Consider the following 71,838-nt stretch of genomic DNA (forward strand, 5'->3'; position numbering starts at 1 on the left):
GCCGCAGTGTTTTCTGATAAATTATGGCCACCCCATCTCCAGCAGTGCAGCCTAGAGATTCCCCGCACTTCTGTAAATCACACTGGTGAAAGCTAAGGTGGTTTTCAAGAGCAAAAAAAAAAAAAAAAAAAAAAATCATCTGGGAAACCTTTATGGAGTGCCTATTAGGTACCAAGCCAGCACTGAGCACTAGGAAGGTAGTCCAGGATGCACAAGGTCCATAGGTCTGTGAGTCAGGCAGACACCCTGTGAGTCAGGACCTTAGAGGGAGTGATGGGATAGCCTGGGGAAACAGTCTAGAATGTGAAACCAGCTTCATTACCTCTTAGCTGTGAGACCTTGGGCTGGTATCTCAGCCTCTCAGCTTTAAATCTCTCATCCGAAAAGCAGCCATGAGAACTGTTTTGTACTGTTTGACAATACAGTCTAGCGCCCTACTTCTGCCCATCTGTGGTAATAAACCTAGGGTTTCAGGAGGCCAGAGATGGACATGCTCAATTCTGAGGGTGGGAGTGGAGCTTTGCAGAGCAAATGAGATTGAGGTGAGCCGGGGAAAAGACAAGAACACTGGAAAGACAGATCTGATCTGACAAGCACTCTTGGAGGGAGAGGGGAAGGTATAGACTGAGGACAGGCCTGAGGTGTTCAGATACGCAAAGATCTGAGGTAAAGAGAGGTAGTGGAGTACTGAAGTACAGGGCACTGTAAAGTGGATCTGGCCTGGGGCTGAACAGGGTTCAGAAAAGGATTGACATGGGAACTGTGGGTGGAAAGGGACTGAGGACATGCTGAACTGCACAGGACTACCTATAGAGACCCCGGGCCTGCTCTGGGCTGCTTCTGCCACCCAGATACAGGCTCACAGGCAGAAGTAGACTATGTATCCTCAGTACTGCACCACACACACACACACACACACACACACACACACACACACACGAGAGAGAGAGAGAGAGAGAGAGAGAGAGAGAGAGACAGAAAGACAGAGAGACAGAGACAGAGACAGAGACAGAGAGAGCAGTGATAGGCAGAGACCATTCTACAGCATGCAGACACAAATATGCAGAGCCTGAGATACAGAATCAGGGCAGGGGACCTGGGGGACACAGAGATAGATGCCCAGGTGCCCAGAATGACACAGGAGAGGCATGTGACAAGTGCAAAGGCTGACATACAGACACACTCAGTGAGCAGCGCAGATGTGCACACCGGGTTACAGAGAAGAGGTATGCACATAAAGAGAATCAAGGGACACATCCAGATAGTCGTATTAACATACAAACAGGACAACTCCTTACCCCAGTTTACCTAAGACTTTCTCATGTTACCACTGAAATCCAGTGGCCTCAGAATTTTCCCCAGTCCCAGGCAAATTGAGATAGCTGGGCACTCTACCTCTGTACCAAAACACATAAAAAGGTCACATGTGGACCAGGTATAAGGCTGTATTGCAGCACTTAAGGGGCTTAGGAGTGAATGCCAAGGGTGGAACTCAGGTCCTCATGCTCACATGACAAGCACTGTACCAACTAAGCCATCTCCCAACCCCATTACCATTTTAATATTTATTTACTCTCTGTGTGTGTGTGTGTTCACTCATGTCATAGTGCTCATGTGGAGGTCAGAAGACAACTCCTCTACCAGGTAGGTTCCAGAGCTTGAACTCAGATCATTAGGCTTGGCAGCAAGCACCTTTACCTGATGAGCCATCACACCAGCCCTTCTCTTATTTTGTGAGTCACGCTGCATAGTCCGCATTGGCCTTAAACCATGATCCCCCTGTATCAGTCTCCCCAAGTATTGTGATTATAGACATGCATACAGCCCCTTTTCTAAAACTCTGAAGTCCCAAATGTAATGGAACGAAATGAAAATTAAATCAGACAAGAATTGGCATGGAGCCACTTATTCTGTGCCCAATCTCATGAGACTATTCACATGGTGCTTTCTTATAATATTAAAGTTTTGAATACTCGGTATCATACTGGCTAGGAGAACCTGCAAAATTTAAGTCTCTGAGGCGCACCTGGTCCTGAGAGACCTGAATGGGGAAACCATAGGCATATATGTACACATATGCCTTCATGGGTCAATAATGTACGGTTACATGTGTGCACCACCGTTACCAGTATATAGAGCAGGATCATCTCTCCAGCATGGGCAATGTTGCTGGGTATAGTTACATAAACACTCTTTCGTGTGACCAGCCCAGACCTATGCATCTGTGGGTATCAGCACACCCCAAACTCACAGACTCAGAGAGAGTTTATGCCTAGCCAAAGATTCACATAACTAGTTAATGCGGAGCTGAGTCTCAAACCTGGGGTCCCAGAACTTCAGGGTTCATGTCCTTCTCTTACAATTCCTTAGCCCCTACACTCTAAGCCACTGTGGGAAATGTGGGTAGAAATCTGTGGAAGGTAACATTTGAGTCCTGAAAGTCTCAGCTAAGGATCACTGACCAATGACTACAGCACTGGAGGAAGACCTGAGCTCTGGAGAGGGTCCTCCCTCTCCATCTTTCTGGGGTCACTTGTTGGTTTTCAGGAAGGAACACTTTTCCCTTCAGCCTTCTTTAGACACACCTGCACCCTCTTTGTCTTTCCCAGCTTCCTCAGAACTGGGCACATCTTGGATTTCACAAGAGGAATTCAAATGAGCTCAGTGCTTTCAGAACAAAATTCCTGCTAGGAAGCATTTTCTAGACCCCAGGAGACAGGGCATCTAAGCACCTGCTTGTGTGTCCCACCTCTGCCCCGGATAGTTCTAGGATCTTGTTATGGGGATTGCTGTGGGTGGATCCGTGTCTTTGGGCTTTGACTCACTCTTTAATGTTACCTCATCACTGCACTTGTGTGCTCTGGTTCAAGCATCTGAACTTTTCCCAACCCAGCCAGGTGGGCCTCTGACCATGTCTTGTGCTAGTCAGGACTCATATGCACAGGTCTCTCTCAGACAGCCTGTGCCAACGGAGGAGGTAGGTTGCTTGGACTACCATTCTCCCTTTGGTACTTGCCACAAAGCTTTTCTGATGGGAAGGGGAAGCTGGTGTAAATGCCTTCAGTAGAGCAAGCTTTCAAATGTGGCTGGGTATCACAATCACTGAAAAGCATTTCAGAATCTGGTGTCTAAGTCAAACCCTAGAATCACTTCAGGATAGTTTCCGGGGGAGGCACTTAGGTATTGTTAACCCTGTGCAATTCTATGGTGTAGCCATGAGATCACTTGAACATGATCCAGGTATCCTTGGTGTCTTAGTCAGGGTTTCTATTCCTGCACAAACATCATGACCCAGAAGCAAATTGGGGAGGAAAGGGTTTATTCAGCTTACACTTCCATACTGCTGTTCATCACCAAAGGAAGTCAGGACTGGAACTCAAGCAGGTCAGGAAGCAGGAGCTGATGCAGAGGCCATGGAGGTATGTTCCTTACTGGCTTGCTTCCCCTGGCTTGCTCAGCCTGCTCTCTTATAGAACCGAGACTACCAGCCCAGAGATGGTCCCACCCACAAGGGGCCTTTCCCCTTGATCACTAATTGAGAAAATGCCTTACAGTTGGATCTCATGGAGGCATTTCCTCAACTGAAGCGCCTTTCTCTGTGATAACTCCAGCTTGTGTCAAGTTGACACAAAACTAGCCAGTACACTTGGGACTACATGAGAATTCTCACACAGCAGCTCAGTCTAGGACCTGTGATTCTGTGTTTCTAAGATGTTCTCAGGTGATGTTGATGCCATCTGGCTATCGCCCACAGCATGCAAGCCATCAGGAATCCATCCAGTTCAGACTGAAGGGTATCTGCTCTTTCTTGCATGGTAGACAATTCAAACTTCACCAACATGGCAGGCCTGCTGCTAGCCCATCAACCAAGGAGACCTGGATTCTTCTCATCCATTCTGCAGCTCCAGTGAATCAGGCTTTGCTAAGCATGTCCTCAGAGTTCCTGCCTCACAGTGGGGCAGTTGTACTGGGGGAGAAGGCAGTCTCCACCTCTACTGCTCAGTGGGGGCAGCAGCTGCAGGGAGGGACCAGGAGAGCTTGGTGGGGTGGAGAGGGGGTCTAGAGAGGATTTTTTGTTGTTGTTGTTGTTTATAGTTTTTTTGGGTTTTGTTTGTTTGTTTGTTTGTTTGTTTGACTGGCATCCAGACTTGGCTTGCTAAGAGCTGAGTATTGATTGTGAGGGCTGTAAGAAGAAATACCATGACTGAGTGGCTTACATTTAAGTTCTGGATGCTGAAGACTGATATAAGGTGGAGTCAGGACTGGCTCCTTCTGAGCTGGACCTATTGCTAGGCTGTTGCTGGGCTCTCTACATGGCTTGTGGATGGCAATTTTCTCCATTTCTGTTTGTAACGTTTTTTTCCCTTTCTGTCTCTGTGTTCAAATTTCTCCTTTTCCTTCCTTCTCTCTCCTTCTCTCTTTCCCTCTCTCAGTATATGCATGAGTGTACAGGTGCATTCGTGTGTGTGTGTGTGTGTGTGTGTGTGTGTGTTAGGTTACCTTTTTATTTAATATTTTATTTTATTGAGACAGTGAACTTGGAAAGCACCAATTCAGCTAGGCTGGTCAGAAAATAAGACCTAAGAACACACCTCCCATCTGTCTTCAACTCCCAAGCCCTGGGATTACATGTGGCATCATATACCATTCTCATTGTTGGTTTTTTTTGTTTGTTTGTTTGTTTTGTTTTGGTTTGGTTTGGTTTGGTTTTTGGTTTTTCGAGACAGGGTTTCTCTGTATAGCCCTGGCTGTCCTGGAACTCACTCTGTAGACCAGGCTGGCCTCGAACTCAGAAATTCACCTGCCTCTGCCTCCCAAGTGCTGGGATTAAAGGCATGCGCCACCATGCCCAGCCTCGTTGTTGTTTTAATGTGGGTGCTGGAGGTCTGAACTCAGGTCTCACACGTACACAGCAAGCGCCTTTTCAACTGAGCCATCTCCCTAGACCCCAATTTCCCCATGACATAAGGATGCCAATAGTGTCTTCCACTAGGACTCATGGTGAGGACCTCATCTGATTTTGGTCACCTCGGTAAAGAGCCTGTCTTCTAAGTTAAGCTCACATTCTGTAGAACTAGGGCCTTAGTACAGACAACAATATATACATCCAAGGGCAGAATTTAATCTATCAGAAGTTATTAGCTAGGAGACCAGCCCCAAGTCCCCAGATCATTTGAGTTTCCAAGAGAAGTTGGAAGTCTGAGTTGAAAGAGGATTTATTTTGCAATGCTGAGCACTGAACCCAAGACCTTGCGCATGAAAGACAGGCACTCTACATGTGAGCTGTCTGCCAGTCCCTGAAATCTAACATCTTGACACCATCAGTGTATGCTGTTTTAGAGAAACCCTGTGTAGACATCATGCAATATCCCTGCAATGTCATGTCTGTACCTGGGTGGCTGGCCCTCCCTGAGGCGGTCATGCCCCTCCAGCAGGGGCGGTGACTTCCCCAGGCTCCTCCTTGTTGGCCTACAGGTTGTCTCCTAGCTCTCCTCCTCCCACAATGCACCTACTGGCTTGTGCTCTCTCTGTTGCTTGCTGCTCTGCCTTCCTCTCTATTCCTGTCATGATAGGTACTGGACCCAGACTCACCTATGAGCCCTGCACCAAGACTACCATACATCCAAACCCTGGTTCTGTCTATTACTCCTCTGTGACCTTGAGTGAGTCTATTTCCCTCAGTCCTCAGTTTCTTGATGTATAAAATAAGTGTATCAAATTCCTGAGGATTGCAGGCTTGGACCAGAGTGCATCTAGAGGGAAAACATTTGATGAATCAATGAAACAACTCAAAGAAGAATCCATGGCTCCCATCTCCACTGGAGGACAGGCCAAGAATGTGAGTGGCATGGATCATAGTGGCTGATGACAGCCACCTGTCTACACATTTATCAGTTAAGTCACCTCCTAAGCAGCATGACAGGTAGGTAGGTACTACTGTTGTTCTTCTAGAAGAAGAAGTGGAGGTTCCCATGGTTGATAATGTCTTCAAACTACAAGGCCCAGTGGAAAGAGAAATACCAAACTCTCTTTTGGCCCCAAGTAGAGTTGGTCTCATTAGCATTCAGCTGGCCAGAAATCTCCCATGATTCTGAGATCATGGGTGACAGAGAAGAGATAAAGGCCATCCCTGCTCCACGGTGTGACCTGAGAACAGGCACCTGGGCTTCAGGACCACCCAACCCGGTGCAGTAACATAGCATGAATCCGGGGCCAGCTCCCTGTCACCCTCCAGCTCCCCTTCTATCTTTGTCTCTTAGCTGAGGGGTCTTGGGCTCAGCATGTCACAGTTGGAGCCTTGCTTTCTTTGTCTGCAGTCTCCTTGGATAAAAGAGCGAGTTCATGGGAAGCGTTTGCTGTGGTGCCTGGCATGAAGTAACAGCTCGATTAGTGATGCCTGTGGGTACTAGTCTACCAGTAGATTCCATGGTCCCCGGATGCTGCTTCCTGATGCTGCCTGCCCCAAGACTCCCAGCCCAGCACTCTCTCTGTTCCTCCAACCTAAGCAGAGTGTGCTGCAGCTTGCGTGCCATTCTTCCTCGGAATCTGGCTCTTTGTCCTCTTTGCTGACTCTCAGATCATCCAGGCAGGGCACAGTGACCCCAGCCCCCAACTACGGAGAGCTGCCTTGAAGAGTCCTCCTGGGGCTGCTCCAGAGCCCCCAGCTTTCGGGGACTGAACTCTGACCCCCATTCTTTCAGCATGAATTGGGTCTGCCTGAAGGCGAGGGTCAGGACAGCGGTTGGGAGTTCAGTGAGGGCAGGGGATAGGAAAGTGAGGGGGGTTGCAGGGGGCCTGGCGTGCCTCCAAGTAAGAATAGCAAAGCTCAACAGAAATGTCCCTGCAGAGATGCAGGTCAGTGGCCCCGGGAGAGGCTGGCAAGGGAGTCAGCAAAGGGGCCAGCCAAGGAACAAAGAGGTCTTGGAGAGAGGTTGCAGGCCTGAGTTCCAGAGTGCCCACCCACTCCCAAGAGCCACACAGGAGGTGTACACACATCCCCAGGTACTCTAGTGCTGGGGATCCCTTGTGTGGAGCATAAGGGGACCTGGGATCCTAGGTCCTCAGGAATGGCCCCTTACCTCTGCTGCCCAGAAAGACTTCCTTTGGCTGCTTGCCTTCAGAGCCCAGTCTCAGTGTAGTCACATTCCCTGGAAAGTTCGTGCTTGTCGTCAGATTCAAGACTATCTCAAACTTCCACAGTGCCCCCCTCCAGTCCCTTTGCAGCCTGACTGCATTGTCCCAAGTCTCATCTTGACACTGCTGTCTGTCCTACCAGAGAGTTCTTGTAATATGTTACTTCTCCCTGACCTTTCACAGGTAGGTTCACCTCTGTCCCTCAGTTTCACCTCTGAGTCCCATGCCTGGCACATGGTACTTTTTCCAAAAATGGGTGGTAAATAGGTAAATCTACCCACAAATCTTATATTCTAAAAGTTGGTGGGGTTTTTTTGTTTGTTTGGTTGACTGGTTGGTTGGGTTTTGTTGTTGTTGTTTGTTTGTTTGTTTGTTTGTTTTACCTCCATGAAGATTTTTCTCCAAGATCAGATTTTCTAGCCAAAACAATAATAGGATCCTTAATGCAAGCCCACAATACTCACAGGGCTCCCTGGAAAGTTCTAGAATTCCACAGACAGAATTAATTGATATTTGGACAGCTATATGTTCAGACAAGAAGTGACCTTTGTCGCCCTGACTATGCCAATCAAATCTTCCAGTTAGGGTCTGATCAGTTAGGGACCAAGGTCTGACCCTATCTTTACCATTGCCAAGTTCCCAGATCATGTCACTAGAATTGATTTGGAATTCCCAGTCCCTGTCACCAGGTCTCCCAGAGCCTTTCAGAGTCTACTTTAAAGCCTCAGATCCAAACATGGTGGTCCATACTGCTCCATCCCTTTATCCCACATCAGACAATAGCTGGTCTTTGCTGCTTTGTGGGTTCTTCTTTTCCCTACCCTTTACTCCACTGGGTTCATCCCTTAACACTAGATAAGAGAGAAACAAGGATAGAGGGGAGAGAGGAATTAGGAAAATCCCTGAATCTAATTTCTCTCCTTTTGTTTCTTCTTTGACCATGGCTATTAACAAACTGCAACCAACCTCCCTAACCAACCAACCAACAACCACCCCCAGTCCCACCTTTCAGGACCCTCACATTTATGTACCCTCTGAAAAGTTTCCATGATTCCAAACATCACACAATGCAGAAATTATCTGCAGCTGACAAAACCACCCTTCTGCTAGAGCGTGAGGCAAATCATAGTCAGCTGCTGTGGACAGGAAGCAACCCCACATTCCTACACCTGGGATTAAAACGAGAGCACATTCTTGTAATATTTCTGCATTTAAAAAAGAATTCCAGAATTCTCCCTGCACCAGACCCTTCCTTTTTCTCTGGCCCCTCACCCTGGATGCGTTCCAGAATGAGCCCTCCTATTGCAGTACTGAAACGCAGACTCTGAGCAGTTGCATGTGTCTGTTGACTAGAGCCTCCAGCCCATAATATGTGAAGTGAGAACTCAGTATCCTCTAAACAAAACTGTCTACCACTGTCTGGATTGGTGGCTGCATCTTGAGCACCATCATAAAGTTCCCCACTCACTCTTGATCCTTCCACAGCCAGCCAGTCTCTTATCAGTTAATTTTGCTTCATTAGTAGTTCTCTGATAAGTCCTCAGGCAAGGCAGAACATGAGAACTAGGCTTTCTTCTGCTCTCCGTAGCTACAATGTTGCACACTTATGCACACACATGCACAATAAAATAAAGCTCACTTTGACCCTACCATGCATGATTCCCCAACACCTGCTCCCCCCCCACACACATAAATATTAAACTGAAATCTGCTTAAATCACCTCTCTCTTTATATCTTTCTTCACTCTGCCTCCACTGTTCTTGAGTGGTGCTGACTGAACTGGTTCTCCAAAACCTCAGCCCTGCAGGATAGCAGGACTTGATGGATGAGAGAATGCATACACCATCCACTCTGCTGCAGTATCCTTACATACATTAGTATCCTGCAGGTGGTTCATCGTTACCACCACAGACCCATGCGTCCCTAGTTCTGACTGCCTAACAACAGAGAGGCCTTCAACCTCAAGACACATTCGGATCTATGAGCTACTCGACTTTCTCCCCAACCCCCAAGCCCCCACCCCACTCCCACGTCCCTCCATCTTCTGCCCAGGCCTCCTGGCCCTTCAAGTCAATACTTCCTTTCCTGGAAAAACAATTTAAGATTTAACTAATTCATTTACTTGGTGTGTGTGTTGGTATATTGCGTTGCACATGTTGTCAAAGGACTTCTAATAATCATCTCTCTCCTACGATGTGGTCCCTGGAGATGGAGCTCAGGCTGTCAGGCTTGGCTGCAAGTATCTTTACCAGCTGAGCCACCTCGTCAGCTACCTCAAACTTTCCTTCCTACCATTCTCAGCTGCCCATCTTTTCCTGTCTTTGGGCTTCAGGCTGCCATCTGCCATGCTGTCCCTAAGTATTAGAGTACCAAAGAGGCTAGAGACAAGCATATTCTTCAATAAGCTGGAGCTAGCCTCAATTCTGCTCATTGCCTCCCCTGCAGCCTGCCTAGTACCCAGCATGACTTCTTTGTATGGAGTTACTTTTAGTCCTCACAAAGGGGCCCTTCTAAGGCTTTGCCATCCTCCAACCTGTTCCCCATTCTTTACAGATCACCCATCATGTCCTTTGGGGAGAGGAGAGGACATTTGTGGCCCTTTGTCCTTGGTGAAAGTTTTTGTTTGTTTGTTTGTTTGTTTGTTTTGCCTGCTTCTTAGGCCATCTGCCTCACCCCTTTCCAGTTATGTAGTTCAGCCACACTGGAAAACACGTAGTTCTACATAATCAGACAACATACACTCCCATCCCCCTCAGGCCTGTTCTTCAGGTTCAACCCAGGCTAGACCACCAACCTGCCAGCAGGCACCGTCAGTCAGCCCATGTGGTAAGCACCGGTTCTAGTTTCTCCTCAGTAGAACAGGGAGCCCTCAGCAACAGGCCCCGCCTGGATCCTCTGTCCTCGGAGCTGCACCCAGTTCCTGTTCCAGACAGGCCTTGGCAAAGGTTCACAAGCAAGAAGGTAAAGAAGCAGGAGAAAGGGAGTGGGGGTGCGGGCTCAGAGGATGTAGGGGACCCAAGAGCTGGTTCTCCCCTACTCAGCAGAGGTCTTTCTCTGGGTCCTGAGTATGGCTCCACAGAGGAAGCATGGTGAAATGTTTCTGTGGCCCTCTTGGTTTTGGTGTTTCCTGGTAGCCAGAGTCCCAGTGACAGCCTACTTCCCACCTGGACCCTAGGTTTTATGCCCAGGCAATGCCAACCTGGCTCCTAATGAATGACTCCTCCTGCTTCTCCCTCTCTCTCATTTTGGTTTTGCTGTGAGTGGTGTGTTTGTATGTATACATTCATGTATGTTTGCACATGGGTGCACAGGCACATGGAAGCTAGAGACTGATGTTAAGTAACTTCTTCAATCGCTCTCTATCTTGTTTTATGACTCAAGGGAACCTGGAGACACCCGACACACAGCTAGACTGGCCGCTGAGCGCCAGCAATCCACCTCCCCACCACACCTGGCTGTTTACCTGTGTGCTGGAGATCCGAATTCCGCTGGCATGTCTGCGCTTTAAGCGCTTTACCAACAGAGCCATCTCCCCTGCTCTTAACCATGAATCCCTCCGTCTTCCCATTCTCTCCTTTCCCTTCAGTCCATGCGGTATCTTTGCTGTAAAACCTGCCTACTGCTGTTCTGCCTTATCCAAGGAGCCATCTTCACTAGTTTTCCCTGGGCTACAAACTCTGCTTTTCCAGCTCCCTTAGCCTCCAGCTCCTAACCCCGACTTTAATGGGTAACGCCTTGCTGGCCAGAAGTATCAAATGGAGGTGGAGGCCTGAATTAGCTTCATGACACCCCTCCTTTGGCCCCATTGCTGTAGGGACAGGATACCTAGCTTGTAGATCCCAGAGCACAAGGTATATACAGAGCCACCCTTTTCAAAGATTAAATATTTCAAGATGGAGGGCTTGGGAGAAGCTCCGATGAGAAAGTGTCCAAATACGAAGACCTGCGTTCTGATCCCAAGCCACCACATGAAAATACAGGCATGCGCAGGGGAGGTGGACGTGGGATCAATCGACCAGCATCGGGGCTTGCTGGCCAAACAGTCTTGCTCAGTTGATGAGCTCCAGATTCAGTGAGGCCCTGTCTCCAAGAGTATGGTGAAGAGTGGGTAGAGACCTCAGACATGTGCACCTGCACATACCACACATAAGTCATAAACACATGAAAGCAAATAAATGAAATACTTCAAGATGTCCATACCAGAGCTGCTTTCCGTTTTCCAATTCAGTTACCAACTTCTTCTAAGCATACGGCCCCTATGTGGGCACAGATGGCACATGTAAGAAGTTGTTGTCCCCACACACCCTTCCCCAGCCCACTCCACTCTCCACTCTCTTGTCTTCATCTGTCTTAGATGACTTCTCAGGGCCCCTGGGCAGAGGACCAATTGTAACCCCTTCTAGAAGTACAGAGCCCCTCTTCTGTTAGCAGCATTCAGCATGAACCAACCCCAGGTCCTCGGGGAATCCTCACCCCACAATCACCTCTAGGCTTCAGAACATCTGCATCTTTTGAGAATCGATTCACTTCCGAGCCCCACCTGGCTGAGCCTGAGGAAATGAGGGTGCATTGATCAACTTTGATCGCTGAGCTCTAAATGGCCTATTTTCTCAGGGAAGACTGGACCAGAAGGAATCCTGTCAATTCCGAGGAAAGTAATCTGGTTAGGACCTAAACAGAATTTTACAACACATGTGTCATGAGGAGTGGGCTAGCTTTTTTTTTTTTTTTTTTTTCAGCCCATGGAGGAAAAGTGACCTTTGGGGACTTCGTGCAGCATGGTCAACGGCTGATATGGGGCCACCCGTGGCAGATTCTAGGATCCTGAATTGGGCAGTTTGGCTGAGGTGTAGCAATGGTGAAACACTAGAAAGAGGCTGCAAGGAAATATTGAGATCTGAAAGCTGGTAAGGCTCCTTAGTGGAGACTCTGGGTGCTGGCGTTGATTTTCAGATCTGTCAGAGCAAAGGCAGGAGCTAGGCTTTCTTGCTAGGCCTTCCAAGTAAGACTGCAGAGCTCAAACCTGCAATTTTACAAAATAAGCTGCCGCATTTCCCTGCATTTTGCTTGTTCAGTCCCTTCGGCAACAACAAAGGGACGGTGATGGTCTGGGCTCCCTTCTAACTTAAGCAGAAGACCTGCGTGAGAGACTTGGTTTCCAGCACCCGTTTGAACCTGCCTCAGTACCTCTGTGCCTCCATGCCCGGGATAGCAAGGGTAGGGGTTTGGCCTTTCCTGCCACTCTAATTGGTCCTCCATATGCTAACTGAAAAGCCAGAATAGAGCAGATTCGACCGGCTAGTGGCAGCCAGAAAGTATGGGTGGAAAGAAAGTGGCTTCCATGCCTATGTCCTTACTACTAACAGATATTTTCAAACATAGGCAAAAGTAGAGAAAGGATGTCGCGTTCCCCTGAATCCCCACTACCTAGCTAGCCTCCCTCCAGGCCGACCTAGCTTCATTAAACCCTCTCCCACCACCCAGTTTAAAACAGGATGTGGGCGGTGTGGTGGAGGAGGCACCAGGGGAGAGCAAGTTCCAAGCTGCCTCACTAGTGGCTGAGAAGATGAGGAATGGTGAGGGGCGCCTTAGGGCGGGGAGTCGGGCTCACCCCTCGTGGGCCACCTCCCGCCCCGCGTGCGCGCAGGGCAGGGGCGGGACCTGAGGGCGGGGCCCCAGAAGGGCGAGGAGGGCGGGGGGGGGGGGCGCTACCCTAGCGACTCAAGGCGCTTGCGGCTGGGCGCAGAACGCCAGTCTCTCTGCAACGCCGCGTGCGACCGCTCCGCAGCAGAGGTGGGTGCCTGCCGCTGCCTTCGCGCCGCCGCTACAGCCAACACCACCGCCACCATGCCCAACTTCGCCGGTACCTGGAAGATGCGCAGCAGCGAGAATTTCGACGAGCTCCTCAAGGCGCTGGGTAAGCTGGTGCAGAGAGTATGTCCGGTCTGTTAGAAGCAGCTGCGAGGCGCCCGAGTCCCAGAGAGGGTGGCCTGGGGAGGTTCAGGCAGGAGGGAGTCAACCGAGTGATGAATCTCTGTTTCCTTTGCGGTTCCCCCACCCCCAAATACGGGTCGCAGAGGAGAGCGGGCTCCGACTCCAGGGGGTTCAACTAACGTTTGCTGGACATTTGGCGCCTTTCTCGACGGTCCCACCTTTATCTCGTGCTAGATCACAGTGAAGAGCAGGGAATTTAAACTGGGGCTTTTAAAAAACCAGATCTTGCCATGAAAGCCCTGGGTAACTCAGGAAAGCCACTTGCCGTCTTTAAGCCTCGGGTTCTCTTCTCTAAAACCCAAGGGAGGACAGAGACAAGTGGGACTAATTTAAGACCCCCGTCTAAAGCCAGAGGATTTGGGAAGTGCCAAACAGGTCTGGGGGAGACCAGTGGGTGAGGACCAGCGACCCGAATCTATGCTTCCTTGCGCAGGTGTGAACGCCATGCTGAGGAAGGTGGCCGTGGCGGCTGCGTCTAAGCCGCACGTGGAGATCCGCCAAGACGGGGATCAGTTCTACATCAAGACATCCACTACTGTGCGCACCACGGAGATCAACTTCAAGGTCGGAGAGGGCTTCGAGGAAGAGACAGTGGACGGACGCAAATGCAGGGTGAGGCTCCAGAGACCGCACCTCCTTCCCGGGTACCCCCTTAAAACCCTTGACCCGCTGCAGGGTGTGTCACGGGAAGTTTGTGACCTGATGGTCCTGGGCTCAGGAGAAAGCCCTACCCGGGGTTCCCCTCATACTATCACCCGGGCGCCAAAAGGCGCGCGCGCTTGCTTTGAGCTCTGGGTGGCTGTGTGGTCCTGGTTAGTGCCTCGCTAGCGGCGCCTTCAGCGCTAGCTCTGGCTGCATGGGTAGAGAGGTTCCTGGGACCGCTGCTGCCTCCTGTTCTGCGCAGCTGCCTACTTACCTGTCATAGGTGAAGTGGCTGATCTAGCACCCCGCCCCCTGGGTCCTTGGACTGTAGGGCAAGGATTCGGATCCAGTTGCACAGCCCGGATCGCCACCCCCCACTCCCGCGCTCGTGCACACACACCCCGCACCGGTCACCTCTTCCTGCCCTTCGGTGTTCAACCGAGGTCTTTAAGGGAATGGTGAGATTCTTCCAAAAGTAAAAGAAGCAACGCACGTTCTAGTTCAGACAATGTACTAAATGTCCTTTCTAAGTCCTCAAGGGCGAAAGACAGAAAGAGGTGGGGAGGGAGAGAGGGGAAGAGAAGGAGGGAGAGAGAGAGAGGAGGGAGGGGAGAGGGAGAGGGGAGAGAGAGAGGGGAGAGGGAGGGAGGAGAGGGAGGGAGGGAGGGAGAGAGAGAGAGAGAGAGAGAGAGAGAGAGAGAGAGAGAGAGAGAGAGATTTATGAGAAATTGGGGCTTGCTATGCAGCCCTGACTAGGGTAGCCTGCAGTTTCCGTGTAAACCTGGTGACCTCCGAATACTCCTCCGTCATCCGCTGGAGTTCTAGGATTACAGGCATCCACCACTATATCTAACAAGCAAGAGAAGAGTTTAGTTGTTGTTTGTTTTGTTTTGTTTTTGTTTTCGTTTCGTTTTGTTTTGTTTTCCTGAGACATGACCCAAAGACTAAGTATCTATAACATTTGCTGTGCTATCTCATTTAAAAAGAATGTCCCCTTTCTCTGTCATGGGTTTTGTGGGTTTTGTTTTGTGCATTTTGTTGTCTTGTTTGGTTGGTTGTTTGAGACAGGATCTCACTCTATAGCCCAGGCTGGGTCCGAGTTGCCTGGATTCTCCTCTCTCCTCCAAGAGCTCGCTAGTATCAGAGTCTTCATATCACAGAGTCAATATTGCCAGCTTCCCCAATGTTCTAACATATTTACAAATGAAGCCAAATATTGTGGCACAGTCCCTTAATCCCAGCACTCCAAAGCAGAGACAGACAGATCTCTGTGAGCTCAAAGACAGCCAGACCCAAAGAGTGGAAAATTTTGGTTTTTGTAATGTAACAATATTCTAAAGAATGCAAAATTATTTCTTTTCTTTTTCCTTAGCCCATACCTGTCTGATCCAATTGTGACTCTGGTTTGGAAGGACAGAGAGACACAGCCCTAGTTACAGGCTCACTCATAAGACAATCTTTGCCCATCAAATTTGATCCCTGCTTGAAGCCAGTGAAACCTGAGGTTCAAGTCACCACATTGTTTGAAAAAAACAACAAAACCAAAATAACAACCAGTGAAAAGGACATGGCTGGCACACAGCCCAGTGGTGGAACATGTGCTTAGCATGTGCCTAGCATGTGGTGGGCCCTGAGTTCCATCGTCAGCATCAGAGGAGGGGAAAAAGAAAAAAAAAAGGAATAGAGTGGAGAAGGAAGGGTATCTACTGGAGAAGTTGGCTTGACCAGAGGCAGGGCTCAATTTGGAGCCATCTAACCCTGTCGACTGCCAGAGAGGGCAATTCTGATTTAAGAACAACAAAAGAATCATGTAACACCCTGGAGAGAGTGGGGCTTAAAAATTCCCATCCCTTCCCCCACTCCCTGTCTAATGAAGGAGTCCCATGTGTTAGTTAAAAAGTGATTATGCATACATTCAGCACCTCCCAGCCCAGCTGTATCTTACTGTGCTGTGGGGAGAAACTGGGGAAGCTATAGGGACACTCCCTTTTGCCTGGTCACCTCCAACCCCTTGAAGAGACTTCACCTTGGCTTGATTAAAAAAAAAAGTTTCTAGAAAGATGTAACCAGAAAGTGGGAACATCTTTATCCACAGAGACAGACACCCCGATTTACTAGAGCAGGCTGTGTGCTATTCTGATGAGGAATTCTGGAGGAAGGAAGGTGTTAGTCCAGAAACTGGCCATGGGCCCACCTTCTCGTCTGCAGGCCACCAGAGCCAATGCAAACGTACCGTCTCAACGGCTGTAACGTTCTGTGATTCTAACTGAGGTCCAAATTGTTTGGACAGGCTCACCGTGTTGATGGAAGTGAATCATTGTGTGCTCTGAATTTTATTCCTGGAGACGTAAAGCATACATGCCTAAGGCTTTGCTGCTCCAGGGTGCCTGTGTCTGTGTGCTATAAGGTATACTTATGCCCCATAAATCCATGACCAACACTCTGAGTTGTACTCTGTGTGGCTCAGCAGAGAAGATGCCGTGCCCTGCCGTCAGAGACCATGTGTTGCTTTTCTGTTTAGCAATTATTCTCCGGTGTTCTTTGTGTTCCTCCCCTCCCGCTGCCGAGACTGTAATTAATATCACTAATGGTTTTCTTGCCTGCAGAGTTTACCCACGTGGGAGAATGAGAACAAGATTCACTGCACGCAGACACTTCTTGAGGGGGATGGCCCTAAAACTTACTGGACCCGAGAGCTGGCCAACGATGAGCTAATCCTGGTAAGGGCCCCTGCTCTGAGGCAATCCCAGGGTTCCCATGGTGACCCTCAGAGGTGGGCCAGGCAGGTACTGTCCTTGTACTCACTGGTTGTACTCTGTGTGGCTCAGCAGAGAAGATGCCGTGCCCTTCATTTGCACAGGTTAAAATGTGAGCAGAAAGCTCCCATGGACAGTGTCAACCAGAGGAAGCCTTTGTTAAATGATTGGCAGGTGAAGGTGGGAGGGTTACCTGAGTGGGCAGGGTCATATCTGAGATTGATTTGATTACCAGACCTTTGTCCAAACTGTTCTATGCCAAGCCCAGTGGCGGGAGACACCCAGTCTCCTCTCTGGTGTGGCTTGGAATGCTGTGACTCTGTGAAACCCCCTCACCTTATACAAAATGAGATTTCCCCTGCCCCCCCCAACCATGACCCATTTTGCTAGGATAGTTTCATAAAATTTTATCATGTCAGAGCCGTACAGAATATTTTTACTCCCATCTTAAAATTCTGCTGGCCCCCAGGAGCCAGGCAAGGACATTTTGGAAATGTCTGGACATACTGGTGTAGAAAGGTGGGCTCTTTGGGGCCAGAAAGGTGAGCACTGTGGAAAAGCATTGGGCATGGAAACCTTTTTTTGTTTGTCTTTGTTTCTTCTGGGGTTTTGTTGTTGTTGTTGTTGTTTTGTAATTTTTGAGACAGGGTTTCTCTGTGTATCCCTGGCTGTCCTGGAACCCACTCTGTAAACCATGCTGGTCTCCAACTCAGAGATCTGCCTGTCTCTGCCTCTCTAGCACTGAAATCAAAGGCATGTGTCCATACCTAGCCTAGAGTAAACATTTTAAATACCCACAGCAAAATGTACCTGGTGAGGGCACGTTAAAAGCCTTTATGTTGTCTGCCCCATTCCAGTAACTCACTGTAATGCAACAGTCTGAAGGCTAAGGCAGGAAAAGTCAGGAGTTCCAGGCTACAGAACAAGACCCTATCTCAAAACAAACAAACACTCAAACAAACAAACAAACAAACAAACAGAACAACAAAACCCAACGGGTTTAACTTATTCACACCTTCCCCAGTTTTATTCAGAGGAAAGGGGGGTAGCTCACTGATAAAATAGCCCCTACTTATGGCCCCTGTGTTTCTGAACTGACTGATATCTCCCACCCCATGCTAGAAAAAGAATAGGTCCTTATGGGTGCCTAGGAACTTATATCCTTTGTTTTCCATTAGTCGTTCTGTTAACCTCACCCCTGTGAGGCTCCCTGACCCCATTACCTAGAGTTTCTGAAGCCTAAGATGTTTGCTGAGGAAAGACACCCCGGGTGACCGTGGCATGGACCCTCTCTGTTCTTCCCAAGCTCCGTGTAAAGCCCCTATTAACGGAGAGATTGAGCTGCAGCCCCTGAGATTCCTTTCAGCCCTAAAATTACACGTTTAGCCTGCAAGAAGCCCCTAAATTGAGCTGTCTGTTACTCGGAGGCTGTTTGATCTCTCCCCCTTCCTCACCTCTTGTCCTTTCCTAGGATGATTTAACTAGCTCTTCTTTCATGGACAAAGGGCTGGCTTAATTTGCAACCTGGCTAATGTTTCCAGCCTCATGGACTCAGAGAGCAATCTGAGGCTGAGACTTGGAAATCTAGGGAGATGGGCACATGCATTTTGTCGGGAACCAGAGGTGGCAAGGAATGGAGATGTGATGGTCGAGTTCTTGAATCTAGCTAAGAGTTAAACAGGATTTCAGTTTACACTGAAAAAGCGGGATTTTGGTCACCACTGGGATACTGAAGAGCTGGAGTCAGTGAAGGGCTCCGCCACATTTTGTCCCTTGCTACCCCCACTTGGCAGTTCCTCGCAGGCATCGTCCCTGGCTCAGCGAGCGTATACACAAGCCTCCGAGGGAGCATTATTTCTTGGCATTTGGGATGTGAAATGTGGGCTTTTGTTTCAAGGGTTATTATCGTTAATAAATCTGAAACGTTGGGAGATGTAATCTTCATGTAAGAAGAGGTAAGTAACTTTAGTTAAGTTGAAATAAGTGTCCCCAGAGCCAGCAGTAAATTGCCATGGGCTGTAAATCATCTCCCTTTGAAAACCGAGTATACTCCCTCACATTGCTGGGGAATACTCTATGGAGTTTCTTTCTGGAACCTCCAAGCGAGCATAAATGTATCCAATGGGAGGCTGAAAGGGCTTTTCAATTGGAGTTAGAAATGTGGGATTTTCTTCCCATGTCATGAAGCTAATTTTTTTTCCTCCCGAGTAAGCTCCAGAGAGCTATGTGGCCATAAACTCAAGGAACTCTGGGAAATCAGCATGGCTCTTAGGGCGAAACATCTAAAACGTAGATTTATGAGGGGAGATCTACTCCATCCCAATCCCCAACACGTGCCCAGGACGTAGAATATCTGCACTCCTCACTAATGGGAAAGATGGTAGACACAAAGCCCTTAAAAGTGCCCATCTTGTCGGAACTCCCTAATAATCACTGTAGGAGCACGGGATTCCTTAGCAAATATCCCAAGGGCATCTGGTCCCTAAGGACTCCAAGGGTAAGGATCCGAAACACATCCCATTCTTATATTGATTAAAATCAAACAATGGGGCTGATAGGACATTTGTCTAGTTCAGGCAAGACCCCTGGATTCTATTCCCAACATAGCAAGATAAATAAATAGACCCAACATAGCAAGATAAATAGATTTTTTTTAATCTTTAAAAAAAAAAAACTTGATGTAATTAAACCCTCAGCACAATAGTTTTAGCTTCTCTTGAATTTTCTAGCCTTTTGGGGAATCAGAAAGATGCAGGCCTTTCAACACATAAACATATAAATATACCCATATCCAGGCTGTCAACGGGGGAGAGGTTTTGTCTTTGTTTTTTGTTTGTTTAACTTTTATTTTTTTTATGTATGGGTGTTTTGCCTCCTGCATGTTGTAAGTCTTTTACAGTATGTGTGACAGTTCCTGTGAAGGGTGTTGTATCCTCTAGAACTGGAGTTACAGATACCTGTGAGCTGCCACGTGGGTGCTGGGACGCAAACCCTGATCTGAAAGGGCAGCCAGTACTCTTAACTGCTGAGCCATCTTCCCAGCCTTTTTGGTCTGTTTGTTTGTTTGTTTGTTTGTTTGTTTGTTTGTTTGTTTTTTGCACATAGGCATTGCTTTCCCTGTTCTGACTGTGAGAGTCCAGGAGAGCAGGCCTGTGAGTCATTTGTATTTGGGGGAAATTGAGACATCTTACTGATACAGGTGCTACCATTTCAAGCACCAGAAGATAAGTATCCCTTCCCATCTGTGGAAGGATTGATAGGCTCCCTCTAGCCAACAAAGAGCCATAGAATCTTAGCTGGAAAGAGCCCTCAGAATCAACTTGTTCAAAGTCGCCCTTCCCCGCAATCCTGAGCAGACCAAGAGAGGGAGAGACTTGCCCCGCTGTGGCTGCAGAGTGATGTCAGAAGGTCGATGTTCTGTTCTTGCATCTGGGACTAATGTTTTAGTTTAGAGATGATGAGTATTATAGCTATACCTCCACATCCGTGGGGGTTTGTTACAGGAACCCTGCAGAGACCAAACTGCTCAAATGCTCCTCAAGTTGCTTGTATAAAATGGTGTAGCATTTGGCCTACATACAGCCTCCTGCCTCATTCCAAGTTTACAGTCATTCCTAGTTTACTTATAATACCCAATACCATATAAGTGCCATGAAATATGTTATACTATATTGTCTAAGGAATTGTAACATGAAAAGCAGTTATACATGTTTAGGATCTGTGCAGGTTTTAAGTGACTATTTTTAATCTGTGCTTGGTTGACTGTGAAGGTGTAAAACCCATGTGTATAGAGGGCAGGCTATCCTCACATCAGGCTGTTGTCTCCCGGGCTAGATGGCTGCCTCCCAGAATGCAGTTCTGTCTTATCTCCACAGCACAATCTAGCTGGCTGCAGCCGCCCAAGCCCTTTACTCTCTTGCAGCCACTTGAAAGGACACAGAAGCCCCTTCAGAAATATCCAACAAGACATTCATCTCCCTTCAGTCTCACTTCAAAACTAAAGCCGGAAATTCACGTGTCTTAGGCCAGCAGTCATAGGTTCTGGAAGCAAAGGAGGACCGTGTATAACAGAATTCTATGCCCTAGTTAATTCTCTGCTGAGAGGGAGCATGGGGCAGAATGCCTGCTCCGTGCCTTGAGCACTTAGCGTGAGCACACAGCTCCAAGAGTTAACGTCTGATATGAAGCGTTAACAGGGCAGTCACTCATCTTGTTGGGGAAATGCTTTAAACAGTTTTGCACAGGCATCTGTCTTGATTGGTTTTCCTTTTCTTTTCTGGGCAGACATTTGGCGCCGATGATGTGGTGTGCACAAGAATTTATGTCCGGGAGTAAAGGTGGCCAGCTTGTTCCTGCTTCATGACCGGATGCAAACTCCCCTGAGGAGTATGTCGTGGCCCCACACTGCCAGTGGGTCTTTCCTCCACACACCTCTCCCCCATGAATATTAGGCAACCCCATTTTCCCTATGACAATGTTGTAGTGTCCTCCCCTCAGGCTCCTGTTGCCTTGTGTACCCTTGGTTTGGCATTTGCATGATTGTACCAGTCATTAAACTGATTGGCTGCATCTCCGGACTCTTTCTTTGAGAGGTGGCTGCTTCTGTTTCAGCGTGGGAGTCAAAGAAGGGCTGTATTGGCCTGTATAGAGTTTTTCCTCTTTGGCCCGTCGGCCTAGCCATAGTGCACAGAGCATCCATCAGCAGGCACAAGCTGAATTAGTCACGAATGATGACTCCTAGGAGGAAAATGGGCAGCACAATCCAAGACCTTTATTGGGGAGAGCACATAAGAAAGGGACTGCTTATATGTGCCAACGGACGGAGACTCCTAAGCCTAAATAAAGTCAGGGAAGGAGAGGTCAACACACCTTTGAGAGTTGCAGCCTGAGGGAGGGGCCCTGCAGGAGCAATGGGGATATGAAAAACACTGTTATTGTTAAAGAAAAAAAAAAAAAAGCCAGGCATGGTGGTGGTGGTAAGTGCCTTTAATTGATATACTCTGAGGGTGCATGAAGGAGGATCTCTGTGAGTTTGAAGCCCATCTGGTGTATGTAGTAAGTTCCAGGACAACCAGGATTACATAGACAGACCCTGGGACAGTACAGTCGAAAACTTGGGTTTGAACATGGAGAAGGACCCTGATCTCTCTTTGATCAGTACCATTCATTTTGTCCATTACGCAATGCAACGAGAATGTGGAGGAGCAGTGATCAGGGCCCCAGAGGGGATCCTATTAAAGATACTCCTTCCCAGGCCACAGCTAGGCAGACGGTAAGTAAGCAAGCAAGCAAGCAAGCAAGCACAGACAGTAGCTTTCACACTTGCCAATATTTACTTCTGAAAATGGGTAAATTTCACCCTAAAAGCTGGGGCTGGGAAGCAGCTCAGTTGGTAGAGTGTTTGCCTAGCATGTGTGAAGCCCTGGGTTTGATCCCCAGTGTAGTATAAACTGGGCTCAGTGGGAAATGCTGGGAATACCAGTACTGAGAAGGAGTACACACCAAGTTTGGAGGCCAGCGTGGGACAGATACATAAGGCAACCTTTAAAAAAGAGATGACTTAAGTGAATCTGACTTCCCTGGACCCACATCCCTCCAGGATGGCTGCTGGCTTGGCAGCTGCCTTGTCTATACCCCTTGTCTCCACCAAACCCCATTCTTATCCCTGAGTTCACTTACCTGGGCTCTCAGCAAGGTTGGGTCAGAGCGCTGGGGCCTGGAAAAGGCCAGAAGACCCTCAAGCATTCTTACTGTGCTGAGGTAGACACCTAAGGCCCCCATCCAAGAGTGAATGGGACACATGTACAGGAATCCTCACACCTCCCAGCCCAAAGCTCCCTCCACCTTGTTCCTAGGAGGCTTTGCTTCTCCAAAGATATTCATGCCCATCCAAAGATATTAGTACTACACCTGTGCCCATCCTGAGCCCACTCTTGTGATGCCATCCATGGCTTTCCCTAAAACACTGTTCCCTTTGGTCTCAATACCGTCAGGTGTTGATGTGTGAGATTGGGCTCAATCTGGGTCAGATATAGGAGGAAGCCTAATGCTGGGCTACATGTTGTCTCTGGAGTCCTGATGTGCCCATGTTTATGACCAGAACCTCCTAAAGTCCCACATACAAGCAACTTTCCTTCCTGCTCTACTCCAGTGCACCTGGGACCAGAGATTACAGGCCATCTGTGCTCTCTGCCCTAAGGTACAAAGTAGAACAGATAGGGAGACCCTTGAAGATGGAGAGGTCCCAGACTGATATGCAATGGATAGGAAACATACTCCCCTGAGAGGAGGGGAGCTGGCCACACTAGAGACTTGTGTGTTTGAATATTATGACAACTCTACCCAGTAGGTACTAACTGCGCGTAGCCAACATGAAAGGGCCAAGCAAGACTTCGTGTGGTCTGGTATCTCCCTTTTTCTGAGTTCCTGCTGCTTCTCTGCCTTCTATACATCTGGATTTGCTCCATAAGGGCTGGACTGGCTACAGAAAGGTTGAAATGGTCATCTATTCCTCACTCTGGGAGTCAGGCTGTTTCCATCGTGGTCTTTTAAAAATGCCACGTGGAGCGCATGCTTCTTGCAGATGAGGCTTCACAGGGAATCAAGAGTGGGTCAGCATGAAGGAGGCTACAGCCCTCCTTGGCTTCACAACCAGCAGGCATGGGTAGGGACATTTTGGGTGACAAGATGAGGTAAGAGCAGTAGATCACACAGAGCACCTACTGTAGATCTCTTGAATAGTATTGGTTTTCCCATATAATTGGTTTACATTTTTAGATAAAGATACAGTGTTTCTCATTCCATTATGGAATGCCTACCTCTCGTTATGTATATCCTATAGAGACGTAGGCCCAGAGATGCCATATTTCCCCAGTCTCCTCTTTTAAGGAAATAAAACCCCAGGTTTCTTTTCCTTTCCTTCCTTTCCTTTTCTTTGAAACTGTGACAGACGGTGTAAATGTGCATATGACATACACTACTTATGTGTATTAGTTACTTTTCTTTGGCTACGGTAAAACATCAGGACCAAGGAAGGCTACTTATAAACTAAAGCATTTAATTGGGTTTTTGTTTCCAGAGGGTTAGAGTTCATGACGGCAGAGCAACAGTGTGGTGACAGGAACAGCTGAGAGCTCACATCTCAAACAGTGAATAGGAGGCAGAGGCAGATGAGGAGTGGCCTACCCTCAGTGACAGTCCTCCTAAAAAGTTCCACCGCGTAGTCAATCATGCAAGCCTATGGGGGCCACTACAAGACACGAGATTAAATCTTGTTTTAAGATTTATCAGTACTGGGGGAAGCATGAACGCTGTGTGGTGGTCTGAGGACTTTCGGAAGTTGGTTCTCTCCACCCTTACATGGATGGGTTCCATAGATTGCACAGCAAGCACCATTACCCACTGAACCCACCCACAAGATTTTGTTGTTGGGTGGTTGTTTGTTTGTTTGTTTGTTTTTTGAGATAGGGTTTCTCTGTATAGCCCTGTCCGTCCTGGAACTCACTCTGTAGACCAGGCTAGCCTCGAACTCAGAAATCCGCCTGCCTCTGCCTCCAAAGTGCTGGGATTAAAGGCATGTGCTGCCACTTCCCAGCAAGATATTTTAATCTAAATAAAAATATCACTGTCATGAGAATAATATCATTAAACAGGATGTTCTAAACTTGCCTCTATCTTTCTCAGCAACCTCCAGGGTCTGTAGCAGAAAGGTCAGACTCTTTAGTGTAGCAGCCAAATCCCTCCAAAATTTGACTTCACTTCTAGTTGATTAACTAGTAGAACGTGTCTTTCATCAGAGTTGACTTCAAATTCTGGGCACACTTTCAGTTGGCAAGTGCTACAAACCCAGCCACAGCCGATCCCAGCATAAAGAAACTGTTCTGCTCTGACATGGATGAACAGAGAACACAGAATGTTAAGCGAAAGAAACAGCTCACAGCAGACCAGTATTGTAGGATTCCATGTAAACTGAAATGTCTGAATGAGGCAAGTCCCTGAAGGTGCAACGTCCATGGCGGCTGCCTAGACTGGAGCTGCTTGGGAGAAGAGGGAAGTGACAGGTTTAGTTTCTTCTTAGGGTGATAAACTTGCTTTAAAACCAATGCAGTCGTGGTTGCATAATTCCATACACTAAAAACCACTGAATTGTACACTTTACATGAGTAAGCGGTCTATGGCCACCACCATGAACACGCCTGATCTGAATGAGTGATTACACATTACATGAGCTATAGCCATAAAGTGGTTGGGTTTTGCTAAGAGAAAGTACTGGCTCCTCAGCTCGTGAACAGTGCAGAGGCTCTCAGCAAAGAAGAGCCACAAGAATGGGTCATACAAGGATCCAAACTCACAGTCTTGGGAAGCTTCTCTGTCAATCCACTTCGGCCACCCGCTTGATTTCCTTATGCAACTGGCTTAGGTCAAGGGACCACCCGTGAGCCAGTCACAACTAATGAATAAGTAGCATACAGCAGATGAGCAGATATTAATCATATGACCTCACCTCTAACCAGATTGGAGACTGTTAAGCAGGTAAGGGGTGGAAGTGAGTGGGTACGAAGAGTGGTTGGTACCACTCAGTTGGCTAAAAATCCCTGGATAAAGTGTTGAACTACTTTGAGCCTTGACTTCTTGCTTTCTGTGAAGGAACAATGATAGCGCTGGAGAGATGGCTCAGCGGTTCAGCCATCTCTTGTAAGACGATTCTAGTTCAGTTCCCAGCACCCACATGGCAGCTCAAATAATCTGTAACTCCAATTCCACGGGGCCCAAGGTCCATTTCTGGCCTCCCTGAACACCAAGAATGCTTGTGGTATATATGTACATACACCCAGGTGAACTCTCATACACATAAAATAGAAATAAATCTTTTTAAAAAAACATTGGCTGGCTGGTGGTGGTACACACCTTAGATCCCAGCACTTGGGAGGCAGAGGCAGGTAGATCTCTAAATTTGAGGCCAGCCTGGTCTACAGAGTGAGTTTCAGGACAGCCAGGGCAACAGAGGGAAACCCTGTCTCAAACAAAACAAAACAAAACAAAATTAAAGAACAGTGATACTTGGCATTGTTGGCAGGTGGATATGGGCCTTAAACTTATGGAGTAGTTTGGAGTTTAGACCCTTTTGGCTTTACATGAAAATCTCTAAAGCTCCCCAGTGCCTTAGGGCACTGTCTTTGCCTGTCCTTCTCAACCTCCTGGAAGTGGAAGCTTTTCCTATTGGCCTCCACACTGGACTCATGCTGAGAGCCCGCCTTATGCCTGTGTTCTGATGTGGTCCTATGCTGTCACTCCACATCTTCTAGGTTTCTGTCAATAGGTTGTGCAGTTCTGCATCTAGGAATGGCAGCTTACACATCTCTACACCCTATGGAGCTGGGAAAATGGTTGGCCTAAAATCCCCTGGGTCACACTGACTGAAGAGCCAACATTTTCTGAGACTCAAATCTTTGAGAACAGATGTCCTCACTGGAACTGAGACTGGGACACAAACAGAAAAACCAGATTCAGGAAATGTCCCCCTAGTAGTCACAGCTTCAAACTTGTCACAAGTTATCAGGCAGAGCCCCAGTCCCACTGAAAAGTGTGGACTGTATAGGAAACTGCTCAGGAGCAAGAAGATCTGGCATGGCCAAATTGATGGACTTTGTCTTTCTCAACCCTTGTGCCCTGGGCCCAAATCCCACAGCAGGGATTTGCAAAGACATCTTACTTTCCCATCCTGCATTGTGACTATTATTGACTGTGTGATCCAGTGTTGCCCACCGGCTCAATTGCTTTGGGGAAAGACGCCTCTTTCCTGTGAGAGGCGAGCCTGAGGAACTAGGCTGTTTACTGTCCCTAAAATTATTTACTCCTGTAAGGTTGTGATGCTTAGAGCTGGTGCAGCCATCTTGGGACCATGAAAAGAAAGCCTCAAGACTCTCCGAGGTGCCAGACAAGAGACGTAGACACTGCAGCCCCTGCTTCTCTTTAAATGCGTAAGCATGTGATTTCAGAAGAAGACGATGACTTCTGTTGCTTAAACCAGTCAGTTCTTCAGCTATTTCAGCCTCAGTACAGCTGATGGTGTTCATGACTGACTGATACACCATAAAGAACATTGGCAACCGTGGTACCACACTCCCATAATCCCATCACTACTGAGGATCACAAATTGAGGCCATTCTGCTCCACACGGCCAGACCCTGTCTCACAAATACCTAAGAGCCTTTTATTCGTGACAACACCAGGCTGTAATATAAACACTCTGACCAAAAGCCACTTGGGGAAGAAGCACTTCCAAGTCCATCACTGAGGGAAGTCGGGGAGCTGAAGGAACCGAAGGACTGAAGGAGCCTGGGGCAGAAATCATGGAGAAATGCTGCTTGCTGTTTTTCTCATGCTCAGCTAGCTTTTTAACATAGCCCAGGCCCACCTATCCAGAGAGTATGCTGTCCACAGGGGGCTGGGCCCTCAACCGACAGGACAATTCCTTTCTTACAGTCACAGGATAATCTGATCTGGACGATCCCCCAAGTTAAGACTCCCTCTGATAGTTGAAACTAAGGCAGACATCCTAGGCAGAGGGGAAAGTAATGTTAAGCTATTTTATAGATGTTACAGCCTTATTCATATGTATTCTATCATCCTTCTCAAGCTCCGCCTCTTCAGTTCCTTTTGTCACCATGGTAGCCAACATTTCGTAGCATACAGGCAGGATGCTACCAAAGGAAAGGTGGGGTAGCAAGTCTACAGATGCAGCCTTCGTTGTTCCCCCACTCTGGTCCCCACCCACTCCTTTCAGAACCGCCTGTCCTCGGGGAGTACCCCCAGGGATTTTTTTTCCTTTCCTTCTCCATTCTTAGCTGTAACTACCCATTAGTGTCAGGGAAGTTCTCAGATCTTGTCAAAAAAACACATCGCTTGCATCTATGCAATGTCTAGGAAATTGCGCTCTAAGATAAAAGAAATGCGGGATGTCAGTGGGTAAAAATTAATATTCATCAAGTTCCCAAAGGGCTAGGTAAAATGAAAATCAGGATGGATCCGAAATCACCTGGGACGAAAAAGACTTCAACCGCATGGGCAGTTGCGTTTATCTGGAAGCACCAGCGCCTCTTCTCTTTAAAAGCATCTCCAGGTGTGAACATTGGAAACCCAGGAGAAGTGAGTAGCCCTTGGTCCTTAGGTCCTTGTTCAGGTCAAGGGGATTTCTTCTGACTATTGTTGAAATGTTCGAATATAACAAAAGCAGAGAGATGCCATAGGATTCCCCTCGTGCCCACTGCCCAGCTGCTAGTCATCCAGGCCAATCTTGCTTTATCTACTCACTCCTTTCCCAGGTTATTTTTAAGCAAATTGTAGACATTTTAAGATTTCACTTATAATCTTCCAGTATGCATCTCTAAACGTTACTAGTTCCCCTGACATTAGATAGCTGCATTACCATGGCACCCTAAAAGTTACTAATAATAGCAAGTGCTACTATCTTCAAATACCTTTCCAATATATACATTTGCCTGATTGTCTCATGATTTGCTTTAACCTGTTTGCTCAAACCCGAATAGAAGTAGTCACACGCCATGATCTGCTCCGTCCCACTGATCTCTCCATCTCTCTCCTCCCTCTGCTCTGTCTTGGTCGGCTTGTTCTATTCTTTCGAGACACTGGTTGATCGTGCTTCCATTGTCAGGATTTGGTGTGTATGTTTCTCCAGCATTATTTAAAATAATTGGTACGTTGTGGGCTAGAGACAGAGCTGAAGGGCTGAGTGTTTGCCTGCCTTACGAAAGGCCCTAGGTTCAATCCCCAGCGCCACACACACACACACACACACACACCACACACACACCACACACACACACACACACACACACACACACACACTGTAAATTTGTATTTATATCTAGAATAGCAGCTAGGTCCTGGGTTGATTTTTTTGGCAGAGTACCTCAAACAGAAATTCAAAGAGACAGTGATGCTGAGGAACAATAATATGAGCTTAGCAAGGTGGCCATACCTGTAATCACAGCTCTTGGGAGGCTGAGATAGGAGAATTGCTGTGAGTTTGAGGTCAGCTTGGGCAATAATGTAAGACCTTGTCTCAAAAGCAAACAAACAAACAAGCAAACAAATAAACCTGGTGTGGTGGTACAAGCCTTTAATCCCAGCACTCAGGGGGCTGGCAGATCCCTGAGTTTAAAGCCAGTCTGGTCTACAAGAGTGAGTGCCAGGACAGCCAGGGCTATACAGAGAGACCCTGTCTTAAAAAAAAATTGTTTTAAATAAATAAAAAGAAAAGGACCCAAAATCTAGGACCAGGAGGAGACTCTCAGTGAGGGGGCTCTTCATTCTCTCTTTATGTGTTAAAAAAAAAAAAAAAAGAAAGAAAGAAATTGGTCCAAGTTGTCTACTTCTGTGTTGCCCAAACTAGTCCCGAACTCCTGGGCCCAAGTTATCTTTCTACCTCAGCTCAGCCTCCCAGGCAACAGGGAAAGCAAGCAATACTGGCATCTAACCTTTTTATTTGTTGTTGGTTTGCCACAGAGTCTTATGTGCCCCAGGCTAGCTTCTAAATCACTCTGTAGCCAAAGATGACCTCGAACTGCTGATCTTCCTGCCCCAGTGATGGGGTTCCTGTATATTCTACATATGTTCTCTGCCAACTGTGTGATAGCCCCAGCCCCGGAAACATACCTACTTTTGAGTTTAATATAGAAGCCAAAGTCTTAGGAGCCAAGAGGCAGTTTGCAGAAAGCTAAGTGGTTTTGTGCTTCCATTTTCCCTTTCTCCTCTACCCACGAGGAGACTGAACAACATTCCGGCACCACAGTCAGCCGCCCTCACGGACATGTTTTCCAAAACCCGGGCAGTTTTTGGTCAGCCCCTGTGAGGCAGCAGATGGAGCGTGAGGGTGGGGTGAGGCGTTATAGGCATGGGGACATTTGTTTTTGACTCAGTACTGACCTCTGAGGGTAAGTGCCTCAAAAGGATGTGACTCCAAGCAGTGGTCACCTCCAATCAAACTTCTGGTGCCTTGTGGGTGGTGGGACCAAGGCTCACATTTTTGGTAGGGAAATAAAGCATAAATTCTAGACAAAGAACAGATTTTCCCATCCAAGAACTTACCAGGCCTGACCCTGCTTAGCCCCTGAGCTCAGATGAGAGGTGTGTGAGAGTAAGTAATTATTCTGTAAATATCATATGCTATATTTGTGATGACTAGGCGATTTATCTACCTGGGAAAGTCACCTACCAGGCTTGGAGAAATTTACTTAATCAAAAATAGATGATAGTTACAAGTTTATCCTACCACATGTTTCCATAAGGAAGGAAAATTCATCAATTACTCTGAGTGGAGGGAGGTGGCCTCTGTAAAGTTGAATTTGATCAAACCCTCAGAACAGCTACGTTTAAGGAAGGTGGAATGTGGAGAGTCTAGCTTTTTTTAAAAAAGAAATTGGTTTCAAAAAACATGTTTCGATACATGTGTGCACAAATACACACACACACACACACACACACACACACACACACACACACACACTGAATCATGAACTCCTAGAAAAACTATAATGAGAAGTGAGAACTCTGGGAAAGTGGGAGGAGATGAACTTTTCGAATATGTGGAATGAAATTGAGAGCAAGAATAGATTCGGAACGTGTGACTGAGCCCTGCTCGTTTATTTATTTCTTTCTTTAATGGATGTGGCGGCTCGGGTCAGTTCTCAGAGCTCTGGCTGCCCTGGCCCCCTCGGAACCTCAAGTTTCACATCTGTGCTCGAGGAAGGTTGCCAAGCTGGGCTGACTGCATATGAAGCACCAGGGACCACCAAGTCCGGGAACAGGAAAAGGGCTCAGTCCCCACCACAGGCCGCACGCTGGAGCTCTCTGCGGGCCGAGTAACGTAGGCAGCTAACTGACGTGAGAAGGGGCCCATGTTATATATTTTTTTCAATAGAGTGATGATCTAGTTTGGTGTGAAAAATAAGGATGATCTGCTCGGTGCTTTGCAGAGGCAGACAGCTCCTGTGCCCTAGAAATCACACACAGAGCCATTCACAGTGCTTACCTCTGAGAAGAGCCCATTTTACTCAGATTTTACACTGTAGGATTCATTCGCCATAAACATATATGGTGCCTTCACAACTTAAGACAGATTTTTCACTTTAAAAAGAGAAACTCTGGGACAGAGTGTGGCCAGGGGTAGAACACTTGCTGGGGAATGCTTGAGACCCTGAGTTCAGTTCCAGTACCAACAAATAGATAAATAAAGCAAGCAAGTGTTAAGAGATCCTGGCTGCGTGCTGTGTATATGGTTGCACATACCTGTGATCCCAGCACTTGGGAGGCAGGAGCAGAACCTTGTGTTTGAGGCCAGTCTGGGCTACATAGCAAGATCCTGTCTCTAAAACAGAATCAGGGATGGCAAGATGGCGAGGTAGGTAAAAGTGATGGTGTGCAAGCCTGAAAGCCAGGGTTTGATCCCCAGAACCCCCAGTGAAGGTGGAAAACCAGCTCCTGAAAGCTGTCCTCAGGCCTTCACATGTGCACCATGGTGTGTGTGTGCAGCCTTCCCAAAACATACACATATCATGCACACACACACATCATCATCATCATCATAATAATAATAATAATGAATAAAGCTGAAAATAATTTAAATAAAACCAAAGAAACAAACAAAAAGTGCAAGGTTCTGGTGATGGGCTGGGACCATATTGATGATTTAATGTTATCAAATGACTTTTCAAAGGAAGAAACGTACCAATAAACAACCTTACTTGAGTAGCAGGGGTAGGCAGATCTCTGTAAGTTTAAGGTCAGCCTGGTACAACTGAGTAGATTCTATTTCCAGGCCCATTTTATAGATGATAAAACTGAGGCTCGGGAAGGTTAAATAATTTATGACATGAATAAAAGTTGTGTGGATTTCTGAGTTCGAGGCCAGCCTGGTCTACAGAGTGAGTTCCAGGACAGCCAGGGCTACACAGAGAAACCCTGTCTTGAAAAACCAAAAAACAAAACAAAAGTTGTGATTCAGGCCTATACCTGCAGAAAAGGAGCAGAGAAAGGAAGGAAGTGGTAGAGAGGCAGATGTGCCCTCTGGTATCCTCAGGACTGCTGTGCCATAGAGCTGTCATCGCCTGACGTGGCAAGGCTCCTGGGGGCCTTTCAGAAGGAGAAGTCAGCCATACAGCCCAGCCCAGCTCTGCGGCCTCCCTTCCACAATACATTTCTTTTGCTGAAGTTGACAGGTATCTGGTTTCACCCAGAGCCCTGTGCTCTGGGGTCTGGTTTTCATCAGGCGCTTTTACTGAGCCCTCAAGCAATTGCCTGACAGCCCCTGGGAGGCCTAAATGGAGCCTGCTATCTTTCCATGCTATGCCCAGGCCTCCTGGAGAAGGCTTCAGATCTCCAAAGCCAGCCTTGAGTGGTAGCACTAAGGGTGTTCAGTCTAAGGTCTCCTTTGAGACGTCTGGAGAACTGGATGAGGCAACGCAAGGCAGGCAGGAGATGAATGGACCATACCAGCTGACTGCAGATGGACAGAGCCCCCATCCCTCTGTGGTCACTTTGGGAATGCTTTGGGGAGTGGCACGGAGGCAGACACAGTAATGAACCTACTCACTTCTCACTCATGGAATCTATCCAACTTACCTGTGTCCCCTGCCTGGTCTGTAGGGACAGTTTGTCATACTCTCCAGGCTCAGAAAAGGGTTCCAAAGCCAGACAAAGAAACAAGTAAAGAATCATAACGGACAGCTACCTAGCCAGGGTGGAGGAAGGAGTCATGGTTCTATGGTGCATGGCAAGCTCACAATCAATCCCAGCCATTTCATGGAGTAACAGTTAGAGAGAGAGAGGGGGGGGGGAGGGAGAGGGAGAGAGAGAAGACATTGCTGACATGCAAAAGGAAGAAAAGTGTGGCTGATTTGCAGGTCTTGGCATTGGTCTATAGGCCTTTGTTAGAAAAGTCACTCTATCCTCCTTTCGTGCAGTGCACAACTGCAGCTCTGAGAGTCTCTGGCAGCCGAAATTTGTCTGATTTGTCATCTTTCTTTCCCTTTCTGGGTATGAAATGCTTGTACTAGACATTAACAAGTGATGCAGTCACTGATTGTTGGCGTACTAAGCTTTATGGCCAAGCAATGATTCTAGAGCTCACTCAGGTGGCTTCTTTAGCTATCGAGCTATGCACTGGCTGGTAGAAGAGCTGTGCCACCATCACATGTGACCAAGGAGACACTAGGAGCCTCTGCCTGCCAAGGAAGCCAATGTGGAACAATTGACAAACAAACAGAAATGGAGAGAAAGAGAATTAACCCTGCTTAGACCCTAAGACTTACTCCTGGAACAGCCCAGTCACAAGAACCCATAATTTTCTCCTTTGTTTAACTGACTCTGAATTTTTATGTCTATAATCAAAAGAAACTAGCCGTTATGGAAAAAATGGCTGGGATTCAAGCCAACTGCCAGAGAGACTCTGACGCTTTGGAAAACCAAACCAAGACTTTGAGCACACTCTGGGGGTTCTAAATCCAGAGGTGGAGAGAAAATGGGGCCACACTCTGCTTCATCTAGCTCATGGGAAGCATTTCTCTCAGTCCCTCAGGTACTGGAAGCCGGGTGGGGCCACCAGTGTGTGAATCTGCCACACAGCCTCCACCCAGACTGTGTTTCATTGAGTAACTGGCCACCAAAACCCAAGTCATAGCAAGACCTGACACTGAAGTCAGAGGCCCGGCCAGGGCTAGAAGGCCAGTGAGGGGAGAGAAGGGAGACCTCGGCTGTGCTTCTGGGGAGTCTAGTGTGCCGAGTTATGAGGTGCAGTCCACTCTTGTTTCCTGAGCCTTGGATGGATGGATGGATGGATGGATGGATGGATCCCTCTGCCTAGGTCACCTCTGCCCTCAGACTATCCTCTATCCTACTGTCTTCAAAATTCAGCTCAAAGGTAAGTGCTTCTGGGCAACCTTCCATGGAACTTAAAGACATGGCTGCATGTCTTTGTTTGTTCGTTTTCTATCTTCTCCCAACAAGAAATAAAGTCTGAATACTCAGTCCTTGGATCTGGCTTGCTTTATGACTGCTAGGGAATGCTACAGGTGATGTTTGCTGTCTCTGAGGTGAAGTTATACACAGTAAGGGACTCCTGCCTCATTCACAGGGGACAACACTCTTGGACACGCCCATCTTGTAAAAAGTCCAGCTAGGCTGAATCCACCATGCAGGAGAGGCCACAGGTCAGTACTTTGGTAACAGTCCAGGCTGAGCCTATTCAGCAGCCAGCCTAGCTTTCCCCCCACCCCACCCCCATTTCTTCAAGTCACTGCAAGTCAGCTGAGACCAAGGTATCAGAGAGAAGGAAAGACATACACTCCAGTGCCCTGACCAAATTACTTAGTCATATGCTTTCAAAATACATGGCTGTTTTATGTCACCAAATTTTGGAGTAGTGAGTAGCTGGAACAATATACTTGAGTACCGCACATTATTTGCTGTGTTGTGAGATGAGATCCTGGAGAGATAAGGAGCCAAGAGCTTTCTGTTTATTCCCAAAAGGGAGCTGGCACACAGCAGAATTAGTAGATGAAGAGGTGAGGCTTGGGGAAGATTTTACCCAGCCCTATTGCTATAGATAACAAGAGATGAGCCAATCACAGGACCTTACAGGAGGTGTCACAACTCAGAGGAGATATACTACACTAGAGGTCACAAGGAGTCCTGTAGCAAAGATGACCCAAAATTAAGCCACTAAGGTCAATGACTTCTGTACCAATCATGGATGGCATCCTGTGACCAAAAAGGGTCACATGCCTTTCATTCCAGAGAACCGGGTTCCAAGGCCAGGGATACTTGCCTAGGATACTTGCCTAGGAGATTCATCTTGGAAACAAAGAAACAGGAAGGTCAGCTCCTTCTGGAGAGCTCCACACTGGGGAGGCAGGTGTCAGGGGCTAGGGAGAGCCCAGATGTGCAAGCAAATGTTCACCTGCCAGAGGAATGGGAGACTCCCTCTGAGAAGCAAGAGGCTTCCCAGGAGGGCATTTTGCTCCCTTGCTAAGGAAACTTGTTCAGAACTTGGAGACTTCTGGGAAAGCATTCATGGAAATGTTAATAGCAGGGACCAGTGAGCCAGCTTAAGTCAGAGAGTTGAATGGATATGGAATGTGGGGCCAGAAGGATGGATCCCTGAGCCAGAGCCTCATTCCCGGGCTTACATACAGGCATCTGCACAGCCTCGGGTGACCCTTTGAGGGCACAGGACAAAGAATGGGAGTTACAGTGACTCCAGAGAACCAGAAATGGGGGCCACATTGATTGTGCGAGGCTTTACTGTCATCAGCAACATTAAGCCTCATAGGAACCTTTGGGATAGTGGTGACATCCCACCTTACAGCCAAGGTAACAGAGGCTCCAGCAGCCTGGCTGGGGCAAGGGAGGCAAGATGGAAGGCAGGACACCATGGGTTGCCTCACGGGAGATTCTCCATGGAGCTATGACGGGGCTGCACTCCCGATTCTACCCTAGCTTGAGCCCTACCTGCTAGTAGCAGTGTGACTTCAGGGAGATCAAGTCGACTTCCCACACCCCACCTTTTGATTCCTAGAACTCAATAGGGTTGGTTTGCAGTGTGGAGAAGTGGCCCCTGACTTTGTCCATCACCTACCCTCTTAGAGAACTTTCAGTGGCTGACAGAGTCAGGGGACCTTGGGGACCCCTGGGGCATTGATCAGTGGCAGCCAGTGTGTAAGCTGTTTCCTTGGGACTAGTGGGTTGGGCAGTTCACGGTGCAGCAGCAGTCCTGTGAGAGAGGTGGCAAGCTGGTGCCCTGGCATGCAGCCTAGGCTTGGGGCTGCAAGCCGAGGCCTTCCGACCTAAGTGGCTGCAGATGTGGCATGAGCCGATCCAGCAGGCCAGCTGCTGCCGAGGGGTAAGCATCCTGCTCCAGATCACATGGGCAGCCCCAGCCTGCACATGGGCCGTGCTTCCTCCTCCCCTGGACAAGCCTGGCACAGGAGGCCTGAAGAGGGCACTTAGGAAAGCCACGCACACAAACACATGCTGTCTTTGGGCTTGTAATTACAGGGGCTGCTGGGAGATTTTTCTGGCCTTTCTCTCCCCAAGAGGATGTTTGCTAATGAGGCCAGATAAGAACATTGTCCCCTTTAGTGTGCTGTCTGAAGAGCAAGCAAGAATTTTGTTTGAATAGACAATATGTGGTCAGGGCACAAATATTTAAAGTGACGAAAGGTGAGCTAGGGCGTAGTTCATTTGTGAAAGCATTGCCTAGTACACAGGGAGCCCTGGGTTTGAGCCCCAGGACCACAGAAGCCTGGCATGGTGGTGCATACCTGTAACTCCAGCACTTGAAAGGCAGGAGGGCTGGGCAGTGGTGGCACACACCTTTAATCCCAGCACTTGGAAGGCAGAGACAGGTGGATTTCTGAGTTCGAGGCCAGCCTGGTCTACAGAGTGAGTTCCAGGACAGCCAGGGCTATACAGAGAAACCCTGTCTCAAAAAAAAAAAAGAAAGAAAGAAAGAAAGAAAGAAGGAAAGAAAAGAAAGAAAGAAAGAAAGAAAGAAAGAAAGAAAGAAAGAAAGAAAGAAAGGAAGAAAGGAAGAAAGGAAGAAAGGAAGGAAGGAAGGAAGGAAGGAAGGAAGGAAGAGAAAAGAAAGGCAGGAGGATCAGAAGCTCACAATCACCTTGGAATAGGCCAGTGTGGACTGTGTAAGACCTCATCCTTTTAAAGAAGGAAGAAGAGGAGGGGGGAGGGGAAAGGGGGAAGGGGGAGAAAGAAGAAGAGGAGGAGGGGGGAGGGAGAGGAGGAGGAGGAAGAAGAAGGAGGAGGAGGAGAAGAAAGAAGAAGAAGGAGAAGGAGAAGGAGAAGAAGAAGAAGAAAAGTTGTTTCTGGTACAGACTAGGTTTCCTTTCCAGGCTGCTACTCCCACAGCTACCATTAATATTTCTTACCTGGCCCCTGGGAGATACTCTTTGTAAAGAGGTGCTTACTATGAGAGACACCATCCTTCTCACTGCCTCATGCTCCCCCCACCCCATATCTCAGGAGGTTCTTTTTTAAAAAAATAATTTATTTTTGTTTTATGTACATTAGTATTTTACCTGCATCTGTAAGAGAGTTGAGTTCTCTAGAGCATGAGGTATAGACAGTGGTGAGCTGCCACGTGGGTGGTAGGAACTGAACCTGGGTCCTCTGGAAGAGTAGCCTGTGCTCTTAACCCCTGAGCCATCTCTCCAGCCCCATGGAGACCAATTTTCACATAAGGTTTCCCAAGGCTTTGAGTTATCCATCTCGGGCTAGGATCAGTTCTTGGAGTTATCTGGAAGGAGACAAAGGCAGAGGCAAAAGCAGTGGGGTTGCTGGCCAGCCAGTCTAGCAGATTCAGTGAAGGATCCTGTCTCAGAGTGTAAGGTAGAGGGAGGGGCTGGGGAAGTGGCTCAGTGGAAAGAGTGCTTGCTATGCAAGCATGAGAACCTGAGTTTAAATCTCCAACATCCAACTGAATATGGCTGCTTGTGCCTGTGACCCCAGCAACAGAGATGGAAGCAAGCAGATCACTGGCTAGCTAGCCTCGCTGGAATGGCAAACTTCTGGTTTGGTGAGGACCCTTTCTCAAGACAATGAGACTGAGAGTAATAATGGAAGACACCCACACCCAGCATCATCTACACATGTACACATAGGGCACAGGCATCTGCACACTCATGTGTGTACATCATACGGCATGCTCATTGATGTACAAACACACACAGTTAGTAAATGAGAAATAAGGTAGAGAGTGATAGAAGACACCTCATGTCAACCTCTGGTCTCCACACTCACACACACACACACACACACACACACACACACACACACATGTTAATAAATGAAAAATAAGGTAGAGAGTGATAGAAGACACCTAATGTCAAGTTTGTGCTGGCTAGTCCTAAGTCAACTTAACACAAATTAGAGTTATCTGAAAGAAGAGAATCTCAACTGAGAAGATGTCTCCGTAAGATCTGGCTGTAAGGCATTTTCTTAATTAGTGATTGATAGGCAAGGGCTCAGACCATTGTGGGTGGTACCATTTCTGGGCTGATGGTCCTTCCTGGAGTCTATAAGAAAGCAGGCTAAGCAAGCCAAGAGGAGCAAGTCAGTAAGCAGCACCCTTCCTTGGCCTCTGCATTAGTTCCTGCCTCCAGGTTCCTGCCCTGCTTGAGTTCCTGTCCTGTCCTTCAGTGATGGACCACAATGGAGAAGTGTAGGTCAAATAAACCCTTCCCTCCCCAACTTGCTTTTTCGTCATGGTGTTTCATCGAAGCAGAAGTCCCTCAAGAACAGGAGAGCTGCTGGTACAGGGCCATTAGTTGCATTTCTCTGTGGAGCAGGGCATCTGTGCTGGCAGGGCATCTGTGCTGAAGAGAGCAGCCTCCTACCAGGCCTGATTTCTTTCCTGGGTGAGTGCCAATGACATCTTAACAGTTTTCCCCTCCACCCAATCCTGCTGCCTTCACCTCTGTCTGTGGGGACTTATCTGAGAGTCCTTCTCTATCCAATCCCAAACTCTAAGCTCCATCTCAGAGTCGGCTTCCCAGAGGACCTAGGTCTGGATCAGGGCCCAGTATCTATTTTTGACCTGGAGCCCGTGAAGGTGACTGGGGGTATGTGAGTACTTGGCATATTCACTTGGATGTTTTCTGAGACTATCTTAAACACATATAGTAAAATATATGGGATTACAAAGGAAAACGATTATATTGGGCTATGGTTATTAAACTATGTTCTGAGCTGTGATATGGCAAATGTTGTTTTTATTAACCTATCAAACAAGATCCAGTAATGTACATAATAACTACCGTAATTTTGAGGCAGTGAGGGGGGCATAATCCACACCTCAAGATAGGTGTAATATATGAAAATATTGGTGACTTCTTTTTGTTTGTTTGTTTGTTTGCAGATATTTTCTTTGTTTTTGTTTTTCCAGGTAGGGTCTATTGTAGCCCAGGCTAGCCTCAAACTTACTATGTAGCTGCAGTCAGAGGAAAGCTTTATGCAGTCAGTTCTCTCCTTCCACCTTTACATGGGAAAAGAAAACAAAACAAAAAACAAGAATCCTAAGGACAAGGAAAGGTGTAAGGAGCAGAAGTCTTCCTTAAAGGGCAAGGAGGGGAAGGAGGGGCGGGGAGGAGGGAGAAGAGGAGGGGGAGGAGGGCTGGTGGATGGCTCAGTGGGTAACAACACTTACTTGGGTGTGGTTGACAGTCTGGGTTCTGTAATCCCAGCACTCCAACATGGAGATGTGAAACAGAAATAGAAGGATCAAGGGCAAGTGAGCCCCCGCTCCCCCCCCACATTTTAATTAATTAATTAATTAATTAATTTTACATCCAGACCACACTTTGCCCTCCCTCTTCTCCTCTCAGTCCCTCCCACCCACACCCATCCCCAACCCCACCCCTACAATCCTTCTCCATTCTCTTCAGAAAAGGTCAGGTCTCCCATGGATATCAACCAGCCCTAGGATATCAAGATGTAGTAAGACCAGGTGCATCCTCCCTTATTCGGCTTGACTCAGCAACCCAGGAGGAGGAAAGAGTCCCAAAGGCAGGCAACAGAGTCAGAGAGAGACCCTGCTCCTGCCGTTAGGAGTCACACATGAAGACCAAGCTACACAACTGGAACATATGTGCAGAGGGTCTAGGGCAGAGCCCTACAGGCTCCCTGGTTAGTGGTTCAGTCTCTGGAGCGGATATGAGCCCAAGTTAGTTGATCCTGTGTGTGGGTTTCTTTATGGTATCCCTGACCCCTCTGGCTCCTACAATTTTTCTTCCCTTTCTTCCACATGATTCCTCAAGTCCTGCCCAATATTTGTCTGTGGGTCTCTAGATCTGTTTCATCAGGTGCTGGTTGAAGTCTCTCAGATGACAATTGGGCTAGACACCAGTCTATGAGTATAGCAGGATATCATTATGAATCATCTCATTGACTTTTTTTTTCCATTTGTGTTTGCTTCTATCCTAGGTCTCTGGGCTGTTCAGCCTGTTTTCTGGTCCTCCCACAGTGCTCACCCTCTCATGGGCTCCCTCTTATGCATGGGTCTCAAGCTGGACCAATCATTGACTGGGCACTCCCTCAACTTCTTTGCCACCTTTACCCCAGCACACCTTCTAGGTGGGACAAAGGTCAGGTCAAAGGTTTAGTGGCTGAGTTGATGTCCCATTCCCTCCATTGGAAGTCTTGCCTGGTTATAGGAGATGGCTGGTTCAAACTCCATATCCTTCATTGCTAGCAGTCTTAGCTCAGGTCATCCTCAGAGATTCCTGGGGGTACCCAGTGCTCTAGGTTGCTAGTTCATCCCAGAGATGCCAGCCCGCCATTCCAATTGTCTTCCCCAGTGCTCTCTCCCTTTGTCCTCTTGTCACCTGATCCCTCCTGTTCTCAGGACTTCCTCCATTTATGATGTCTATTCATTTCTTCTTCTCAGTGAGATTCATGCATCCTCCCTTGAGCCCTCCTTGTTACTTAGCTTCTTTGGGTCTGTGAATTATACATGGTTATTCTTTACTTTATAGCTAACATCCATGTATAAGTGAGAACATACCATGTTTGTCTTTCTGGTTCTGAGTTACCTCACTCATAATGATCTTTTTAAATTTCATCCATTTGCTGGCAAATTTTATGATGTCACTGTTTTTAATAGCTGAGTAATACGCCACTGTGTAGCTGTACCACATTTCTTCATATCTTCAGTTGAGGAACATCTAGGTTGTTTCCAGGTTCTGTCTATTATGAATAAAGCTGCTATGAACATAGCTGAGAAAGTGAATGTCCTTGTAGTATAGTGGAGCATCCTTTGGGTAGGTAGATTAATTCCCAATTTTCTGAGAAACTGCCATATTGGTTTCCAAAGTGACTATACAAGTTTGCACTCCCACCAGCAATGGAAGAGTGTTCCCGTTACTCCACATCTTTGCCAGCCTGAACTGTTGAGTTTTTTATTTTAGCCATTCTGACAGGTGTAAGATGTAATCTCCCAGTCATTTTGATTTACATTTCCCTCATGGCTAAGGATGTTGAACATTTCTTTAAGTGATTTTCTGTGATAAGAGATTCCTCTATTGAGAGTTCTCTATTTAGATCTGTATCCCATTTTTTAATTGGGTTATTTAGTTTGTTGATATCTAGTTTCTTGAGTTCTTTATATATTTTGGATATCAGCCCTCTGTCAGGTTGAGGTTGGTGAAGATCTTTTCCCATTCTGTGGGCTGCTGTCTTATCCTTTTGACAGTGTCTTTTGCCTTACAGAACTTTTCAATTTCATGAGGTCCCACTTATTAATTGTTTATCTTAGTGTCTGAACTGTTGGTGTTCTGTTCAAGAAGTTTCTTCTGTGCCAATGCATTCAAGGCTATTCCTCACTTTCTTTTCTATCAGGTTTAGTGTATCTAGTTATGTTGAGGTCTTTTATCTGTTTGGACTTGAGTTTTGTGAAGGGTGATAGATATGGATCTATTTGCATCTATCTACATGCAGACATCCAGGTAAGCCATTTACTAAAGATGCTTTCTTTTTCCATTGTATAATTTTGGCTTCTTTATCAAAAATCGAGTGTCTATAGATGTGTAGATTTACTTATGGGTCTTTAATTCGATTCCATTGATCAACTTGGTTTTTATGCCAATATCATGAGAGTTTTATTACTATAGTTCTGTAGCAGAACTTGAAGTCAGGGATGGTGATACTTCTGGAAGATCTTTATTGTTCAGGATTGTTTTAGGTATCCTGGGTTTTTTGTTTTTCCTTATGAAGTTGAGTTTTATTCTTTCAAGGTCTGTAAAGAATTGTGTTGAAACTTTTATGGGGATTGCATTGAATCTGTAGATTATTTTTGGTAAGATGGCCATTTTCACTATACTAATCCTACCAATCTATGAGCATGGGAGATCTTTGCATCTTCTGATATCTTCTTTAGTTCTTTCTTCAAAGACTTGAAGTTCTTGTCATACAGGTCTTTCACCTGCTTGGTTAGCGTTACACCAAGGTATTTTATATTATTTGTGGCTATTGTGAATGGTGTTGTTTTTCGGAATTCTTTTCAGCCTGTTGGTCATTTGTATATAGGAGGACTACTGATTTATTGTTGTTGGTTGGTTGGTTGACTGGTTGGTTTTGTTCTTGTTCTTGTTTTGTTTTATCTTTGTTTTCATTTATCAAGTATCCCAGCCAGGCATGGGTGGCATGAGCCTATAATGCTAGTATTCAAGAGACTGAAACAAGAGCATCAGTTCCGGGCCAGCCTGTGCACATAGAAGTTAGAGACCTAGCCTGGACCACATTGTCCACAATCAACAGGAGTTTCCTAAAGTTTAGCCTACTGACAATATAGAAACTTTTCCAATAAGGTGTGCTGCATCCCCCAATCTAGGGTAACTTTATTAAGAAAGTTAATGGTACCAAGAAAGGGTAGCTGCCAGGTGATACTGCCAAATCATTTGTGGATTTTAGCCTCAGTTTTCTCATCTTCAAAACAGGACAATAATATCGTCTTGGATATCACAGAGCTCTTTTGAGGACTGGGTAGTCATGGGGATGGCTTTGGGGGCTTGGAAAACATTGAGCTCCTGTGCTATGAACTCACATATCAGGTATCAGGGAGGAGAATAGAAAAGTCCAAGCCTGCAGAGCTGAGATGTACAGGATGTTCTCTGTTGAAGGAATCTGGCTTCCATGTTCTGCTTACCAGCCATGCAGCCTATACCCAACCTGCCAAACTATTATTCTGGGCCTGGGGCTGTGGCAGGCAGGCCTTTCGGTGTCCCTGCTTGCCCTTGCAGACAGAGAGGGGAAAGCAGGCCCATTGCCTGATCCCTAATGGGCTTTTGTTGGGCTCTTAGACTATAATTACCTAATGGATACATAGCTGCAACAATCTTTACTGGTTTCTATCATCCAAGGAATTAATAAAGAGGAGGTAGGAATTTTTAAAGCTTAATTTAACAGTACATGAAGCGGTTGCCCAGAGGAAGGATGGCTCTAGGGAGATTGTGGTGACCTGGCTGCATGTCCTTACTTGCAGTGTTCCACTCACAGGCTGCCCAGTCACCAGAAAAACCTTTCAATTCTCACTCCAGACCCTTGAGTCCCAACAGCAGTACCTTTCCCAATACAAAACCCAAGCTGTGCTTTTTAGCATTTCCCATTGTCCTCTCTGATAACATATAGCTAAGACACAGTCAGGTCCCATAGTTACAAGAGATGTGGAATCTAGAGGAAATGGCCATCTTTTAATAGAGGCCAAGGGGCATGGTGGCTTTGGGGATTGTCTACACCCCTAGTCCCCAAAATGTGTGGGGGAAAGCCAGTCTGTTTGCATTGTAAGCTTCAGGCTAGCCAGGGATATATAGCAAGATCCTGCCTCAACAAGACAAAGAAAAAGTAAAAGGGGGGGGGGGAAGGAAGGAGAGAAAGAGGGAAAGAGCTGGGAGTGGTACCACACACCTGCAACCCAGGTGCCGGGAAGTGGAGTCAAGAAGTGGAGTCAAGAGGAACTTGAGGTATCCTCAGCTAAGTACTGACTTCAAGACTGGCCTGAGACTGTCTCAAAAATACAACAGGCACTGGAGGGAGGGACGGTGTGGAGGGAGGGAGGGAGGGAGGGAGGGAGGGAGGGAGGGAGGGAGGGAGGGAGGGAGGGAGAGAGAGAGAGAGCCCTGTAATGCCTATCTCCACTGTCCATGCCTATAATCCCAACTCTTAGGAGGCAGAAACAGTAGAATCTGAAGTTCAAGGCCAGCCTGAGCTATCTGAGACTCTGTCTCAAAACAGATAAAAAGCATCTCCAGGACCCCACCACAGGTCTTCTCTATCTAAATGTGGGAAGAAGATGCTGGGTCCCAAGTGTGCTTCATGAGCACCACAGAGGCTTCTTATACATTCCAAAGATGACAGTAAAGTTTACATTTTAAACTTCTTAAGCCTAGTTCTCATACAGATGTGAAGCACTTCCACCAACAAGGCCAGACCTCCTAATCCTTCTAATTCTTTCAAACAGTTCCACTCCCTGGTGACTGAGCTTGCAAATAGATGAGCCTTTGGAGGCCATTCTTTTTTTTTTTTTTTTTGGTTTTTCGAGGCAGGGTTTCTCTGTGTAGCCTTGGCTGTCCTGGAACTCACACTGTAGACCAGGCTGGCCTCGAACTCAGAAATCCGCCTACCTCTGCCTCCCGAGTGCTGGGATTAAAGGCGTGCGCCACCACGCCCGGCTGGAGGCCATTCTTATTCAAACCACCGCACAGTCCAATGCCAATAACGTACTATTATCACTATCCTGGGGACAACAGCTAAAAGCTAATACTTTGAAAATTCCTTATTCTTTGAGACAAGGTCCCTCCCTGAACCTAGAACTCACTGATTCATCTAGGTTGGTATAAGGAACATAGTTTAAAAAGCATTTTGTGTGACTTCAAAAAATGTAAAGCATGTGAGGTAGAAGTTTGCTCCCTGGTGGCTTTGATAAAAGTTAGACCTCAGGGGGCTGGGGAGATGGCTCAGTGGGTAAGAGCACTAACTGCCCTTCTGAAGGTCCTGAGTTCAAATCCCAGCAACCACATGGTGGCTCACAGCCACCCATAATGAGACCTGACATCCTCTTCTGGTGCAGTGGAAGACAGCTACAGTGTACTTACGAATAATAATAAATCTTTTAAAAAAAAAACAGAGTTAAGCCTCAGAAGCAAGCCCCTGTCTGGCCACCCAGAAGCTCTTATACCTAGCCCAGGATGGGCCTTGATATGCTAATGAATTAACTCCAAAGTGCCTTGAAAATGCTTGTGAACTAGTCCCAAGCTGGGAGAGCTGATATCCTGAGTTGCTAAACGGTACAAAAGAAAAAAGAAAAAAAAAGAAATGGAACTTTGGGAATGGTCTCTAGGCCTATAGGTCTATATAGCACTGCCATATACCCTGGACAGGTTATCTCTAGCCTCTGAGTTGATACCTATTAGCAAGAGGACTTCACTGAAGACATGAGTTGAGCCTGCAAGCTTCTGAAACATATTCACTGGAGAAGATTCCCCAGTGGGATCCTGGAACAGCATTTCTGCCCAAACAACTGTTGCCCTATTGGTGAAATGTCTGGCTGGTGAGATGGCTCAGCAGTTAAGAGTGCCGACTGCTCTTCCAAAGGTCCTGAGCTCAAATCCCAGCAACCACATGTGGCTCACAACCATCCTTAAGGAAATCTGATGCCCTCTTCTGGAGTGTCTAATGACAGCTACAGTATACTTACATATAATAAATAAATAAATTAAATATTTAAAAAAAAAAAGAAATGTCTGTTTAACTTTTATATTAGCACGGCATTCTAAGGGATGCTCGTGTGAATAAACTGAGTATATTAGAAAGACAGATCTTGTATGGACATTGTAATTTCTGAGCACCTGACAGTCCATTAGCCCATGCTTGCCACAGTTGGTCAGTAGCAAACCCCAGGTATCCTCCTGTCTCTGCTTCTCCAGGACACAGATAACTGGCACATACTACCATGCCTGTCTTTCTATATGGGTGCCAGGTGAGATACTAGGACCTCATGCTCACACAGAGGTGTTTTGCCTACTAAGCTACCTTCCCAGCCTCCCTTCTAAGCCAGACGTAGCTCCAGTTCTTTCCCATCTACTGTCTCCTCGTCACCACCAAGGAGCCAAAGGACAGCTGTGGAAAGATCCTCCCAGATGGACAATAGTCAAAAAAAAAAAAAAAAAAAGCCTCTAAATGCCAAGGGACACCCTGGAGGGGACATAGTCCAACCTCTTTTCTGCCAGAGTTTCTCCCACTCCGAGTACTACCATTCAAGCTCATGACTTCAAGCATCAAGTAGGTACTCAATATTCATTCCCCTAGCAAGCCTACCGTACTGACCTGGGAATCTGAGCTGGGAAATAAACATGTCATATGATTTCCCGAGTCACTAATACCCTGCCCAGACACTCCTAATAGATGGGTGGGCAATGAGCACAGTGTACTCACCTATCCATGCTGCAAACTCCACTTTCCTTCTATCATTTGAGATGGAATGGGTTGTCTGGCCTTGCTCCTGAGAAGTTTCAGCCTCAGCTGGGCCTCTTGAAGAGTCTCTCACCTTCAGTGACTCCTGTCTGTGCTCATATCCTGTCTCTACAGGTCCACCCTTATCTAGGTCTTTAAAAAAACAAAACAAAACAAAACAAAACTGTTCTCCACTCTACACTACCCATCTCTCCCTTCCTTTTCCTAGGAAAATATCTCCAAAAATAAATAAATAAATATTTGCGGTCGCCATCTTCTGTTTCACTGGTATTCTGAATAAGTTCCTGTTGTACAATATGAAAAACATTCCAGAGAACGTACAGTAAAAAGCCAGGTCATCACCCTCCTGTGTGCCCGTGTGCTGGTTGGTTTTTTTGTCACCTTGACACAAGGTAGGGACATCTAGGAAGAGGGAACCTCAATTAAGAAATATGTTCATCAGTTTGAATGGGAGTGAAGTGAGGGGAAAAATGGAGGGTAGATATCATCAAAACACGCCGTATAAAGATACTCATTCTACTTCACACTTTCAGTCTCTTAACTTTTTCATTGGTTCACTTATTCCAAAATTAAACCAGTTCTACCTCAAATGGTCAGAAACATGTTCAGTGGAGATTTAGGCTGGGATCTCGTACAAATCTGTTCACTTAAGCTCGGTACTTTCTATGATCCCTTCTTCTGTGTGGTCCTTTAAGTCTCTTATGGGGGGCAACCATGGCGTCCACTTCTGGGAAATACTGGAAACACTCCACACTTCATCCTTTGCTACTTGCCTAATCCTGAGGGCTATATACTTTAGTTATGAGATGTGGGTCTATCTCTGTGATCCACTAGTAGGCAGGAACCTGTACCCTGGCATCCAGCCTTCCCCAGATCACAGGTCATCAGGACGGTATGTCCCAACTGATACACCTTTCCAGTGCAAACTAAAGCTAGGATCCTATTTCACTGTCTGCCGCTCCCATGGGCACCTGCACCATAGATGCAGGAACAGGAGTCTTGAGACCTTGATTCCTCCTGCTGGAAGGCTATCCTTAGATCTCACACACCAACTAACCTCAAGAACTTCCCTCTTGTGCAGGCTCTATTTCTTGAAGCAACTGTACTTCAAAACCTCCAGCCCCCAGATCTGCTGCTTTGCTGCTACTCAAGGAGGACTGCTGCTGTTGTGCAAATAGATTGGACAGACACAACCCGATCTGAAAATCATCGTTGGATAAGCCAGTGACTTGGGGGAACAAGGAATGTAACAGGGTCTGACTGGTGGTGTTTTTAACTCATGGCTGTCTTGGCTGTGTCCCTTTCTGGGACAATTTGCTGCCCCCTCGCTGCTTCTTGGATTGTACTTTAATTTATTTGTCAAGGTGATGTCTTCCAGGTCCAATAGTTGGAGCATAATGCTTCTGGCTTTCAGTGTCTCCATCGGAAGCTCCTGAATGAAGCCCCTGGACCAGGCCATGGAGAGTCACCCAAACTTTCCCTAATATGTGGCTCTCTTCTCTTGGAATATCACAGATGCCCTGCCAGAATGATAAAAGACAGGGCCCACAAATCACACCTGTCCACCTCAAAGAAACCACTGAAGAAGAAACCTTCACCTAGTGTCTCGGATTGAGTTTGTTTCTTTGTCAGTAGTGACTGTGGAACAGAGGCCAGAAACAGAGAGAATCAGTTTCAGGGAATTTACACAGTACAAGTCTTGTCCAGGAAGCATCCTTGATAATACTGCAAAACACAACTCATGTTTAGCCAAACCACACTGGAGGGATAGCATGACTGAGCATAACCGCTCAAACTTAAACACGACTGAGTATCAAAACTGTCACCCTGTCAACCAAGACCCCAACATCAATAAGTCAGGACTGCCCTCATTTGCACAGTAGGAATTGCATGTCAGGAACCTCAGGAAAAGCCACCATAGCCCATCTACTTCTGCACCTTTATTCCTGCCTTGGTCCCCCACACTGTTACAGTGTATAAAATAAACTCAGCTTTTTCTTCTCTGGCCTGACTAGGGTGAATTCATTCACCACCTGCCAATCCCCCACTGCAGGAGGGGCATGCCACACTAACTTATCTCCCTACAGGGAGACATAAAATTTGCCTGTCCATAAAGCATTTTATTATTCAGTCTGAACACTGTGTTTCATCGCCGTGTAGCATGTGTCTCGTTATACCAGACACTAACATGTATCTGAAAATGAAATTCTGGAAGGTTGCCCTGGCTTATGGAATGCCTGCGGTGTGGTCTTGGAATAGTGGATATCTGAGCCCTAGCCTATGGACGTGGCTCTGCATTTATGGAGCCCTTAGTGGGAAGAGGGGGCTTGTGCATTGTGGTAGAGGTGGTATCGATGGTCCTCACTGTGCTAGCTGTTTCTCTGTGCTGTAGGCTGGAGAAGAAAACCCTGAAGTCAAGGTCAAGGGCAGAGTTGAAAACCCTCAGTGAGCAGAAAAAGAATTCTGTGCTAAATGAGTAGAGACCTCAAGTGTTCTTCTCCCCGCCTACTGGCCTCTCTTCTCTTCTCTTTTTAAAATTCCCCACAGCTTTGTTCCTGGCTTTGCTCCGGGAACTGCTTCTCATATGTGAGCATGCCTGAAGATCACCTGGGGATCTTGTTAAAATGAATCTGATTCCATGGGCCTGGACTGAAGCACCATCCTAGCAAACAGCTGGCTGATGCTGGCGCTGGCTGCTGGTGGACCACACTCAGATAGCTGATCATGGACTGCACTCAGAATACCATGAGGCTAGAAACACATCATCAAGTATGGTAGCCACCAAGTGTATGTAACTGTAACTGAAATCCAGGGAAATTGCAAATGCAATTCATTTCTCACTGGCACTAAGCCACATGCTGAGTGCTCCACAGCCCTACGTGGCTATGGAGAGGCTAATGCTGCTCCACAGAACGGCGAGGTTGTTGGAACTACAGCCCTAAGGTGATGTGTTAACTATCCCTGTCATGGGGCCGGGTCTCAGAATAGGCGAAACTCAAAAGTGAGAATGTGGCTCAGTTGGTAGAGTGCTTGCCTAGCATGCAAAAAATTCCTGGGTTTGATTCCCAGGACCAAATAAACACAGCATGCTGCCACACAGTGACCCCAGCCAGCACTTGGAAAATGGAGGCAAGAGGATCGTCTTCAGCTACATAGTTCAAGGCCAGCTTGGGTTTCAGAAGACTCCGTCTCAATCTCCCCTCCCTGCCAAAAACAAAAAACAAACAAACAAACAAACAAACACAGGCAAAATGCCACGCCATAGTAACACACAGGTGCAAGATGGCATCAGGTGCACAGGAAGTACTCAATCTAAAGCCATTTTCTATCTCCTTATTCACATCCATTTACTCCATGGTCAGAAGCTTGGTGAGCAACTGTCACAGCAGAGTCATTCTGCAAGTTCGGGGGGGGGGGGGGGGAGATGATGGGAGCAGGGAAACTGCCAGAGAACTAAGTCAGTTCTTCACAGATTGGAGCAATCAAGAAGTGCAGCCCAGCTCCCTCCTCTTATTAAACCCTTCAGAGGCCCTGCAATTGCTGCAACGACTCAGCAAAAAGTTCTCCAGCTGGGGAAGGAGGGGGGCAGGAGAGACATTTTCCAAGAATGCCTTTCATGTGGACTCAGAGCTGCCATTTTCCCAGCAACTCTGTGAACCAGGACCTGGGGGCAATTTCCCAAAGCACAGTTGCTGTGTACGTGGCTGGCTTTAGAGAGCACATAACGCAGAGGCAGGGGCATAACTGTAACCAACGGGGACAGGCCCAGGCAAGCCTCCCTCTTCCGTTCCTGGCCCAACAGGGTGGGACTAGCCCCAGGGATTAGAGCAGCTGCTGTCAGGTGGGTAGCTGCTGGCCCCAGGTGAAGCAGCAAGAAGCTGCCACTGGGACTGACTCCAGGCAAGGGCTCCACTGATTCACATGGGAACAGCAAGCCTCTGGCCTCACTGACATACAGAGATGACCCTGTCTCTCACACTGAGTCAGCACAAACTCCAGCCAATCCCTGGATCCACAGCTGTAATTCAGATGGAAAGGACACTGAGATATGAGACTTGGAGGAGCCGAAGTCAAAGTCTCCCTCTGGTCCCAAAGTCTCCCACCGTGAGCTCAGTCTCCTGGCCACTTTAGGGTCTCAGTTTACTTTTATGTAATAAGAGAGATTCTCTCTCTCTCTCTCTCTCTCTCTCTCTCTCTCTCTCTCTCTCTGTGTGTGTGTGTGTGTGTGTGTACCTGGTGTTCAATAAAAGTTGATGTAACCCTTCCATATTTTCGAGATACCAGTGGTCATATGTTGACCTAGTTCTTGTCCTTACTAAGCAGACTGTGGGACAGGAAGACAGATACTAGTCAGTGAATCACATGAGACAGTGCACAGTGACAACAGCAGGTTCAACAGCAGGACATAGTGAAAATCTGCAGCAGAGGACCTGCCTTCCCTGAACATAGCATGTCTAAGCTGAGCACTCAGAAGTGATGGGGTGCATTAGGCAGATAGAAGAGGGGCAACAGTCTAGGCTCCAGAAACAGCACATGCAGAGGCTCTGAGGGAAGAGAGTATTCAGCAGCCAAGGCCAGAAAGGGGGTCAGTCTAAATGATGGAATTAGGTGGCCTGTGGCGAGAAGAGAGCCTAGAAAGGGGTGGAGCTAAAACTGTGTGCTGGATGATAAATGCCAAGCCAATTATATATGCTTCCAGCCTCAAGGAGCTTATGATTCACCCAACGGGATAACTATTGAGTTTCTTGTCAATATTCTTGGGTGTGTCAGGTCTATTATTGCATCTTGGGCCATGGCCTATAAGAAATTAAGGCAGTGTCTAACTTATCCAGTTGGAATTGCTACAAACCACCAACCTCTCAATGTATACACAGCCCAGCTGCGAGGAATGGAGAGCAGCCGAGAACCAGCTTCCAGAAAGGTTCGGGGTGCCCAGGGGAGAATGAGCCCAATCTGTCTTTTTCCTGCCACATCTCTGTGAATCACATCCATTTGCTGCTGACTGCACAAGTGGTTTGCATTAGGGGGACCATGGTCTTGTCTTTTCTGCTTTTATTCTTTCCAGATGAGGCTAGACTGGCAGGCCTAGCAGGATGGGGGAGTGGGGTGATTGATCGGCAGCCAATCCAAGGAGCCTTGGAGGGGTCAGAGGGGAGTGTCCAGCCTCAGGCTAAGGGAGGTGGAACCCCCTTTTAGCCATTCCTGCACATCTTTGTTCTGTCTGGGTGTGGCAGTTTGGTGACCTCACAGTAGTGACTAAAGAGGGAATAATGGCACTAATTCTTTAGTATTGAGCAATCATCCTGTTGGGAGAATCTAAGTCTACACACTTGTCAATAATTCTAAATGGACTCAGTTTCCGGGGGGGCCGAGGGGGTGTCCCCATTCTGGGAGGTGGGAGGAATGTGATATTGGTTAATCTGATGTCTTTCTACCTGAATTGTGCTGAACTCCTGGAAGGGCTGTGAAGAAAATGGGCATGGGGTGACTGCGTACCCAGCCATGCTTCTCACTAGGCCTGGGAGATGGCCCAGTGAGTAAGAGCACTTACTATATAAGTGCCTGAATCCCCAGAAAAAAAAGAAAAAAAAAAAAACTAAAAAGCCAGGATGTGGCTGCACATGCCTGTGGCCCCAGCACTGCAAAGGGCAGAGCCAGAGACATCTGCAACTTGCTGCCTGCCAACAGAGCTAATCAGCCAGTTCTGGGTTCAGTGAGAGACCCAGTCTCGAGGGAATAAAGTAGAGAGTGATAGAGAAGGACACCTGATGTCCTCCACTAGCCAACACACATACACAGACACACATGCGCACACACACATTCACACACAAACACATTCACACACAAGCACACTCTCACATACATATATACACACGCACACATTCACACACATATCATATATACACATTCACACACAAACACACTCTCACATGCATAAATACACATGCACACTCTCTCTCACAAACATATCACACACACATTCTCTCTCACACATACACTCATATACATTCACACACACACACACACGAAGCAGTGTTATATACCATAAAGATTCTCTCCTCCACCCAGCAGTGGCACAGGTCTCTTCCACAAACCTGTGGCTTGTCTTTCTGAGGCCCCAGGACACAGGGGCCTCACCATGTCATTCTTGATCACATAGGACACAAAGGTGGCACTATCAAGCTGTACCAAAGGAGCTTGGATAAGACTTGGCTGAGCTCCTGCCACTGGCCTGGACTTCATATCTTCCAGTCTCCTTTTCTACCTCCCAGCCAAAATCTTTTCTCTCCGAGGAACTGAGAGCCCACTTCCACTCACCCTCACCTCAACCAGTGCACCCAAGACTCCAGGGACTTTGCTGTGCCATTCCTCCACTCAAGCTGTAAGGGGATCATCTTTGGGCTGGTAGACTCAGGGGAGAGCCAGGGCAGAGGAATTGTTGGAGGTCGAAACTAAGATGTCAGCTGCTTTGTCAAGTACTGAATTACACCCTTGCCGAGGACTCAGCACATGGCTGGTGGCTGTGTTGATGCCAGAAAGCTGTGACTGCAGAGCGTACAGCTCCGTGTCACACCCACTGAGCTCAGATTGAGCTGTAAGGCCTGTTCGTCAAAGGAGAAGCTTCTGGGATCCTTGCAGTCACTGTGTCATACACAACCAACTAGCCCAGCCAAGCATAGCCTCCAGATACACTGGTCACCTCAGACACTCTGCTAGCTGCTAACACCGGGAGTAAAAATGGTTCCCGTTATCTCTGATTACACACTGGCTGGGAATTCCTTGACAGTTGGATTATATCTTTGGAAGTAGTTTCTGTGGAGATTTACTTCATTCTATCCATACTGCCATCTTGCTGGACCTTAGACGCTTATAATCACCCCAGGGCCGTTGCACACACTTTTCCTTGGGCTCAGAGGATATTTCTCCTACTAGATAGCCACAGAGCTTCAAACAGTTGATCAATTGCCATCTGACCAGTGAGGCCTCCCCTGACCAAATTATTTGAGATTGTTTTCCAGCCCCCTCCACATTCTTTCTTCTCTTCCTCACCAGATTCTTCTCCAAAGCATTTACGACCATACGTCCTACCTACGTTTATTGTCTTCCCCCTCGGGAAGGATTTGATTCTGGCAATTGGTCATGAATGAAAGGAAGGGAAGGAGATGGGGGAAGGATTTCCCAGGAGCTTCCTGTCTCCTTCCCACTGTATCCATAAGCACTAAAGCACAGAGAGGTTAGATGCCTTAGCCAAGAACACACAGCTATTCAGTAGACGAAGGCAATCTCTCTCTCTCTCTCTCTCTCTCTCTCTCTCTCTCTCTCTTTGGCTTTCCTTATTTTTGAGATAGAGTTGAACTTAGCACATTACTTCAATCTCAAGGAAGTCCTCCTGCCTCAGCTTCCCAAGTGCTGAGATTACAAATGTGCACCCAAATATCCTGGATCTTTCTTCACATTTTATTTGTTTGTGTGTGTGTGTGCGTGCACTGTGGCACACATGTGGAGGTCAGATGACAACTTGCAGGAGTCAGTTCTCTCCTTCCACCATCTAGTTTCTGTGGACAGAATCAGGTCATCAGCTTTGCCATGGGCTCCACATGTTTCCAGCACCCCTAACCCCTTTCTTTCCTTTCATGGTGGGACCCCTTTCACCCTTCCCAGTATGGCTTCTAGACTTCCCCAGGAAACCTTTGTTGGTACTCTGGGTTGAGAGCTGTCTTTCCTTTGAACCAAAGCTCACACAGATCCTGCCCCAACAAAACTCTAGACAGAACGTGTTTCATATGTGGTTGTTTCTATGTTAGAGAACATATATGTTGAGAGTCAAGATAGGGGTTGGCACTTGTGTTTGTTACTCCAACACTCGGGCGTTAGAAGCAGGAAGATCAGGAGTTTGAAGCCAACCTGAGCTACAGAGTATAACCCAGTCAGCTCACAACCTCCTGGGTTCACAGGAGGCATCCTTACTGGAAGGAAAAACAGCAGGAAGGGAGAATGAGGTGTCAAGCCTCTTCCTAATTAACAGTTGCAAAACAGATCTTCCCAAGTGAGCCATCTTTCTGTCATGCTCCCTACCACATGAGAGGGTTCTACTGAATCCAGATGTTTCACCCAGAGCCCAGAGAGGCCAAGGCCTCAGGAGGTGATGAGCCCAGGCACGAAGCATACTACAGGGACAAACAGCAATGGGACTTTTAGTTTGGATTTCGCATAAGGAGCTGACATAGTCAGGGACAGTGACTCTAGGCCCACTGGGGAGTGACCACAGCTAAGCCCTGTGGCTTTCTGCTGCTTTCTTGTGGCAGGACCAGGCACCAGGACTTTGTACCAGCTCAGGGCAGAAGGGTGCCTTAGAGATTCTCACTGAGGGGAGTGCAGAAGGAGGGCCCTACTGGGACTGAGTCTTGGCTTTGGCTATCAGGAGAGAGGGCAAGGATTCAGGGAGGCTCAGAGCTTACCGTAGCAACTCCACAAGCTCACACAAGGACGGGCTTCCCTCTGCACTGAGGCAGAGAGTAGGTGAGGTGACTGGGATCACAAGGGCTAAAGGGCTTCAGCCAGGTCGGGTTCTCAGGTTCCCTATCCGTGGTACTGTTACTGACCCCTGCCATCCTCAGTCAAGTTAGAGCCAGGCCTTGAGGAGTAGAGCCACCTAGAATCCGGCCTACTCAGTTCTTGTCTGAATAGCTGAGCCATCTGATGCCCTTGGTGGGCACTGAGGCTTGGTTGGATGACCACAGAGTCCCCGTACACCAGTGTCTATCATACCCTGTGCACCACTCAGTAGAGTACTGCACCACTCAGTAGAGTACTTTTGCTAAGTACTTTTCCACATCCTGTCGTGTGCCCCTGCCTTAGTGAGCCACACTGGGTGTAGCTTGAGCATATGAGATCTCAAAGCCTGCCCCTCCAGTTACACACTTCCTCCAGCAAGGCCACACCTCCTAATAGTGCCACTCCCTACAGGCCAAGCATTCAAACACATGAGTCTATGGGGGTCATTCCTATTCAGTCCCCTCCCCCATACTATCCCTATGAAGTAGTAAGGAGTCTATTTCTTCCTTATATTAAAAAGATTTATTTATTTTATACATAAGTACACTGCAACTGTCTTCAGGCACACCAGAAGAGGGGGTCAGATCTCATTATGGGTGGTTGTGAGCCACCATGTAGTTGCTGGGATTTGAACCCCAGACCTTCAGAAGAGCAGTCAGTGCTCTAACCCACTGAGCCATCTCACCAGCACAGGAGTGTTTTTCTTATGTTACAGAAAAGGCAACTGTGGCCCAGAGAGAGAAAGTCACTTGCCTAAGGTCACAGAGAAAGTGGGAGATGCAGTCTGATACCAAACCTTTGCCCTCCCTGTACCCTGTGTCTAAGGAAAATAGCCTGAAATAGCTAGAGTAGGGGTTGGTGTCCCATATGAATCTCCTAAAAAGCTATGAGGAGGCTGGGGAGATACTCAGTGGATAAAAGAACTTGAGGTTTGTGTGAGAATATGAGTTCAAATCCCCAGTGCCCACATAAAAAAAAAAAAAAAAAAAAAAAAAAAAAAAAACTAGACATGACCAGACATAGTCCTATAACCTCAGCACTATGTGGCGAGAGGCCAAATCTTGTAAGTTCAGACTCCATTTTAGAGAACTTGAACTCAGGTAAATGAACAGGCTGGTTTCCAAGTTACCTCCCCACACACACATACACACAACAAAACCCAGTTTCTTGGCTAACCCCAACAAATCCAGCATCTCCAAGTTAATTGCTAAGTCCATGGGTCGGTCCCTCAGAGAAGGCAGGGAGACCCAGGGAAATTTAAAAAAAAAAAAAACAACAACATACTGATCCAGGCCTCTAGGGAACACTGGCCAGGGTAAGTGAGGCTCAGGGAGCAGGTCAGGCTGGCTGGTGGATGCTGCCAGAGTCCTGTTTAGCCTTAGGCCAGGCTGGAAACCAGTCCTGCTAAACAAAGTCTTACACAACCATCCCATTAATTGCATTAACCCAAAAGGTCAAGCTAACTCATTCCAGCCTCAATGGGGCTCTGGTTGGAGGGGACAGGAGAGGGCAGGCGCCTGATTTCCGGGGCCTGGTGTCCATGTTGATTTCATTAACTCTGAGATTCCTGCTTTCCCTGGGCATGGCCTCCCCTCGTTGCTGCCTGTTGTCCCCCAAGAAACCAGGCAAAGAGAAGAAAGGCTCTAGGGTATAGTTTAGGATGGTAAGAGTACTGACACAGTGTAGCCAGGTTAAATAGTCTGGGGCTGCAGATGAGATACATAGACGAGGCTGGAAGTGCTAGCCTCAGGTCCATCCAAAGCCTGAAGGTGAGGAAATAGCCTAGCAGGTCCTCTGGATGAGGCACAGTGTCTAGCTCAGACTCATTGCACAAAGGGCTCATCACAGGGCTCGTCAGCCAAGGTGCTGTCAGCTATGGAAAGGGCACGGTAGGGCCAAATCGTACCAGGGCATTAGGACTTGGGGGCTCAAGGAAAAGTAGCAGAACTGATTCGATAATCATTCAAACAAAAACAATAGCTAAATAAGTATGATGGGAAGTTGGGAACCTGCCATCGTTTGGTTCAGTTCGGTTTCTGGAACAACAGCTTGGCTATCACCAGTGAACCTTGAGAAATTGACATGAGCAGAGCCGGAAGGTGGCTCAGTGGGTAAGGAGTTTAGCATGCAGGTGTGGGACCTGAGTTTGGATCCCTAAAACCTACACAAATGCCAAGTGTGGATCTACAATCTCGGTGCTCCTGGGGTGGGATGGGAGATAGGAGAGTGGCTGCTCTTGGTCAACTAGCCTGGAATGCACAGCAGTGAACAAGTATGTGTGTGTGTGTGTGTCTGTGTGTGTGTCTGTGATGTATGAACATATGTGTAAGTGCAGGCATATATATGTTGCTGCACATATGTGAAGACAACTTTCAGCAGTTGATTCTCTCCTTCCACCATGGGGTCTGGGGACTGAACTCATGTTGTCAGGTTTGTGTGGCAAGAGACTTTTCCTTCTAAGCCATTTTGCCAGCCTAACCCTCATCTTAAGTCAAGTGGAAGCTGAGGGTTGATACCCAAGATCTTCCTCTAACCTCCACGCACATGCCATGGGAAGCACAGGCTTGCAGTCACTCACATTGATGCTCATTCACACACAATATACACACAGTACACAGCACACCCACATACACAGAAGTGCAGATTATCAGGGCTGGGGGGATCTATAAAATAAAATATAAAATACAAGCCGGGCATGGTGGCGCACGCCTTTAATCCCAGCACTCGGGAGGCAGAGGCAGGCGGATTTCTGAGTTCAAGGCCAGCCTGGTCTACAAAGTGAGTTCCAGGACAGCCAAGGCTATACAGAGAAACCCTGTCTCGAAAAACCAAAAAAAAAAAAAAAAAAAAAAAAAAAAAAAAAAAAAAAAAAAAAAAAAAAGAAAGAAAGAAAGAAAAAAGTGTATATATATAATACAATCTATAAAATACACATCGTGCAAACATGAGAAAATACGTTTGAGCCTCAGTAGCTATGAAAGGGGAGGAGAGGGGGCGCTGGGAATCATGGTGTATGGTTGTGATCTCAGCTCTGGGAAGACAGAGACAGGAAGATTCCTGGGCCTCACTGACCCACCAGCCTAGCCTATTAGGGAGAATTCTAGACCAATCTGTCTAAGACAATCAAATGGAGCATGCCTCCTGAGCAGTGACATCCAAAGCTGTCCCCTGGCCTCCACACACATGTGCACACATGGCACCCATAGAAACATGCACACAAGCACACACATGTGCACACATTAAGCCCCACTTTAGACCTGAGACCAACTATCAACTGACCTGAAGATGTACTAAGAATCTCGGGTCTCACCTCACTCCTCTCTGAAGTTCACTAAGACCTTAGAGGGCTCAGTATACCTTACAGTTTGACCAGGGCTATGCCTGAGTTCTCATGCCCTAGCACTCTTTGGGTTGAGTGGGGATAGAACTGCCCCTGCTCCATGCCAGTGATAAATAGATGCAGACAGTAGGAAGAAGTGGGCCACACAGCTCCAGACACAGGCAAGGGCTTTCCCCAGCCTTTCACCAGTCCAGTCTGCTCCCAGAAAATGTCACCAAGAAAAATAATGGCCTCATCAAGCCTGCAGCATGCTCAACCTAGATGGTGTGCAGAAAGCGGATTGTAAAGGCAAAAAAGACAAACAGCCTGACAGGCACCATTCATATTCCACAGGAGACAGCCAGGGCCCCGAGAGACAGGCAGGCTCCTAGCATTCTGTGATGCTGGATGATTTAGGAAGTGACTGGTAGGGGCAGCAGGCACGGAAAACCTGCAGAGACACTCCTGGGAAGACAAAACTGCTTAGACGGGAGACGGAAGCTGTGGACCTGTGACTTCTCCTCTCATCTGTCCAGCATGATTTGGGTCCTTCTGTCCAGGGAAAGGTCTGATGAATTCCCCAATGGATGACAGGAGACTGCCCTCCTGGAGTCCACAGACAGGCTAAGAATGGCTTCACCCTCCTGACAGGCGATTCTTTAAACTGGATGTCCTATTCCATTTCATCAGAACTGCTGAGAAAAGGAAATGCTGGCTTTCTCCCTGTGAGGCTCTGGCTAAACACCTTGCCGGTCATTTTCTTTTTCTTTTTCTCTTTCTTTCTTTCTTTTTTTTTTCATTTAATCCTTTCAACAGTCTGTGTGATAGGTCTCACTACTATATAGATATTAACAAGTAGATTACTTGCTAAATGCCAATACGAGTTTATCAGCCCACACATGGAGAAACTGAAACGATGAAGAAAGAGTTAAATTGCTTTTCAAAAGTCAGCTAGCGAAAAAGATGAGGTTAAAGAGTCCAGACATCCTGTGAGTCTGAATTACTACAGAGCCTGGGCTCTCCCACACCGGTGCCTTTGTTGCTCAGTGTGTTACTGAGCCGCTGTATTCAGTACCATTTGAAGCTTTTGATACAAGAATGTAAGTTCCTCCCTCTCTCTCTCTCTCTCTCTCTCTCTCTCTCTCTCTCTCTCTCTCTCTCTCTCTCCCTCCCTCCCCCTCTCTCTCTCCCTCTCTCCCTCTCTCTCTCCCTCCCTCCCTCCTTCCCCCCCCTCTGTGTGTGTGTATGTGTGTGTTCTCTGTGTGCATGTGTGTGTATGTACTTTTTTACTGAGCTCCACACCCTGAGGTCCACATCAAGAATTCTCCATCTTATTTTTGGAGACAGGGTCTCTCACTGAATTCAGCTGGACTGGCAGACTGGCTAGCCAATGAGGTCTACGAATCTCCTATCTCCACCTCCTCAACGTCTAGCATCAGAGTTACAGGCACTGTTGCATGTGGCTTTTCTATGGATGCTGGGGCTACAAATCTAAATCTACACATTTGTGTGACTAGCGTTTCATAGACTGAGCCAACCCCCAGGCTGGATCAGACGTTTTCAAAGTTGCCTTTATCCAGTTTTTTGTCACTTTATCCAATATTTGTCACACTCGGTGTCTCCCTGTGAAACACACCGTGGGCTGTGTTTTTCCCCCATGGGTTATCCTGAAAGTTTGTGGAGTACTGCTTTCAACCAATCAATCAAACCAAATGCTATGGTTTTATAGATGAGTAAACTGAAGGGTGGAAAGAAATGACGATGTCCAGAAGTTCCTCCGCCAGTTAAGTGGTGGCCAGAGGGCTTTCCACTACGAAGCCACTCTGCCTCCGACTTACTCAGGCAGCTGATGTTTTCATTGTTTGACCATGAAATGACACCCACAGGTTCATGTGTGTGAACGCTTGGTCTCCAGCTTGTAGTGCTGTTTTGAAAAGTTATGTCTCCAGGAGGCAGAGCCTTGCTGGAGGAAGTGGCCACAAACGAGCAGCTCTTCCGGTTTTACAGCCTGGCCCTACGTCCTGTTGACTCTCTGCTTCCCTAGCTCAGATTCAATGTGACCAGCTCCTTTATGCCTTGGGTTCAAGGCCTTTTCAACCATGATGGGCTGTAGCCCTTCTTCAACTGTGAGCCCAAAGACACCCTGGACACAGCAACAAGCAACTAAAAAGTTTTCCAAATGCCTTGAGTCTGGCTGAGTGCCTCACAACAAGCCCCCAGAAACCCCAGGGGAGGAGATTCCCGGATACACTGTTGTATTTACTAATGCTGTGACACTTGTGACTCCAGACCGCAGGCAAGTACAGCTGAGGGGGAACAAGTCAGCTTAGATAGGTCCAAAAGATGGACTAGGGGGTGTTCCCATGACGTAAGGGGGTAGAACCTGCAGAGCTCACCTCCTTAGGTAGTCCCAACTGTGCCACCAAGGCTGAGACCAGGGTCATGTGCAGAGCCATGTGGAAAGAGCTGTTGAGTGCACAGACCACACTGAAGTGATTCTATCGTAGATTCTATCGTACCAGCTAATGACTGCTATGACTGCTGTGTTTAAGGGTAGAGATTGCTGTCTCACAGGCTACAGTGTAGCACCAGGGGATAGTCTTAAGCAAGTCATCAACTTTTCAACCTAAGGGTGATGCCTGTGGTCAGACCTGTCTGTTCTCACAGGCCACCGACTCAAGCATTTCCCTCCTAGGCATACATGACTGACAGTGTTTATTCACGCATGCTTGACCCACTCCCGAGTGTATACGTTCCCCCTGACAGGCAAATATTTTAAAGAATAATAACATTACTAAGTGTGTGGGAAAATCCAGCAGCTGACTTTTGTGTGTTGCTGGTAAAAGGGTAAATGGGTGGATGGATACAGACCCAACAGAGAACAATCTGGAAGTGTCTAATGAAATGGAACTTTTTTTTTTTTTTTGACAGGGTCTTACACTGTAGCCTAAGCTGGTCATGAACTGGAAGTCCTCCTGTGTCAGTCTCCCAGGTGCTGAGATTTCAGGCAAAAGCCACCATGGTTGATAGAACATTGCATTTCAGTTGTATTCCCGGTAAGCCTGAAATTCCATTGTCCCTGCAGGGTGTTAGTAACTATGAAAAACTAGAAGTGAGTCAGGGATCCAGTAGGAAAATGGCAAAGCAAAACATATATTATCGTCACAATGAATTAAAGCTATGTGAGCCTGAGGGTGGACTCGGACTCACTAAGCATGAAGGCTGTGTTCAACACCAAAGCCCAAAGAGCTGTTTGTGTCATTGCTGATAGATGTCAAAATACACTGCCGAGGGCAGCAAGATGGCTCAGCAGGTAGGAAAGGCACTTGCCTCACTCACAAGCCTGATGCCTGAATTCAACGGTCAGAACCCACATGGTGGAAAGCTGTCCTCTGCCATCTACGTGTACACTGTGGTATGCATGTGTGCACTGTGTAATGCAGGCGTGTGTGCCCAACACATACACACATACTTAATAAATAAATACAGAAAAACTTTTGATGTACTGTTGAAAGCCTAACCTGATAACTAGAGTTTGGTGGTCTGTGGTAGAGTGCTTGTCTAACATGCATAAGACCCTAGGTTCAATTCCTAGTACTACTACAATACAGAATATATATACATACATATATATATATATATATATATATATATATATAAAACAATACACTATATATGCATGCATACATACATACATAGTTATATGATACCAAATTATATGTATGTATGTGTGTGTGTGTGTGTGTGTTAGACCAGGGTGGTCTCTTACTCACTACATATTTGAAGATGACTTTGAACTTCTGGTCCTCCTGACTCAGTTTCTCAAGCATAGGATGATAAGTATGTGCTGCCACGTCTGTTTTGTTTGTTTGTTTTAATTTATTTGATGCTAAGGAGCAAGCCTAGGGCTTCATCCATGCTAGGCAAATACTCAGTCAACCAAGTTGTACCCACACTCTGCTTTTATAAATTTCCAAGTAGGAAAGTTAATTCTGTGTGTTTTCCATATGTATATATCTACAATGTTTAAAGACAAAAGCATGAGGACAGAATGAAAGGACGTATACTGTATCCTTGGTAGTGATTATCCTGTGATGGGAAATAGATGCGGGATAGGTCTAAAGAACAAAGGTGATGCCATTTCCATCGGCCCTTCTGATACCAGGACTCTTGGTTCACTTGTATCCTGAACACATGACCATTCACTCTGCCTCAGCCTCTAGCACAACAGCTGATGCCCTGAAAGCTTGAAGGTCCCCTGAAGTTGACCCTACATGCTATATCCTGTACTCTTGCCATCATTCTGGGGTCTCAGTTCCTGACTGCCAAGATTCTATCTGCTTTCCTGTAGAGCTGCCTGAAGCTGCCAGGTGTAAAAAGATTATTTTCAACCAGAACAATTCCTCTAACCCCAGAGAACACCCCACAGAGTCTAGGATGTGCTTGGTTGTTACACTTGAATAGCAACCAAGCTAGTAAGTACAGGTTAAGGGTGCTACTACACATCCTCCACTGTGCAGGACTTCCCACTACAAGAGTCATCTGGCCCCAGAGGTCAGTATCACCAAGGTTGCAAAGCCCCATCATGATAGTAAAGGGAAAAAAAATCACCAAGTGCCAATGAGAGAATGCTTTGCCAGCATATGAGACATGCGACGGCAGTGGTAGGAGCTGACAGAGAATAATAGTAAACACTCTAATTCCTTTTTTTTGAGATGGGGGCTGATGGATTTGATTTACAGCTCTAAATGCCAGAGTAGGAAACATTCTGCCGTTTTAACTGCATCCGCAGCCCTGACCACCAAATATATCTAACTGCTTTGTCCTGCCTTAACACGCTTCAAAGCTTTAGTTATTAAGGGCTAGACATCTTCACACCACACTTCCACAGCACACTCTGGACAAACAGAAACACAGACACGGAGAGCTCCATGGACCCTAAGTGCACTCTGCCTCACATTTGGGCAGCTCCGAGCTCAGGGTGCATCTGGTAATCGGTGATGCTATTAGTGGGAAGAGACTGAGGAGATAGCAGGTAGGATCGTAGTGTGTATGTCTGCTCTTTGGTTTGGTTTGGGAAGTAGGGTTTTATTATGTAGTCTGGACTGGCCCTGAACTTTTATCTTCTACCTCACACTCTCAAATGCAACAATTATAGGTATATGCCACCATGTCCAGTTGGGAAAATCCTTGTGTGTGTGTGTGTGTGTGTGTGTGTGTGTGTGTGTGTGTGTGTATGTGTGTGAGAGAGAGAGAGAGACAGACAGACAGAAAGACAGAGAAACAGAGAAACAGAGAAACAAAAACAGAAAGACAGAGAGAAGACATCACTTAGTTTGTTGACAGCTTAGAGGAAAATGTTACATAGGAAATGGTTGCTTAATGATGCTGACCAAAAAAGTGATTCCAGGGTATTATGGTGTAGCCATGAAAGGTCTCCCCAAAAGGCTGCTGGGGAGGCTTAGTCTCCCTCTGGGGGTCACTGGTTCATAAAAGTTCTCACTAATCAGTGAGATTCCACTGTTGATGGCTTTATAATCCAATGGACTTGCTGAGAAGGTGCGGAGTAGAGACCCAGGCGAGAAGCCAACATTGGCAAGCATGTTTCTGGAGTATGTTGGGTCCCTGCCTCTCTCCTCTTCTTGGTATTGTACTAGTTGTTTCTCTTGTTGCTCTGACAAGAACAACTTAAGGTATGGTTTCTGAAAGGATACAGTCCAGTCATCAGGTAAAGGCACGTACTCCGGAGCCTGGCGACCTGAGTTCCATCTCCCGGTCCCATGTGGTGGACAGAGAGAACTGACTCTTGCAAGGAGTAGGAACCTGGCTATAAAGCATAGAGGCCAGCCCCTAGGGACATCCTTCTTCCAATGAGTCTCCATCTCCTGAAAGTTCACAACCTTCCAAGAGAGTACCAGTTGTTAATCAAACATTAAACATATGAGCCTATCGTAAATGTTGATGTCATAACAGTAATTGTCATAAAATAAGCAGCCTCATTCTCCCAAGCCCTTTTATCATGTTTGACCTTAACTACAGACCAGAAAAAAATGGAGCCATATGACCACAGCCCTGAAACCTCCAAAGCCAGGAGCAGAGCCGACCCTTTTCTTTTGTAAGTTGATTTATTCAGACACTTTGTCACAGCTAACACAGAGGCTGAACCCTTCTGAAATGCATTCATTTTGTTTCCGTTTCCCCTGTGATGCAATTTTTATTTATTGTATTTGACATATTCTAAAACATTGATGTCTAATAAGTCTACAAGAACTCTCTTTTAAGTACGTGGCAAAAAATTAGAAATAGTCATGACTTAGTTGGCATTGTGTCTTCTTCATTTGATGCTACATGGCATAACGGTGCCTTTTAAAATCAATGGTATCATATTTGACAAGCTGTGTGTAACTCACTGTCAGTCACCAAGTCTGATGATCTAACCGGTCACCGTGTATCATCTCACTTAATCCTCCCAACATCTATGATTATTTGTACTTTGCTAATAACCAATGGAGAAACAGAGAGGTAAGTTAATTGGCCCAAAGGCAACAGCCAATAAGCAGAACTGAGGCTCAAAGCCAATTTACATGGACTCCCAAGCTATGGTATTTAACCTTCTTAGATAACTTTAAAACCATAGCCGAAGTCCTTACCGTTTCTTCCGTAGGAAGAGGGAGCAACCTGGACATGGGGACAAAGGCAGCTGAGGTGGTGCTCAGCGGGCAGCGTGTGGGCCTTCCTCACACCCGCCTTCTCGACTTCTCGGTTCTCAGTACAACTGGACTTGCCCCGCCCAGTGTAAACACTGAGCACCACACCTGAGTGGCTACAGGCAGCTTCCCTAAGGAAATCCAGTTCATGTGCCCTGACATCTGAGAGGGGCTTAAGAGGATGGGGCTGTTTTATAAGCTTTGGGGGGTGGGGGTGGGGGTGTTCCCAGGCTGACACACACTTTTGGAATTAGCCATTTATCCCCTTCATAGTAGAGCTCTGTCTGTAGATTCCACAAAACCGTAGGGCACAAACACAGAGCCATTTTAAGCGAACACCCAAGGTAAATGTATGCAGTAGAGCAGTCAATGTGCAAACAATAAAAAGCCCAATTAAATCAGGAAGCCCAGCAGATGGGTCCTATTAGTGTCATCAAGACTTTAATCCAACCTACTGCCGCTCCTGGAGCAGCAGGGGCTTCTAGGGCCTTTCTGCCATGTGGCTTATGGGGTAAAGCAGATTGGCCGTGGGGGAGGGGAAGCATTGCTAGGGAAGCAAGAGACCTGTGTTCAAAACACAAAGCTTTGTATGACCTCAAGCAAGTCGCTTGACTGTCTACGCCTCATCACTCCTTCCTATAAAATGTGCACCCCAGTTCCTAAAACTTAGATGGGAGCCCTAATTTCCTCCTGTCCTAGCCCCTTGCCATCTGGGTTTTTACTATCATCATCTTTCGAGCCCTTTGAGTAAGTTCCTGGGCCCTGCTCTTTTAATAAAGAACATTACTCTGTCACAGTGATTTGTTCCTGGGACAAGGGACAGCTCAGAGTGAGGCTGGCCTGCCCTTTGCATCTGACAGTTGCTTGGCATCTGGACCTCTCTTCCTCTCCCACCCTTCCCCTAAATCAGGACAGGAAAAAAATGTACCATACTTTGTTTCTTTCCCTCTGCTTTGCTGCTCACTCGCTGATGAACCAAGAAAATACCAGAGTCTAGAGAATCTTGCTTATTTCCTGCCCGGCTCCCCAGTCAGTTCAAGGAGGATCAGCACCTCCAACCATTTGTCACACTGAGACACTGAAGGAGATGTGGATTTTCTCAAAGTCTCTCAGTGACTGATGCCTGGTATGGGGTCTGGGTCCTGATGGCCTGTCTTCAGTTCAACGAGAGAAGTGAGGGAGTCACAAGGTTTTACTCCACATAGCCTCAGAATAAAGCCTGCACTGCCTCTGCTCTTTGTGCCTCCTCAGCTTCTCATCTTTAGGATGGAGATGAAAACCATCACATAGAATTACTATGTGCAGTGAACAGTGCAATGTATACAACCCTCACAGTGTCTGGAGCTTAAAACAGTAAGGACCGAAGAGGGGGCTGGACAGGGATAGAGAGATATTTCTGCCCTGCACTAGAGGGGAGATTGTGCTAACGGAAGATACCAAGCAAGACAGGAATCAAAACAACCTAGGTCTCACAAGCTGTGCTTCCCTGGGTGTGGCAGCTCACTCTTACAGATAGCTGGGGCAGAAGGATTGCCGTAAGTTTCAAACCAGCCTGAGCTACACAGTGAACTGCAACCAGCCAGCCTGACCACACCAGTAGGTCTGAGTAACAACAGGTAAACAAGGAGATCGTCTTCATTTGAGCATTTTCAGTTGTCTAAAGTATAAGTGGGCAGGGGTACTGTGGTGCCCACATACAATCGCAACACGTGGGAGGTAGAGGCAGAAGGAATTCTTCAAGGCCAGCCTCAACTGCTTAATGAACTGAACTACATGAGACCCTGTCTCAAAACTCCAGCAAGTAAGTAAATACCTCAAGTTAGCTTGGAATTACTAAAGATCAGAAAGGCTGAAAGCGGAGAGATCAAGGGATGAAGTTGAGAGGGTGCCTTTCAGCAGTAAAATGGGCCCCTCCACTGCAAACTGTAGCTTCTTGATCCAGGGTCCAGTCAGCTGTGGCCAGAAGGGAGGAGTCCTATACTGTAAGCATGTCACATCTGTATGTCACAGGGAGGATGTGAGCAGAAGTAGCTTCACTTGGAAAGGGTTGGCATTTACAGAAACCATCTAATAATGTGTGCCAGTAGAGTTGGAGACAGGAATGGGACATTGCTGAGGGCCCTTGCAGGAGGAATGATAAATGGCTTTAGTACTCATGGAACGTGGCCCACAGGTTACCACAGGCACATGGGTAAGCCTTGGTGTGGCACGACTCTGAGGACCATGTGTCCTCCTGAGGACTTCATGCTATTATGGAATTCTGCTCTGCTTGCTGCCCTCACATCTCTCTTAATCGAAGAATTGCATGAAAACTTTTAGGAGGCTTCCAGTCCCTCACTGGGCAGTCTCTCTGGCACTTACAACAATAGTGCTTGATCTCTTTCAGGCATTGCTGCTGGAGAGAACTTGTGATTGAATCTTCACCCTAGGAAAGGACCTCTTCTGGTCAGGGAACAAGAACAATGGCGGCCCTGGCTGACGTGACTCTCGCTGAGGCTGGAGGGGGATGATTGATTTCTTACACCCATTTTTTTGCCCTCAGCTCCCTGGTATGATTTATTAAGAATTGCTGATGAGTAGATGTGCATTCTGAGGATTTAAGGTAGATATGACTGACTTTTATATAAAAGTTTAGATTTGTGATTCTTTTAAGATTCTTACAAGATTGCTTTTAAAGATAAATCATAAAATAATTACTCCTTTCTTTGTAACTACAAATTACTGCCTGCCAGTAAGAGAAACTGGAGAGATTACCTTCCTTTCTTACACTTTGTTAGTCTATGACAAGTTTCTTAGTTATGAATGTATGTGGGTTTTGGGGAATAATTTGTTTTCTTTACCTGTACTACAGTGTGTTATTTCTTGTAAAGGCACTGGGAAACACACTGGATCTTCATAATCATTTACTAGAAGAAAACTAAAATGTAATCACATTGTAGTTTTATACTGATTGAAAGATTTTGCTGGGATACATAAGCTATGGAAGAAAGAATAAAGTGTGGAGGGCTGGACCATTGTTTCTCCCATCCATCAATTATGTGTGTATGTGTAAGGTTTGTGTGACGGAGAACTGGAACATGGCTCCTTCCACCCACCAACCATGTTAATGTATGTACATATGTAAAGCTTGTCTGGGTGTGTGTTGGAGCTGGCTCCATCCACCAATTGTGTGTACATATGTATGCATGTGTATGTGTGAAATGCTTGGAGCCTGCTTACTGGAGCTTTACTCTAACCATTCTATGTGTCTATATATCTGTGTACATCTGTATCCATGTATGCATGTATGTATACATGTATCTCTGTGTGTATGAAGTTATTGGACTCTGCCTTTTGTTTCATGCACTGTGTGTATATGTGTGTGTGTGTGTGTGTGTGTCTTTCTTGACAGCCCCAAGGAGTTCATAGTTTTTCTGCTGGCCCTCGGAAGTGCCAGCCCCAGTAAACTAAGCTTTGTCCCTCAGAGAAGTCTGCTGCGTAACTTCTTTAATCGATGGCTGCCTTTGGCAGCAGCCCCTGTAAGAATCTAGATCCACCCCTGTTGGCCGCTCTAAGCACCGACCCCCAATGGCTGCCTGCCTCAGTTTACCTACCATATGAATGCCAAAGCTGATCATTGGCAGGACATGGGTGAGAGGAGAACGGAGTCCAGTGACCAGGGAACTGAAATTAAAACATCTCTGTGTCTCAAAGCTGTGTGTGTCATCTAAGATGTCATTTGCTTCTTTGGGCTTCCTTTATTTTTATTTTATTTCCTTGGAGCAACCAGGTCTTGGGATACGGTATTTAGCATTTGGATACATAGTAGTACCAGACTAACCCACTACACTTGCATCCTTGGTAAATTCTTCTTGGGGGTGGGGGTGGGGGAGAAGAAAAGAGTTTATTCTTCTAAAGCTTTTACTTCTACAGTGCTGTTCATCGTTGAGGGGTAAATTCCCTACACACAGACATCTTTTTACTCATCCCTTCTTGCCCTCCAGCTGCCCGGTTCCCCTCCTATCAGGCGCCTGGGTTTTGCATGATATTTTGGAGACTTGCACAGGAGCTCTCATGTCCTCTCTTCATTCTGGTGCTTGTGGTCAGCTGAGTGAACCATGCATAGCTGAAGGTCTCTAGCTGGGGCTGCTCTCCATTTAGACTCAAAGACCCTTAGCTGTGACTCCTCCAGATCACAGTCACCCATCAAGGTACAGGTGACAGGCAGCATTTTCCTTTGGTCCACTGTGGAAATCCTTACCTTCCATTTGCAACTGAACATCTCTGGCCAGGGCAACCCCTTGGTGACCTGAAGGTGACATCCTGCCCCACCCATCACCACCAGGAACTATTCTCTCCTTTCTGTGGAGCCTCTCTCAATGTGAGACACCAGTGGTGGCAGAGCTCATCCAGAGTGAGACCACCCAAAGTATGAGGACTTTCCCCTCCTCTTGGAAGAAACCAGATTCCATACAGTCAGGTCAGCTTCTGCCCCTGCCTGGCTAAGTGTCCTTCCCGCTCAGTAGGTGGAGCTGCAGCACATCTGGACTGGGCATTTGCATGTCTTCTCATCCGGTCTCCTTAATGAGAGGGACATAAAGGCCACCAGAATTTCTCTTCTCCAGGACAAGCATCTCCCCATTCCTCTCCTCAGTGATGTGCACCGAGTTCAGTTTTGTGAGTTTCCTTTCAGGGTCCAGTCTGGCCAAATGTGTTGACAGTGAAGGAGTGGCTCACTGGGGCTATGTGAATGCCTGTGTTCTAGGATTGAGAAGGCTGACTATAGTGAATTATGGCAGACAGCACAGGGGCTTTCTGAAGATCCTGCTCTCTTTCAGTCCGTCCTTATTAAAACCATCCATAAATATACTAGTCTAGACCCTGAGAGTAGAGAAAGCCAGACTATACTGGCTGCACATTCTCTAAACCAGTCCTCTCCAGGTATTTGACAAAGGCTTCAAAGATTAGAGCAGGGATTTTCCAAACCCCTTCCCTCACTTTATTAAGTGTAGCTTTCAAGGTGTTTAATTATCAAGACGAGAGCCAAAAGAGATGAATAAGAAAACAAAAGGGACACCCATCAGGCTCAGTCCATGGCCCTAGCAGCTGCCAGGCCTTTGCCTCTCTTGGGAAGTACTAGAGCTCCATCTAGAGGCTTCCTTCCTCAGCCTAAGAGATGAAAGATACTGTCTGGCTAAGCTTGACACATCTGTCAGGTGCCCAAGGCTACCAGTCTGCAAGCCTCCACCCAAATGACCCAATAGGTTATCTGGGCTGCCTTACCTCAGGGCTTCCAGGACAGCTCTACTTCCTTAGGTAGGTCACAACCAAATACTTAGCCTCTCTTATGTTTCCCCCTGAGATCAAGTTCTTTCTGTACATAGACGATTTATTAATATATCGCCCAAGCAAACCCACTTCAAATCGAAATACTGCTCCAAATCTTCAAAAGCTGGCACCATGTGGTTAGAATTTTTTCACCCTCAAGAGCCCAGATCTCCCTATAAAAAGGTCAAGCTTCTAAGGCTTATACTACCCTTGGGCACAAGCATTTCTAGATTTTTTTTTTTTTGATATGTTGAAACAAGGTCTCACTGGGTAGCCCTGATTTTCCTAAATTCTCTTGCTTCATTGTGATTACAGATGTGAGCCACCATGTCTACCTATGGGTCTCACCTTAAATATGAGAACTCCAGCATTACACAGCATCCAAGGGCCTTCCTGGTCATGGCATGGTTTGGAAGAATCTGAGTGCCCCAGCTTGACCTAATAGCTAAGGTCCTCTAGGAGGCTTTAATGGGACCAGAAGAGTCATTAGCTAGGATCCTTGAGATGACATTGCCGCTAGCCACTTCCCCATTAGGCCTGGGGGTAGCAGGAGGTTTAGGAGTTTCAGAAGTAACAGAGGGGACGTTTTAAGAGTGCACAGTCTTTGAGCTAGTCACAACATGTCAAAACTTAACTGGTGTGTGTGTGTGTGTGTGTGTTTCTTTCATTTGCAAATCCAGATTGCTCCCGGGCAGGTGTGCAAGTGCAACCCACAGGGAGTCAAATCGGTATAGCTAAATTCACTTCGTCTGTCGAGGTGATTATGTTTGCTCCAGTATCTGCCCTCACCCACATGGATAAGTGTTCTCACCTGAATCTTTTTTTTTTTCTTCTGAGAACCTAAAGTGAATGCAGATTTAGGTCAATAACTTGTCTCTCTTCCTTCAGCCTAGAAGGGCGTTCAGGTAGGTTTGGTAGATCAATCAAACAGAGGTCTGAGCTAATGTAAAGTAGGCACGTATAGAATAAGGGCAAAGATGCCAGGCTTTTGTTTACCTTGTGGACTCGGGCGAGGAGTCTATACTTTTTAGCAAAAACATCGTGATGGCTATTGAGGATCAGGAATCACTACACAAACCATAGGAACACTGATCTCAGTTTACCAAAAATAGTTTATTGAATGTACACCAAGACGGATCGATCAAGACCACAAAAAAAGGACTCGGGAGCCCAATTGTGGTACAAGTCTGTTCTTAGGGCAGACTTTTTATAAGAAAAACCAAATTCAGTAGGAGACGTCAAGAGTGGAGACAGTTCTACATTTTGGCTGACTTTTAAGCTGATTGGTCCTAGCCGAGGTCCTAGGTGGATGGGTGGTGAACAGGGCAGTTTCAGAGCATTGAGATAGCAGCATAAGTAATACAACCATAGTGCTATGGCCTTTTGAAAGAATTTTTCAGTGTCAGCTGTTGATAATTACTTCTTGGAAGTGGGGTCTGAGAACCTGAACTTAATTTTACCTTATGAGCAAAATGGAGACTGAATACAGTTACAGTTAAAGGAGCAGGCTTCAACAGCTATTCTTGGTTGTCAACTTGTCTATATCTGGAATGAACTAAACATCAAACATTTTTTAAAAATTAAAAAGATTAAGAAAAGAAAGAAAGAAGAAGAAAAACTGGCCAGGCACATTTTTGAGGGATTTTATTTCATTTTGCTTAATTAAATCATTTGAGGTGGGAAGACCCACTTTTAATCCAGATCTTCTGAGGTGGGAAGACCTACCTTTATTCTGGACCACATCTTCTGCTGGCATGGTCCTGACTTGAGAGGACATGGAAGAAGGAAGTTCTTGCTCTTTGACTGTTTGCTCTCACTCTTATACTGGCAAGTCAATTCTGTCAATAGCATTATAGCCTACTTCTTTAGGATTCCAGTGTATACTGAAGACCAGGTGAGACATCCAGCCTTGTGTACTGAAGAACCACTGGATTCTTGGGCCTTCTGTTGGTAGACAGCTATCCTTGCACTAACGAGACCACAGCCTGTAAGTGTAAGTCGTTCTAATAAAGATATGTGTGTGTGTATATATATATATATATATATAGAGAGAGATTTACATATCTGTATCATATATGCATATATATGGCAAATAGATATGGATAGATGATAAATAGATATAGCGATTCATTCTGTAAGTTCTAGAAAACTCCAACTAATACAAGCAGCTTCTAAGTTACTGACTTAATCATATTTCCCAATCCACTAGCTATCTGAAGAAGGAGCAGACCATGAAGATACTGGGCTTAGACTGTGCAACGTATGAAAAATAGAAAATATTCAAGTGTTGGAGACATACACCTTTAGTCCTAGCACTTGGGAGGCAGAGGCAGGTAGATCTCTAATTTCAAGGCCAGCCACATCTAC

The 71,838-nt window shown here is 46.8% G+C and overlaps 1 protein-coding gene across 1 annotated transcript; it reads left to right on the forward strand.

Annotated features, from left to right (window-relative positions):
- Nucleotides 1-12,866: 12,866 nt before the first annotated feature.
- Crabp1 (cellular retinoic acid binding protein 1) lies at nt 12,867-21,096 on the forward strand. Its single transcript, XM_021172820.2, has 4 exons — nt 12,867-13,052; nt 13,563-13,741; nt 16,378-16,491; nt 20,812-21,096. Exons 1-4 carry the CDS (start codon nt 12,983-12,985, stop codon nt 20,860-20,862), a joined length of 414 nt encoding a protein of 137 aa, XP_021028479.1. The 5' UTR covers nt 12,867-12,982; the 3' UTR covers nt 20,863-21,096.
- Nucleotides 21,097-71,838: the final 50,742 nt, after the last annotated feature.

The sequence above is a fragment of the Mus caroli genome, unplaced genomic scaffold (genome assembly GCF_978045245.1).
Source record: "Mus caroli unplaced genomic scaffold, Mus_caroli_1 scaffold_11, whole genome shotgun sequence".
Classification (NCBI taxonomy): Eukaryota; Metazoa; Chordata; class Mammalia; order Rodentia; family Muridae; genus Mus; species Mus caroli.

Excerpts from the sequence above, each read along its gene's own strand:
- Crabp1 (XM_021172820.2), top strand. The coding sequence starts at position 12,983 with ATGCCCAACTTCGCCGGTACCTGGAAGATGCGCAGCAGCGAGAATTTC. Across the intron at positions 13,053-13,562 it reads CGAGCTCCTCAAGGCGCTGG|GTGTGAACGCCATGCTGAGG; the intron begins GTAAGCTGGTGC and ends TTCCTTGCGCAG. Across the intron at positions 16,492-20,811 it reads CCAACGATGAGCTAATCCTG|ACATTTGGCGCCGATGATGT; the intron begins GTAAGGGCCCCT and ends TTTTCTGGGCAG.